At 51.1% G+C, this 71,401-nt stretch overlaps 1 protein-coding gene and 1 pseudogene across 1 annotated transcript; one reads left to right on the plus strand and one right to left on the minus strand.

Moving 5' to 3' along the window:
• Positions 1 to 15,063: 15,063 nt before the first annotated feature.
• Positions 15,064 to 15,999, plus strand: LOC147412416 (olfactory receptor 14J1-like; annotated as a pseudogene).
• A 17,764-nt stretch (positions 16,000 to 33,763) lies between these two features.
• On the minus strand, positions 33,764 to 34,729 carry LOC147412417 (olfactory receptor 14C36-like). The gene has a single exon (XM_086481407.1). The coding sequence runs from the start codon at positions 34,727 to 34,729 to the stop codon at positions 33,764 to 33,766; it is 966 nt and encodes a 321-aa protein (XP_086337533.1).
• Positions 34,730 to 71,401: the final 36,672 nt, after the last annotated feature.

The following is a 71,401-nucleotide window of genomic DNA, read 5'->3' on the forward strand; positions in this document are numbered from 1 at the left end:
TGCGGTGCAGGGGGCATGAACATCTTACAGGGGCAGGAGAAGAGACAGCCGCCATTAATGACGCAGTTTTAGTTTCTTGAAGAAGATGGGTGTGAACATCTGTGAACGTGATTTGAACATGACTCGCAATGTGGCCAATCGGGTTGGACTACGGGCCGTTATTTGCGATGAAGCCAATCAGTATCTATTGGGTGTGGTGGAGGGTTATAAATTGCACTGGAAACACGGAAATAAAGGTTCACTTGTTAGATCACATTGATCGTGTCAGTGTCCTCACGCAGCTCCCGCAAGTGGTGCCCGAGCAGGGACCCTCAGATTCCTCAGAACAAAGTTGCAATACTTGGAGAGGAAGAGGGTGGAAGGCCGACCGAAAGAGATCCGCTGTCCCGGCGGAGTAATTAAAAAAAAAAAAAAAAAAAAAAGATACAAAGAGTATCAGCGATCCGCCCAGTCGCTAAGCGGTGACTCACATAGTTACCAGGAAGGAGGAGAGAAAAGGAAGGTGCGCACCTCATCGTGAAACGGTTATGGAATCTCACCCTCACCAGGTGAGCGGTCGGGGAGACAGATGGGGTTGGACAAGCAACAGGAGGCTGTCCTAAATCTGCTCCAGCACATACTCTTAGTGAGAGGACTCAAGTATGAATCCTCGGCTCTTAAAGGGCTGTTATTATGGGCATGGAATAGAAGTTTAATCTCTTCCATGGGAGTTGCTTTTGAACTCGCTATGTGGGAGGCCATAGGGAAAGAGTTACGGGAAGATATAAGCTCGGGGGGAGCAAGAGCAAAAGAAGCAGCAAGTACGCCACGTTATGGAAATTGCTTATGGAGATGTTGCATAGTATGAAAGCTGAAAGGGCTGCTGCAGCTTCTGCCTTTGCTGCCTTTACCCCCTCCTCAGGCGATTTTTTGCCAACAACTACTACTTCTACCTTTTCTACGTGAATTTCTGTTCCTGTTCCACCTCCCTTGACCCCTGCTAATCAGACACAGACAGCGAGTTTGGGGGCTAGTGGGGCCTCTGCGGGGACCACACCCTCGGAGGAGGAGGTGCGCCATAATGGCGCCGACCCGATCGCAGTGAGAAGGGACTCAGAAGAGAACGTGGAAAAACTACCAGGGGGCGTGGGCAAAGAAAAGGGGGAAGTACGAGAACCAGCAGACCCACCCGAATCCCACCCCTATCCTGACGACACAACGACCCACCCAGAATCCTGCCCTTATGGTGACGTCACAGCGACCCGCCCAGAATCCCACCCTTACCCCCGTGTCACAGTGACCCGCCCAGAATCCCGCCCTTATCCCCGCATCACAGCAACCCACCCGGAATCCCACCCAGAATCCCACCCAGAATCCCGCCCCTCTCGCCAACAGGAAGAGTTTTCTCTTCCGGAAAACGAAAGAGAAAAAAAAAGAGCTGTTTGATGAGCTTTTGCGGTAAGTCGTGAACAAGCTATCGGAATTGAACACTAGAGAAGATGATAATAAAAAACATCCACAAGAGTCTCCGGACACTATTATTCAAAATAATTCTTTTGCTGTACCATCGTCACCACCAGTGCCTTTGTCAGAAATGCCTGTGCCAACTACTTCATTTTCAAATACGTTATTAAATGAACAAGAACCAGGATGAAGATGGAAAGGAGTTATTCGTGATGCTTTAATTGAAGGAAATTTTCTTCCGTCTGCCTTTCCTATTGTTACAGATCAAGCAGGAGGTAGAAAATGGGAACCATTTGATTGGAAAATCTTTGAAAAAGCACGTTTAACAGTATCACAATATGGGCTTCAATCTAGTTATACTCAGCAATTATTACAAACTATTTTTACAGCAGGTGTTTTGTTACCACTTGATTCACAACAGATTGCTAACATTCTTTTGTCCCCTTCTCAGCAGCTTATGTTCTCCAAGGCCTGGCAACAACTCTGTGACCAGGAGGCTGCACGACCAAGGCAGCAAGGGGATCCATTGTATGGGGTACAAGCACAAATGCTAACAGGCCAAGGTCCTTTTGCAAACGCGGCTTTACAACAAGGTTTTTTAGGAGAGGCATTACAATTGTCACAGCGGTTAGCTTACCAAGCAATGTTTTCAATCAGGGAACCAGGAAAAGTATATTCCTTTGCCAATATTAAGCAGAATCCACAAGAAACCTTTTCTGCTTTCATTGACCGTTTACATCAGGTTATTAAAAGTCATCCAGATTTGGATGAGGCAATGAAGGAAAAGGTATTTAAAATTTTTGCTTTTGAAAATGCTAATGATAGAACAAAAAGAGTGTTAAGTACACTACCTAGAGATGCTCAAGTAGCGGATATGCTTGAAGTTGTAGAACGCACTACTGGTACTGCATCTATGCTTGCTGCTGTGGTATACAGTGCAGTTCGACCCTTCTTTAATAGAATGGCAGGAAGTAAGCAAAAGAAATGTTTCAATTGTGGAAAAATGGGTCACCTTGTGAGCCAATGTAAACAGCACGCTCAACACGCTGGTAAAAACTGGTGTGTAAATTGCAAAAAGGATAATCACCACACTCGTGACTGCCATAGGCAGGGAAACTGGAAATCGAGCGCGTTATTCCCTCGTGTGATGACAGTAAATCAGGGATTACCTGCACACTCTCCAATTCTGACTCAAAAATCAAATCCGGAATCAGTTCCCTCCATGCTGCCACCTCAGGAAGTGCCGGAGTGGATCTGGAAACCACAATAGATTCAACACTTTTCAATACTGAAGTAGCCTTAATAGACACAAATTTAAAGGGACCATTAGGAAAGGGACTATCAGCATTATTAATTGGCAGGTCATCCACATCACGTCAAGGTATTTTTGTATTACCAGGAGTTATTGACGCAGACTACACAGGGATAATTAAAATCATGGTATATACATTAACTCCACCTGTTCTTATTCCAAAAGGTGGCAAAATTGCTCAACAAGTGCCTTTCCATGCCTGTGTACCTTCATCCAATGACATCGAACGCAACGATGGAGGGTTCAGCTCTATTGGCCGACCAGACGTATACTTTGCTTTGGATCTAAAACGGACAAAACCTGAAATGATGATAATGATGACAGGACCAGATGGACTTAAAATAACTAGAAAAATGTTAATTGATCCTGGCGCTGATGTTACAATCATAGCTGCACACAATTGGCCCACTACTTGGCCAACTCTTAGCTCTCAATTGGGTGTGTTTGGTATTGGAGGGACACAATCCACTAGAATTAGCAAAGAAGTAATTTTATTCACATTTCCAGATGGGGCGCAGGTATCTACTAGGCCCTATGTCATGAATACATCAATTACACTGGTAGGTAGAGACCTACTAAGCCAAATGAAAGCACAAATTGTGACTCACCCTTTTTAGTTGCGGCTACTGGGGAGCAGCCTATCCTCAAGATACATTGGAAAACAAAGACACCAGTGTGGATTGATCAGTGGCCGCTCACCCGTGAAAAGCTTCTCAAAATTTCGGAATTAGTACAAGAACAATTGTGTGCAGGCCATGTTGTGCAGTCAGTAAGTCCATGGAACACTCCAATTTTTACAATACCAAAGAAAAATGGAAAGTGGAGATTGCTACATGACCTACGAGCTATAAATGCAGTAATGGAGGATATGGGAGCCTTACAACCAGGCTTACCATTGCCATCCATGATTCCAGAAAAATGGAATTTACTGGTAATAGATTTAAAAGATTGTTTTTTCACAATATCTTTACATCCAGATGATGCGGAACGTTTTGCCTTTACAGTACCCTCTGTGAATAGAGCTGAACCAGCAAAAAGATATCATTGGATTTTGCTGCCACAAGGCATGAAAAATTCACCTACAATGTGTCAAATGTTTGTGGCCTGGGCGCTAGAACCAATTCGGAAAAAGTATCCACAGTACTTGATATATCATTATATGGATGATATATTAATTGCTGGGGAACACCTGGACACAAAAATGCTCATATTTGAACTCATCGCCCAATTAGGAGAAAAAGGATTGAAAATTGCTCCAGAAAAAATTCAAGAAAAAGCTCCATGGTACTATTTAGGATGGATTATAACTGAATCCCAAATAAGGCCACAGAAAATTGAATTGAAAACAGACATTAAAACATTGTCAGATGTACAAAGATTGGTTGGTGACACCCAGTGGGTACGAAATATTTGTGGAATTACTAATGATGATTTAAGCCCTCTGATTCAACTGTTGGGAACGAGCAATCATGCAAATGAGTTTAGAGAAATCGGCCCATCTCAAAAAACTGCATTACAAACAATTTCAGCAAAATTAACATCTCATTATGGATCAACATTTGTAAAGAACGAACCAATTATGTTAATGGTTGTTAATTCTAGTCAAAACAGAAAATATCCATTTGCTTTTATTATGCAATGGGACAAATCAAAAACTGACCCTTTATCAATTTTGGAATGGCTTTTCTTACCTAGGCAATTACATAAAACTGTTGTAACAAGAATTGAATTACTTGCTCTTCTGATTATGAAAGGACGATCACGACTACTAGAGATTTCAGGGAAAGATCCAGAAATAATAGTGTTACCAGTAGCATCTGTCTGGCTTGATTGGAATTTACGACATTCTATGGAATCACAAACATCATTATGTGACTTTTCAGGCCAATTAACTGATCAATTTCCTGCTCACAAAATGTTAACATTTTTAACTAATCAAGATTTTGTTTCAACTCCAAAATTATCTGAGGTTCCAGTGGAAGGACTTACAATATTCACCAATGCAGGACGAAAATCAAAAAAGGCTGTCAGTACATGGCAATCACCTACAGGTACCTGGGAGGAACACATCATCCAAGGAGACTCAAACGATTCACTACAGACTCTTGAACTACAAGCGGTGGTACGGACATTTTCAAACTGGACGCAACAACCTATTAATATTGTTTCGGATTCATTGTATGTAGTAGGTATAGTGCGTCGTTTAGAGAGAGCTATGTTAAAAACAGTATCTAATCCAATTTTAGGCAAATTGTTAAGTCAGTTACTGCATTTATTGAACATGCATTCTGATCCTTACTTTATCATGCGTATTCGTAGTCATCTAGCTAATGAAGGTTTGGCAGTAGGAAATAACCGTGCTGATCAGTTAGTAGCGCCTGTATGGGCAGGACCACCTGTAGATGCATTTCAACAAGCTCGCATGTCTCGTGATTTTTTCCATCAGTCAGCTAAAGTGCTTCACAAACAATTCCATATTCCCTTAGCAGATGCACAAGGTATAGTTAAATCCTGTGCTTCATGTCAGAAATTAGGCTTTGGTCTGGGTCAAGGTGTCAAGCCACGAGGATTGCATGCGCTTCAGCTATGGCAAATGGATGTAGCTCATATTGCAGAATTTGGACGTTCGAAATATGTGCATGTTTGTATAGATACTTACTCTATGGCAATTTGGGCTACCGCACAGACTGGAGAAACCACACGACATGTTGAGCGACATCTTTATGCATGCTTCGCTGTTTTAGGTATTCCACTTGAAATTAAGACAGATAATGCACCTGCTTACGCTTCACTTCGCTTGGCACGCTTTTGCAATCTTTGGGGTATTAACCATCATACAGGTATACCTCACTCTCCTACCGGTCAGGCAATTGTTGAACGCTCTCACCAGACACTAAAAGCGATGTTGTTAAAACAAAAAGGAGGAACCCAGGGTTGGTCACCTAATGATCGATTAATGAAAGCATTGTATGTTTTGAATTTTTTACGTTTAGCAGGGAACAGTGAGGAGCCACCTATGTTAATGCACGGCAGAGGAATGGGTTCGTGCTGGAAGGAAGAAACACGAGGCCTAGTGCTCTATAAGGATTTAAAAACAGGAAAATGGGAAGGACCAGCAGAATTAAAAGTAATGGGTAGGGGATATATGTGCTTACTTACAGGTAATGGACCACTGTGGGTTCCAGCAAAGTGGGTGAGGCCATATATACCGGACACAAACAAGGATGTGGAGACAAACAGTGATAGCCTGCAGTCTACTGACGATGACAACTGCTCTGCATAGAATTGACATCCGACAGAATATGTGGGTAACATGGGCCAATGAAACAGGGAACAATGCCTTTTGTCTATCTATGGCCACTCCTTCTGATCCTTTTCGAACATGCTTGGTTGGAGTTCCATATTTCAATCCGCAAGATTGGACCAGGTTTGTCTCAAATAGTTCCATCTTAATCGAAAGTGTTGTCAATCGCACATGCTTTGCAATATTCAAACAAACCCAGGTTCTGCCTAATTGTAAAAAAGGAGGTAAAAATAAGACGGGGTTGACAACGGCATTGATCATTCAACACCTCAACAAAACATTACCGCGGGATCCGCAGGAATTAGATTTGGTAGGTTCTAGCTATGGCAATACTTCTTGCTTTGGCTTTGCAGGTAGAATGGTTATAGGAGGTGATGCGCACAAAAAATTTGACTGGACTGGATGGACGAACGTAACCAGTCCTTCCCCATGGTATGATTACAGGAGCAAAAATGGTGACTGTGACGGAGCAGTTGGATGGGAAACACTAGGGAACGAAGTGAGTATTTGGAACAATGGTAGTGCTAAGGCGTTACCGGAGGGTATCTTTTTAATTTGCGGAGATAGAGCGTGGCAAGGGATTCCGAAAAAAGTAATTGGGTGACCATGTTATCTTGGTAAACTGACACTTTTTGCACCTTCTATACTACAGCTTAGAAGTCGTAATCGCTTAAAGAGAGACTTAGCACAGCTGACGCCTGATTGTAGCGATAACGTGCAGCTTTTGGGAAGGGCTTCTAGAATTGCTTTATCATTATTTTTGCCAGGAGCTGCTGGAGGCAATGCCTTGCGAGAACTATCGCATTTAGCATGCTGGACTGCTAAGCAAATTAATCTGGCCTCAAGCATACTAACAGAATTGCTGGAAGATGTAGATAGTGTTAGACATGCAGTATTACAGAATAGAGCAACCATAGATTTCTTGTTATTGGCATTAGGTCACGGGTGCAAAGAATTTGAGGGATTGTGTTGCATGAATCTTTCTGATCATTCTCAATCAATTCACAAGCACATACAAAATCTGCAAAAGAAAATCGAAAAGATTGGCATTGATCGTTCTCCGTTGGACACGTGGTTGAGTTCTTGGGGTATAAGTGGATGGTTACTACACTGGGTAAAGTATGATATCCTTATTATTATTATGATATTAATTGTACTGCTGATGCTACCTTGTATCCTACGGTACATAAGCTCAATGGTCGAGCAGGCTGTAAAACAAGTCTGGATTGTTCAAAAAAAAGAAAGGGGGATGTGTGGCAGTATATTTACAAAGTAAGGGACATGTGAACAATCCAGTCTTTTCAGAGAGCCTGGGCTGGGACGTACCGGAACTGCGGAAAGCATAAACAACTTCCGGTGCAGAGGGCATCAACATCTTGCAGGTGCAGGAGAAGAGACAGCCGCCATTAATGACGCAGTTTTAATTCCTGAAGAAGATGGGTGTGAACATCTGTGAACGTGACTTGAACAGGACTCGCAATGTGGCCAGTCGGGTTGGACTATGGGCCGTTATTTGCGATGAAGCCAATCAGTATTTATTGGGTGTGGTGGAGGGTTATATATTGCACTGAAAAACACGGAAATAAAGGTTCACTTGTTAGATCACATTGATCGTGCCAGTGTCCTCACGCAGCTCCCGCACTTTACTCTTTGTTCATTCTGACACCTCTCACATATGCAGCTGCTTTGAGATTCAGCGACTAAAAGATTTCAGAAGTCTAGTTTTCTCTTGCCAGCTCTTTCATTACGTTTAAACCTATGTTTGTGTATCTATCGATGTAACACATTTCTCACAGGATTATCCCTTGTCAAAAGGCGACCTCATTAGGGACACCTTGTACTTAGCACACGGTTGAGGAGTGTGTTTTATTGTTGATGAGACTTGGTCATGCTTTAATTTTCTTTGCTTGCCATAGGAGAAGTCCTTCTGTGCCTGTGTGCAGGCAGTTCTCTAAGGAAAGCAGGTGGGAGATGGTGCAATGGAGATGCGACATTTGTCTGCAGACTCGAGTGGAGAAGTCTGAGGTAAGACAGGATGTAAATCCCCGTTGGCCAAAGACAGTAATGGGGAGGTAGAGCAGGTGAGGAGCAAATTGTCCATACAGTGTCAGACCTGAAGGGACTGCTGTTCCTAGCTGTCCAGAGCTCCTGAGGAGACACTGTGCATCAGTGTCAATTGCAGAATGCTACTATCACCTCTTCTTTAAATTGAACAGTAAATAGAATTACACTATAAAATTAATTTTAATTAAGTGCATTTTAAATTTTCATCTGTAATTACATTCTGAAAGGATTCCAATTAGCTGTAGAAATCTCAAATACCTGAAGAAAATGAAAGGAATAAAAATATCTCGTTAGGGCTTTCTGTCTTTTAAAGAGCCCCATGGGGTATTTGGCCTTAAGTAAAGGAATCTTAGCGACCTGGAAGAGATTGAGCAAACTGCTAAATTTGCCAGAGTCAGAAGCAAACCCCAAAGTCCCTAGAATGACTGACTGGCCCCACTGAGGGCCACTGCTGACAAAGCCTCCCCAGGGACTCCTTAGAGCAGAGAACTGGAGGCTGTGCTTGCAGGCAGGCAAAGGCCCTGTGCAGGGGGCTGGAGTGCTGAGAAAACCCTGGCTTTGTTTCACCCAGCAGAAAGTCCAAAGCCTGAGCCTCAGGCCCTGGGCAGGCAGATCCTGCCCCTCGCGGGGGGCTCAGGGCTCTTCCCGGGGGCAGTGGGGTGTGAGGGGGAGCGGTGCCAAAGGCAGGGAAACTGGACAAGCCCTCCCGCCTTCCCCAAGCAACGGGCAAGGAGAAACGGGAATTTTTGCCTGGGAGGCCTTGGTGGCAGAGGCCACTGCCATAGCCAAGGGGCCCAAGGCCTTGCTCCTGTTGGGCCTTTGAGCCTTGCCAGAGCCCTCGGCCATCTCTGCTGCAGGCTGTCCTGCACTCTGCCACGCCTGCCCCTCTTCCCTTGCCGGCTGCACACACCCATCTTGCTTTCCCACACAGCTCTGCCCTCAGCATTTCTAGACCTTTACTGATGTCTCTCCTCCCTCACTCTCTGTTCCATGAAACACAAAGCCATGGGCTGATCCAGACTGCCTCTGGGGACCCCTTGCACCAAAAGGCTACCCTTTGAGGGAGATTTGTTGTTCCTCATATATAGTCTTAATCTTCCAGGCGACACTTTGTGGAGATTTTCTTCTCTTCCCACTACCAAGAAAAGCTCCATCATCACTGGAACCACCCTTCAAGCAGTTATTATAGAGCCCTAGGCTTGCACTTCATCAGCCCAAAGAACGCCATGCCCCTCAGCCTTCCACACAGGCCCCAAACCCCATCCTGGCAGATCCCATCTGGAGCCTCTCCCGTTCTATCCCATTCCTTCAGAACAGAGCGCTCCACTTGCAGACACACTAGTCCAGATGTGGCCACACCAGTGCTCAGTCAAGGGCCATGATAACTCCTGTCTGGGTGGCCACGCTCCCCCTAATACAGCCCTGTGTGCAGCAGGCCTTATTCAAGGTCAGCATGTGCCACTGGCTAATGCGGCTTCCCTCATCATGCCCAGGCTCCTCTCCTCAAGGTCGCAGAATCACAGAATCACAGAAGGGTGGGGTTGGAAGGGCCCTCTGGAGATCATCTAGTCCAACCCCCCTGCTAAAGCAGGTTCACCTAGAGCAGGTTACACTCGTTGGTGTCCAGGTGTGTTTTGAATATATCCGGAGAAGGAGACTCCACAATGTCCCTGGGCAGCCTGTTCCAGTGCTCTCTCACCCTCAATATAAGCAAGTTTTTCCACATGTTGAGGCAGATCTTTATGTGCTACAGTTTGTGCCCATTGCCTCTTGTCCTATTGTTGGGCACCAGTAAAAACAGCCTGGCCTCATCCTCCTGACAGTCACTCTTTAGATACTTATAAGTGTTGATAAGGTCCCCTCTCAGTCTTCCCTTTTCTAGGCTAAACAGACCCAGGGTCCTATCCCTTTCCTCAAAAGAGAGATGCTCCAGTCCCCTCATCATCTTTGTAGCCCTCTACTGGAGTCTCACCAGCAGTTCCCTGTCCCTCTTGACCTGGGGGTCCCAGAACTGAACATAGTACTTTATATTTGGCCTCACCGGGGCAGAGCAGAGGGGGAGGAGAACCTCCATCCACCTGATAGCCACATGCTTCTTGACGCACCGCAGGATACCACTGGCCTTCTTGGCTACAAGGGCACATGGCTGGCTCATGGTTAACTCGCTGTCCACCACAGCTCCCAGGTCCTTCTCAGCAGAGCTGCTCTCCAGCAGGTTGCCCCCCAGCCTGTACTGGTGCAGGGGGTTATTCTTCCCCAGGTGCGGGTTCCTACACTTGCCCTTGTTGAACCTCATGAGATTCCACTCTGTCCACCACTCCAGCCCGTCCAGGTCTTGCTGAATGGCAGCACAGCCTTCTGGCGTGTCAGCCCCTCCTCCCAGTTTAATATCAACAGCATATTTTAGTTGTCTATTTTAGCAAGTACTGCAGCAGATGTCACCTAAATGAGCGTTGCAAATATCTGGACAGATGCAACAATCATGGAATCATAGAATCATGTTTTTTGAACACCTCCAGGGATGGTGACTCCGCCACTACCCTGGGCAGCCTGTTCCAGTGTTTGACCACTTTTTCAGTAAAGAAATATTTCTTCATATCCAATCTAAACCTGCCCTTGTGCAATTTGAGGCCATTTCCCCCTGACCTATCACTTCTTACATGGGAGAAGAGACTGACCCCCACCTCACTACAACCTCCTCTCAGGTAGTTGTAGAGAGCAATAAGGTCTCCCCTCAGCCTCCTCTTCTCCAGACTAAACAACCCCAGTTCCCTCAGCCGCTCCTAACAAGACCTGTTCTCCAGACCCTTCACCAGATTTGTTGCCCTTCTCTGGACACGCTCCAGCACCAAAACGTCTTTCTTGCAGTGAGGGGCCCAAAACTGCACACAGGATTTGAGGTGTGGCCTCACCAGTGCAGAGCACAGGGGCGCCATGATCTCCCTACGCCTGCTGGCCACACCATTGCTGATACAGGCCAGGATGCTGTTGGCCTTCTTGCCCACCTGGGCACACTGCTGCCTCATGTTCAGCCACCTGTCGACCAGCACCCCCAGGGCCTTTTCTGCCGGGCAGCTTTCCAGCCACTCATCCCCAGCCTGTAGCGCTGTGTGGGGTTGTTGTGACCCAGGTGCAGGACTCGGGTACTTGGCCTTGTTGATCCTCATAACATTCGCCTCATCCCATTGATCCAGCCTGTCCAGGTCCCTCTGCAGAGCCTCTCTACCTTCGAGCAGATCAACACTCCCACCCAATATAGTGCCACCTCCAAACTCACTGAGGGAGCACTCAATCCCCTCATCCAGATGACCAACAAAGATGTTAAACAAGACCAGCCCCAATACTGAGCCCTGGGGGACACTGCTTGTGACCAGTCACCATCTGGATTGAACTCCATTCACCACCACTCTGTGCTCAGTCCTCCAGCCAGTTACCCTGACCCAACCTGAGCTCGTTGTCATGACCAGTAACTCCACACAACAAACCTTTCTTGTCCTGAGTATCCACCATACCAAATGGAACCCAAGTCATGGATGACGTCAAAGGAGCGGGCACTTTACGGACAAGTTCATAAACATTTGTGACAGGTGGCCCATGGTTAAAGCAATGACAGCTGTCTGTACACAGCATGATTGCAGGGGGATGGTTGTATATGAGGGTCTTTTGGATAGTGTAGGACCGGACTGTCACAGAAACGGTATGGAATAACGCGAGGAGAGTGGACTGAGTCTCACTCGGCTGCACTTAATTCTCTTCTGCAATACTCCCATGGTGCTGTGTTTCACATTTGTGACCAAAACAATGCTGAGAACACACGAATGTTCTAGCTGTTTCTGAACAGCTAGAGTTTACACAGCGTCAAGGCCTTCTCTGTTTCTGATTGTGCCCCTGCAGTAAATAGAGGGGTGAGGGTTCAAGGGGTAGGGGAAAAAAGAAAACAGGCCAATGAACTCATATGACCATTTTATCTCCCAAGTATTCTTGCATTTACTCTCTTTTTTCCTCTTCCCTTGTCCCACTGAGGTTGGAGGAGGGAGGTGTGCAAGCTGCAGGGTGGTGCCTGATTCCTTGCTGGGGTTAATCCAAAACATTTACAAACAAGGAAAAACTGGTGAGGAATGGAAAAATCCAGGGTGAGAAGGTAGAATGGACAATCCAGAGAAAGGGGAAGAAGGCAAAGAGCAGGGCTACAAAATATCAGACTTTCGCCTGCTGAGAGACCCTCTTAGAAGAACCCATGGGCTACAGCCCTGCAGAAAAGACGGGAGCAGAGAGCTGTTTGATGCTCAAGGATCTCCTCTTCACAATACAGAATAGTCCACCTTGATATGCTGGAAATCTCATAAAGATGGCAGGAGGCTGGCATGGGTGAGAAAGGAGGTCTTGACTAAAACCAAGCATGAAGGGGAAGCCCAGAAAATGCGTCAGCTGACTGCCTTCCAGCCTCCTTGGTTCTGTGATTCTGGGAGGAGAGGGACACTGCAGAGCTCTTGGCAGCACTGCCCTCTTGCCAGGAGCTCCCTTCGTCCCAAGCAGGCAAAGGCAAGGGAAAGGTGGCTCTGATGCTGAGGAAACCTGGGGGTGTTCCATGAAGGCTACAGGTCCTGACCTCCAGCCTCTGGGAAGGGAGAACATGTCCCTCAGGCGTTGCTCAGGCCTCTCCTGGGCACAGTCTGATCTGCACAGTGCAATGGCAAGCGCGGGTGTGGGACACTGTAGGACATCCTGTGGTGGAGACGCTCAAGGGCTCTGGCAAGACAAAAAGCCCCCAAGAGAGCTGAGGTCTTTCTCCCCTTGGCTAGGGCTGTTGTCTCAGCCCCCAAGGCCTACCAGAAGACCCCTTCACCTTATGGCACCAGCACCTCAGTGCCTCCTCAGCCCACTCAGAACAACCCCAGAAGCAGAGGACCTTGGCCCTGCCCTTGGCACTGCACATCCCCACATCACCCTGCCCCAGGAAGAACCCCGAGGAATGGGTGAGGGACAGGGTCTGCCTTGCAGGGGCTGGGGAGTCAGAGCATTCTTTTGGCTTGATGAAGCACACCAAGGGTTACTCAGCATCAGAGCCCCCTTCACCTTGCCTTTGCCTACCTGTCCTCACTGCCTCCAGGTTTCTCCTTTAACAGCCCCCAGGGAGGCTTTGTCAGTAACGTCCCTCAGTGGAACCCATTAGTGCTCCAAGAAAATTTGGAGTTTACATCTAACTTTGACTCCTCCAGAGGTTTCCTCAGCTTCCCCTCAGTGTCTGAGTTTCACAGCCTCGGCACCAAAATAGCCAGAGATATCATTAAAAAGTTGTTGGGCTGTTGCTGTGCTGCTGATCTGGGCTGGGCTCCTGGGACAGAGAGAGCTCCTAGCAAGCAGGCAGAGCTGCAGGGAGACAGCTCTGCCCAGCAGCAGCTGCTCTGCAAATAGCAGCAGGGCTGAGGGGGCTGCCTGTGGGCACCAAGCAGAAAGGAGCGGGGCAGAGAGAGGTAAAAGGCAGGGGAGAGTGGGAGGATGGCTGAGAGCTCACTGGAGGAGAACTCTTCCCAGCCTCTGACACAGTAAGTCTCTGGGTGCAGGGAAATGTGATGGTGGCTCCTTGCAGGATCTCCTGGATGTTTACAACCTCTGGGATCTGTCTGTGATGTAGAAGAGGAAGACGGGCTGCAGAGCAGGGCTTCCCTAGTGCAGTGTGAGAGGGACAGGGCATGACGGTTGCCTTCTGGTGGGGATGGCTGTGGGTTGTGAAACCCGGTGGTGATGGCTTGAGGGTGTGAATGTGTTGTGCAGTATAGGTTGCCCAGGGCTGTCCTTCCAAGCAGTGCCTCTTCACCCAGGGGGGCTCTGACCAGGGGCAGGAACTCTGTCATCAGCCAGAGTCAGAACTCATCCTGCTTCACGAACTCCTCTTGGAGATGTGGGGAGAAGCTCTGGGTGGAAGGACAGAACGCCAGCAAAGATGTTTCTCTCCTGACACATAAATCTTTTCCTTCAGCTGAGAAAAGGGACTGAGAGCAACCGGCCTGAGGTGTCACCAACGTGGAGGTGCTGTGCTCTGCTGTGTAAGGAGAAGGCTTTCCCGAGTGCCAGCTGTCTTCCTCTCCTGTTCATTATTTGCAGAATGACCAGGGTACTGCTCTGCATTTTTTTCTCCTATTCCAGCTGTTCTTTTTCTTGCTTTTCAAAGCCCTGGGGTTTGGGGTGATTGTTGAAGTATCTCAGATTCATTTGAGACACTGTTCCTGGGGGCCTCTGGGCAATGCAGTGTGTGACTTGGAAACAGGTTGAGTCTCCCTTCAGGAGATGCTGGGCACTGTCTTTCAAGCAACTGAGCATCTCCCTAGGGTGAGGAGCTTGAAATCCCCTTCCCCCATGCTGGAGGCACTTTAGCAGGGGAGGATGGGAGGAGGTGACAGCCCCATTCTCCCCCACAGGCATGCTGCTGTTAGCATGTCTGGAGAGAGCCTGGAGATGGAAAATGGCTGTCAGAAAGTTTCTGTGTCCTCCGTGAGTGATTCCGACCCAGATTTGTCGTTCAGGAGAGCAGAGTTGGAAGGGCTGGGTCCCTCCCTGGGCTCTTCCCTCTCAGACACAGCTGGTCTGGGTGCTGACTCCAGCGCACTGCAATAAATAGGGACAATTGTCACACGGTCACTGAGGCAAATACCTCTCACTGGACTGAAGGCAGCCATTGCCAGGAACACCTACCGAATGCACGGGCTGTTTGACACCACTGCAATAGCACAGGTCTGACTTCTCTGGAGCCCATGGGCAGAGCCTCTGCTCATCAATCCTGACCTCACAAAAAGGAAATGAAAGAAGTTCCCCCAAAAGTAATAGAAGTCATTGTGGCGGGTATCAGTGAGAAATGTCATGAGACTGGCTCAGAAAAATCTGTCATCGCTTGTCAATGTCTTCTCCTCTTTCAACAGTCTCTCATTCCTGCAGTGAAATAATGTCCAACAGCAGCTGCATCACCCACTTCCTCCTCACGGCATTTGCAGACACGCGGGAGCTGCAGGTCTTGACCGTCGGGCTCTTCCTGGGCATCTACCTGGCTGCCCTCCTGGGCAACGGACTCATCATCACCACTGTAGTTTGTGACCCCCACCTCCACACCCCCATGTACTTCTTCCTCCTCAACCTCTCCCTCCTTGACCTGGGCTCCCTCTCCATCACTCTCCCCAAAGCCATGGCCAATTCCCTCTGGAACACCAGGGCCATCTCCTACTCGGGATGTGTTGCCCAAGTCTTTCTATTTCTCTTTCTCATTTCAACAGAGCTTTATCTTCTCACCGTCATGGCCTACGACCGCTACGTTGCCATCTGCAAACCCCTGCACTACGGGACCCTCCTGGGCAGCAGAGCTTGTGTCCACATGGCAGCAGCTGCCTGGGGCACTGGGTTTCTCAATGCTGTGCTGCACACGGCCAATACATTTTAACTGCCCCTCTGCCAGGGCAATGCTGTGGACCAGTTCTTCTGTGAAGTTCCACAGATCCTCAAGCTCTCCTGCTCGCACTGCTACAAGAGTGAAGATGGACTTCTTGTGGTTAGTGTCTGTTTAGCCTTTGGGTGTTTTGTGTTCATTGTGCTGTCCTACGTGCAGATCTTCAGGGCCGTGCTGAGAATCCCCTCAGAGCAGGGACGCCACAAAGCCTTTTCCACCTGCCTCCCTCACCTGGCCGTGGTCTCCTTGCTTGTCAGCACCGCCATGTTTGCCTACCTAAAGCCCCCCTCCATCTCCTCCCCATCCCTGGATATTGTGGTGTCATTTCTATACTCAGTGGTTCCTCCAGCAGTCAACCCCCTCATCTACAGCATGAGGAACCAGGAGCTCAAGGGTGCCCTGAGGAAACATTTTCAATCACTTGTCTGTCAGCAGCAATGAGCTGCCCATGGCTTTTCACAAGTGATTTCCCTTTATCTCAGCAACCTCCTGTGCTTTGGGCATTTCACCCAGGAGAACTCTCTTTGCTCAGGAATGTCTGAAGCCACTCCACTTCTCCAAAATCAGGAACCCAGCCTGTCTGACCCAGAGGCCTTTGGACCTGTGATTGGCACAACGGTAGAGCTGGTCTGCTGTGCTGTATCTCTGTAATAAAAGGGCATTTCCTCAGTGCTCATGTCGAGAGGTTGGAGGTCTTCTTCCAAAGCTGCAATTAGGAACAGGCTGAAGAAATACCCACCATGAGGCTGCGCTGCTGTGCTTGGGTTCTTCATGGGCTCAGGGGAGGAGTGTACGGGGTGATGTGTTAGGAAAGTGCCGGTGCTGAAACTTGACCTGTGGGTGCCCAGTGACCCTGGAGATTGTCCATGATTGACAGGGATTGACCTGGGACTGTCTTCCCATGGCTTTCGGACCCCTGAAACCCCTCACCCTGCAGAGCAGCACCACAAATTGAGGCCATGTGGGGAGCATGTGGAGGGCGCAGGATCAGCCATCCAGGCCAGCAGGGACACACTTCTCTGTGGAAAGGCTCTCTGAGGGCAGGGACAACCCTGGACAAGAGAAAAGGAGGAATTCTGTAATTATGAGGGCAATAAATGTTAAAAAGAGACTGATTTCTCCACTCAGCAGGTTGGGGCAGGCTGCTCTGTCACTGGGGCTGCAGGAGCAGTCTGGGGAGCCGCCGGGCTCGGAGTCTTGTGCTGAGGAGAAGGGCTGGCCCACTGGGGCTGCTGTCAGTGGGCTATAAGGATCTGCTGGAGACAAGAGCAGCAGACAAAGGGGGATGATGGCCTCCATCTCCTCATGTCTCACCTGAGCCCTGGAGCTGAAGGGAATCCTGAACCACCCTGTCTGTCCCCAAAGAGTTCCTGTCCCCGTCAGTGGGGCTGGGGCTGTTGGGGGGAGTGCCCAGAGCTCTGCAGCACCCTGTGGTGGACAATTTTATGGGGCCAGTCCAGACTGGGCTGCTGTGCTGGACAGGGCAGGGAAAAGGTGAGGGCAGGTGGGGAGAGGTGAGGAGGGGCTGAGGTGGGCTGGAAAGAGCCCAGGAGAGGAAAATGCAAGTAGAGCTAAGTGGTGTGTGGACAGGGTGGGGGCAGCCAAAGGGTGCTCCCAGGGCAGAGCCAGGCATTGTGCTGAAGGAAGCAGACACCAATGGTGCAGAAGAGAGGGGCCTAATCTCTGCCCTGCCTCTGGACACTGTTGGCCTTTGCCATCAAAGTGCACTGCTGGCTCATGCTCAGCTAAACACCCAGAATCAATTGCTCACTCCCTCCTTACACCCCCAGCAGGATGGGGGAGAATCAGAAGTGACAAATCAGTAAAACTCTTGGGTGAAGACAAAGACAGCTTAAGAGGTGAAGCAAAATCTGTGTGTGCAAGCAAAGCAAGATGAAGAATTCATTCCCTACTTCCCATGGGCAAGCAGCTGTTTAACCATTTCCAGGAAAGCAGGGGCTTCATCACAGGTATTAGTGCCATGGGGAGACAAACACCAGGACCACAAATGTCCTCTTTTCATCCCCCTTTCCCTGAGATTGATTGGTGAGCATGATGTCCTATGGTATGCAATATCCTTCTGGTCATTTTGGGTCAGCTGTCCCAGCTTTTTGCCTACCCGAGCCCACTTACTGTGGGGGAAGAGGGTGAGAACAAGAAAGCTTAATGCTCTGCTGGGACTGCTCAGCAGTAACCAGAACACTGGTGTGTTGTCAGCGCTGTGTCATTAACAGAGCCATAGCACAGCACCATAAGTGTGACTGTGAAGAAAATTAACTCCATCCCAGACAGACCCAGGACAGAGTTAGAGGTCATGGCGTCAGGGTAAGGAATGGAGAAAGGCTCATACAAATGACCTGAGGAAGTCTGTGGATCGCAGAACGTGACTTACTGGGGGACTCAACCTCCTTGGTATTCACGGGACCAGTTCTCAAGGGCACAAAGACTCAGGGGGCTTGTGGAGAAGTTCTTGATGCCAGATGGGCCACCCAGTCTGATGCTGGCCTGGACCTGCTACTCCCAAAAGAGGAAGAGCTGGTCACGGATGGGAAGACCAGTGCCAGCCTTGTTTGGAGTGACTGGAAATGGTGTTCTCTCAGATCTGGAGGGATGTGGGGAAGGAGAGGAGCAGAGCATAGTCCCTGTGTATCAGGGAATGAGAACCTGGGCTGTTGAGGGCACTGGCAGGTAGGATCCCATGGGGCAGGGGCACAGCCCTGAGAGCATCCACAGCCCTTCCTGTCCCTGACCAGCCTCCCCTGGGGCCTCCAACCCACACCTCTCTCCATCAGCCCAGGAGGCCATTGAAGCCAGGCCTGAGTTTCAGCCCCAGCTTCATCTCTGCTGTAGGTGTCGTGCTCTCCAGACACAGCCATAGACACAGCCTTGCCTGTCCATGGACCTTTATGTTCTGTTTACAGCCTCAAGCACCCCATGCTCTGGAGATACCTTATTTCCTTATCTCTGGCCAAGAATGTCAATATTTCAACCTCTGACCTTAGCCTATTACTCTCCTGCACAGCACCAAATTTACAAGTGTGGCTGCATCTTCCTGAAACTCTCCCCACAGGGACTGGCAGGCCACTATGAGGTTTCCAAGGCCTTCCCTTCTGCAGCTGGATGTAACAGTTCTGCATGGCAAGGTTTTGGTAGCGGGGGGGTTACAGGGGTGGCTTCTGTATGAAGTTGTTAGAAGTTTCCCTATGTCAGATATAGCAAATGCCACCTGGCTTTAAGACGGACCCGCCGCTGGCCAAGGCCGAGCCCATCAGCAACAGCATTTTTCACCTCTGTGATAACTCATTTAAGAGAGTGAAATAGTTGTTGCGCAGCAGGAATTGCAGCGAGTGAGAGGAGTGAGAATATGGGAGAGAATCATCCTGCAGACACCAAGGTCAGTGAAGAAGGAGGGGGAGGAGATGCTGCAGGTGCCGGAGCAGCGATTCCCCTGCGGCCTGTGGTGAAGACCACGGTGAGGCAGGCTGTCCCCCTGCAGCCCGTGGGCGGTGGAGCAGATGACTGCCTACACCCCGTGGAGGGCCCCCACGCCGGAGTAGGTGGATGCCTGAAGGAAGCTGTGAATCCGTGGGAAGCCTGCACCGGAGGAGGCTCCTGGCAGGACCTGTGGCCCGCGGAGAGAGAGAAGCCCACGCTGGAGCAGGTTTGCTGCTAGTGACCCTGTAGGGGGGGGGCTCACGCTGGAGCAGTTGGTTCCTGAAGTTCTGCACCCCATGAAGGAGACACACGCTGGAGCAGTTCATGAAGAACTGAACCCATGTGAAAGACTCACATTGGATAAGTCATGGAGGACTTTGTCCTGTGAGGGGCACCCCACATTGGAGCAGGGGAAACGTGTGAGGAGTCCTCCCCCTGAGGAGGAAGGAGCGGCAGAAAACAACAAAAGTGATGAACTGACCCCAACCCCCATTCCCTGTTTCCCCCCTTGTGCCGCTGCGGGGGAGAAGGGAGAAAAATCGGGATCAAATTTAAGCCCAGGAAAGAGGGAGCAGTGGGGGGAAGGTGTTTTAAGATTTGGTTTTGTTTCTCATTACTCCTCTCTGAGTTAATTGATAATAAATTATTTTTTTCCTTTAGTCGAGTCTGTTTTGCCCGTGATGGTAAAAGTTGAGTGATCTCCCTGTCCTTATCTCAACCCCACAAGCCTGTTGTTATTTTTTTTCCTCTCCTCTCCCCTGTCCAATTAAGGAGGGGGGAGTGATAGAGTGGCTTTGGTGGGCACCTGGCATTTTGGCCAGGGTCAACCCACCACACCCCTCCATTTGGCATCCTACCATCACGGCCTGGCCCTGCACAACCTCAGTTGTATCCCATGTATGTGTTGGCAGAGAGCTGTGCTGTGGGGTCTGGAAGGTGTGGGCCAGAAGAGATACTGCACAGGGCTGGCCATGCCCTAATACAGGCACGGAGACCACCAGGAGGAAGGAGATGGCCGTGCAGCACAGGTCCCTCCCCAGGGCTGCCTTTATGGCCAGAGATTGAAATGGCTGATGCACGGGGCTGCTTTGTTCCCATTGCATTGGCCCCACAGCAGTGCCCACCACAGGGTGCTGCAGAGTTTTGGGCACTTGCCCCACAGCCACAGCCTCTCTGAAGGGGCTCAAGATCCCCAGCAGCACCAGGGCTGAAGATGGCGCCATTGGCATGAGGAAGCAGGCGCCGGTCTCTGGCTCTCCTGCACTCATCCTGCAGGTGATCTCCCGCCCCGACTGCCTTTGCCCCATTTTGCCTCCTTGCCAGCCCCGCTCCCGAGGGCAGCACCAAAACCTGAGCCCTGAGCTCCTCAGCAGCTCATGCATCTCTCCAGTCTTCTGTCCCTGAGCCTGCTGCATCTCCACTGGCTTCCACAACACTGCAGAGTCCTTGTTTCTGGATACCTGCATTTAGTGGTTTACTCTGGTGGGACTTAGAGGGTGTTTCACTGTCTGAGTCTTCACTCACTGCTCCCCCGAGGGCATGTGGCAAGCCCCCATTCTCCCCTGATCCCTCCGGATTCCTTTCCAGAGGGACTGACATCTGCCATTGGCCCTTTCATAGCTGTGGTACCCTCAAGAAGGTGACTAGGAGCTCATCTACCATCTCCACTGCTCCTGGACTCCATGAAGAGATCTTTTCAGTCAAGTTATTGTGTTTAAAAGATCCCTGTGTTACTGGGAGGTTCTGCCCCTGAACACAGGGAGAAGAAAAGGAGAAAATATGGTTTTACCATCCCATTCCTTTGGATTGTTCTTGGTGGCAGCTGCAGAAGGAGAGCCCAGGCTTCAGGCACTGAACTGGGGAGATACCCCTTTATTGCAGAGATGTTATTACAAGGGTCAGAGGTGACACAGTGTCTTGCCTTCAGCAAGGATCAGACACCTTGGGAGAAGTGGCATGAAACCAAGCAATTACCTGGGAGTCTGATTCTCCCAGGGAAAAAAACTCCAGAGCCTGGCCCAAACTCTGAGCTAAACCCTGGTCACTCTGCAGAGAAGGAGGCAGATTATTGTTGATGAAATAAGGGCCATTGGATCAGTTTCCTGATGGCATCTTTGAGCTCCTGGTTCCTCATGCTGTAGATGAGGGGGTTCACTGCTGGAGGCACCACCGAGTACAGAACTGCCATCACCAGGTCCAGAGATGGGGAAGAGGTGGAGGGGGGCTTCAGGTAGGCAAAAAAAATTGTGCTGAGAAACAGGGAAACCACGGCCAGGTGAGGGAGGCAGGTGGAAAAGGCTTTGTGGCGTCCCTGCTCTGAGGGGATCCTCAGCACGGCCCTGAAGATCTGCATGTAGGACACCACAATGAACACAAAACAAACAAAAAGCAAAAAAACACTTGCAACAATGACATCAACTTCCCTGAGGTAGGCATCTGAGCAGGAGAGCTTGAGGATCTGGGGGATTTCACAGAAGAATTGGTTTAGAAAATTGCCTTGGCAGAGGGGCAGTGAAAATGTACTGGCCGTGTGCAGCACAGCCTTGAGAAACCCACTGCCCCAGGCAGCTGCTGCCATGTGGACACAAGCTCTGCTGCCCAGGAGTGTCCCGTAGTGCAGGGGTTTGCAGATGGCAACGTAGCGGTCGTAGGCCATGACGGTGAGAAGATAAAGCTCTGTTGAAATGAGAAAGAGAAATAGGAAGACTTGGGCAACGCATCCCGAGTAGGAGATGGCCCTGGTGTTCCAGAGGGAATTGGCCATGGCTTTGGGGAGAGTGGTGGAGAGGGAGCCCAGGTCAAGAAGGGAGAGGTTGAGGAGGAAGAAGTACATGGGGGTGTGGAGGTGGGGGTCACAGGCTACAGCAGTGATGATGAGTCCATTGCCCAGGAGGGCAGCCAGGTAGATGCCCAGGAAGAGCCCAAAGGTCAAGAGCTGCAGCTCCCGTGTCTTTGTGAACGCCATGAGGAGGAACAGGTTGATGGAGCTGGCATTGGACATTTTGTCCCTCTGTGCACAGGAACCTGTTCAAAAATGTAAAGACAGTGAGAAGTTCGGGCAGACGTCTCTGGGTGTGATCTATTCAATTTCTCATAGAACATCCCCCAAACTGCCCTTCCCTCTTCAGGAAGAACTTTGTGAGCTCTGGTTGGTGCTTGCTGAGGGTGTCCCAGAGAGCAGGAGATTCTGCTGTGAGCTCTGCTGGAGTCAGAGTCTTACCACCAGTGAGAGGTCAAGAGGAACACAGAGTGGTCTGAGATTAAATCCACTTCTGGTATCAAAGATCTTTGTAGCTTTGTGGCTCCCGACATGATTCATCCAACAGCAGAGCCGAGTTGAGGGAATTTTGGTTTGTGTATTCTATTCTGGTTGTGCCATCACAGCTGAGGAGTGCTTTTAAGGCAGAAATCCTTGGCATTTCTGCTGCACTTCTTCTGACACTCTCTTGGTCCTGAGAGGCAAGTGACAGCTGCTCGCACACCCTCCCCTGCCTCAGGGAACAGGAGAGAATTGAGGGGTAAAGGTAAGGAGACTCATAGGTTGAGATTAAAACAATGGAATAATAGAAATAAAACAAAATTTAAATCATAATGGTAATAATAGTGCATATATATGAGTAACGTACAATGCAGTTGCCCACCACCCACTGACCGAGGCCCAGCCCATTCCTGGTTAGTGATCCCAGAGGAGAAAATTCTGAAACCGCAATCACGGAAAGGGAGAGAACCAGACCCCCAGCTAACCCTCATCCATGTCCTGAGCATGACACTGTACGATGTGGAATATTCCACTGGCCAAGATGGGTCCATTGCTCTGGTTGTGTTCCCTCCCAGCTTTTGGGGCACCTGCACACTAGTAAGACATGGGAAGTTGAAAAGTCCTCGATTTCTTAGCAACAGCTGATAACATCACTGTACTGTCAGCATTCTGCTCATACCAAATCCTGTACTGAATCCAAAACACAGCACTGTTCTTGGTACTATGAAGAAGAAATAGCTCTATCCCAGCCGAAACCAGGACAACGACAGTACATGCAGCCTTGGTGTCTCAGCTGCACTTCAGTCCTTATCCCCTCACACCGGTGAGTGTAACAGGAAGAACAAGGGCAGCAGGGAGAAGATGCCAAAGTCCCCCTGCCAGCGGAGCCAGGAGAGGGAGACACAGTCGGACACTCGAGCGTGTCTCCTCTGTGGTGCTCAGGTTGCTGGGAAGGCAACTCCTGACCAAATCCCCGTGACATTAAGGGCAGAGGCTCTGCTGGGTGAGTGAGGAGACCAGGGGGTTGCTCCAGGGAAGGCGTCTGCACTGCAGGGCATGGCAGGGAGATGCCTGAATCCCCCTCCCACAGCGTGTCTGGGAGCAGTTCTCTCCCCCTCCCTGCCCATGTCTCTGCTTCCTGGAGCTTGTCTGGGCCAGGACCTGTTTTTCTCTCCCCACATCTCCTCCCTCCTCACACTCACAGACCCCATCCCACCTGCCACGTCCACAGCTCTGCCCTGCAGACACCTCCTGGCAGCAGGGCCCTGCCCAGGGGCATCTCTGTGTGGGCAGGGGCTAATGAGCAGCTCAGACAAGTCCCAACAACAAATGGGGTCTCAAGGCCTGGTGCACAATGCAGAAATAAATTCCCATTTCTCCCTGCCCACCCAGCACACCAAGAGGACAAAACTCAAAGCTCAGGTTTCTTCCCTTCAGGTGAACAGTTCCTTGACGTGCTGTTTCCAGAAGGAGCCTCTGCAAATGTTGTGGGGGTGATCTGGAGCTGGGAGCAGCCCTGACCCACGCAGTTCCCTCCCACCAGCAGAAAGAGCCTCCCTGGTTGGGGGTCACTCCTTCCACCCACAGCGTCGCCCCACAGTGCCGTGGGGAGCTCCCTGGGCAGGCTGAGAGCTGACCCTGGCAGGCAGCAGAGTCCCTGCCGCGGCACACAGCCCCTGGGGGGCAGGGACCCTGCTCTGAAGGGCAGCCCTGGGCACCCCTGCCTGCACACCTACCTTCACACCCCGCAGGTGTCCCTGAGAGAAGGCAGCCATCGTGCCCGGTGCATCTGGTGGGGCAGCAGGGAGTCCCTCACCTGGAGCACGTCCTCCTCCTCTACACTAGAGAAACTGTTGGAATCCTCGTGAAAGATTCTCTGTGCTGTGGGGTGTTCCAGGTTTTGGATAGCCCTCCAGAAGCACCAGCTGCATTGCCCTGATCCCAGAGACTTACCGTGTAGATGACTGTAAAGATTTCTTTTCCAGGAAACTCTCAGCTTCCTCCCCTCCAGACTGGCATTAAGCTCTCTCAGCCTCACGTCTCTCCTCTTGGTGCCCACAGGCAGTGCCCTCAGCCCTGCTGCGCTTTGCACAGGAGCTGCTCCTGGGCAGAGCTGTCTCTCTGCAGCGCTGCCCGCTTGCCAGCAGCTCCCCCCACCCCAGGAGCCCAGCCCAGCTCAGCAGCAGGGGAGCAGCCCAAGGCAGCCCTTTCTCTGCCCCCTCTGGGCTCCCATGTGGTTTCCCTGGGGAACCTGCTGTCAAACAGGCTGAAGGACTCACTGATGTTCCCTCCCTCAGCTGGGCACCGACACTGACTGCCAGCTGTGTCATTTCTGCTGTCAGAAAAAGAAATGACCATGACAATAACCTTTTCCCATCCTATCACTAGACAGGACACATGGAAGGTGGCAGGGAACAATTGTGCCCCTGTACTCAGTACCGTGAGGTCACACCTTGAGTACTGTGTCCAGTTTCGGGCCCCACAGTGTAGGAAAGTCGTTGAGGCCCTGGAGCGGGTCCAGAGAAGGGCAAGGGAGCTGGGGAGGGGTCTGGAAAACGTGTCCTATGAGGAGTGCCTGAGGGAATGGGATTGTTTAGCCTAGTGAAGAGGAGGCTGAGAGGAGACCTTATTGCTCTCTACAACTACCTAAAAGGAAGTTGCAGTGAGGCTGGTGTTGGTCTCTTCTCCCAAGTAACTAATGACAGGACAAGAGGTCATGGCCTCAAGCTGCGCCAGGGGAGATTTAGATTGGATATACGGAAAAATTTCTTTCCTGAAAGAGTGGTTGGACACTGGAACAGGCTGCCCAGGGAGGTGTTGGAGTCACCATCCCTGGAGGTGTCCAAAAGACATATAGATGTGGTGCTTAGGTACATGGTTTAGAGTTGAGCTTGGTAGTGTTAGGATAATGGCTGGATCTGATGATATTAGAGGTCTTTTCCAACCAAAATGATTCTATGATTCTATGATTCTATGATTCTACAATCAGCATGCTATCGAGTAGCCCTTTGCTACTTCAGTTTGGCTGGCCTGGCTGTGCCCCCTCCCAGCTTCATGTGAAAATTCACCCTATCCTAGCCAAACCCAGGACACACCTTCTCTTGCTAAATTCCACAGTGGCCCCACAGCGTCTTTTTTTCTTCTTTAACTGCAACGTCCACAGCATCAGCTCATCTTGGGGCTGTGTGCATGACAATGTGTGCGGTGAAGAAATTTCTCCTAATGTCTCATCTAAATCTCCCCTGGCACAACTTGAGGCTGCTTCCTCTTCTCCTATGACTTGTCACTTGGCAGAAGAGACTGAACCCCGTCTCACTTGAACCTCCTCTCAGGTAGTTGTAGAGCGGGATAAGGTCTCCCCTCAGCTTCTTTTTCTCCAGGCTAAACAACGCCACTTCCCTCAGCTGCTCCTCACAGGACTTGTGCTCTAGGCTCTTCACCAGCTTCGTTGCCCTTCTTTGGACACGCTCCAGCACCTCAGTGTCTTGCAGTGAGGGGCCCAAAACTGCACACAGTATTCAAGATGCAGCCTCAATGGTGCCGAGTAGAGGGGCACGATCACTCCCCTACTCCGGCTGGCTACACCACTTCTGATACCAATCAGGATGCTGTTGGCCTTCACCTGGGCACACTGCTGGCCCACATTCAGCCGACTGTGAACAGACATCTTTCAGGTCATTTTCCCCAGGCAGCTTTCCAGCCACTCATCCTCCAGCCTGTAGCGCTGCATGAGGCTCTTGTGACCCAAGTGCAGGACTCGGGCACTTGGCCTTGTTGAACCTCATACAATTGGCCTCACCCCATTGATCCAGCCTGTCCAGATCCCTCTGCAGAGCCTTCCTACCCTCCAGCAGATCAACTTGATGTCCTCTGCAAATTTACTGAAGGAACACTTGATCCCCTCCTCCAGATCATCGATAAAGATGTTAAACAAGACTGGTCCCAATACTGAGCCCTGGGGAACACCACTTGTGACTGGCTGCAAACTGGATTGAACTCCATTCACCATCACTCTTGAGGTTGGGCCAGCCAGCCAGTTGGCTCCACAGTAAAGAATATCGTCGTCCAAGCCATGAGCAGCCAGTTTCTCCAGGAGGCTGTTCTGGGAAAATTTTGGTAGCTGTTGCCACTGCTGTAACATTTGGCACAGCAGAAGCGTTTGCCTCAACCACCATCTGTGCAGGGAGGTGTCACAGGCTTCTAGATTAAAAGGGTAGGTGGTTCTTTTTGGAGGATACTAGAATAACAAAATAGAGGAATTTGAGTTGGGGAGAAGATGTGGTCAGGGATGTTTGGGGGCACCTGTGAAGCAGCCCAGCACCTCATATGAACTACTCCTGTGGTCAGGGAGAACCTGAGAGCTTTCCCGAATCTGAAAACATAAAGGGGAAGGAAGGACAGCCTCATTCAGGCTGGAAGGGACCTCAGCAGGTGTCTTGACCTACCTCCTGCCCAAAGCAGGGCCAGCCCAGATCAGTCAGGGCTTTATCTAAGCAAGTCTTGCTCCCTTTCTGGCACAGAGCTGGTGCAGACTCCCTGGGAAACAGCTTCCAGCACTGCACTGTCCTCGTGGTGGAAAAGTTTCTCTCTGTGTCTAGTCTGACCCTTTGTGGTTTCAGCCCGTTGCCTCTTGTCCTTGTGCCTTGGATCACAGACATGAGCTCCAATCAGCCACGCCGCTGCGTGTCCACCCGAGATCTTCCTTTCTCAAGGCTGAACAACCCAAGCTCTCAGGCTCTTCTCACAGCACTTGTGCTCCAGCCATGACCGCCTCAGTGGCCCTCCACTGAACTTCCTCCAGTTTACCAATCTCTCTCTGTCATCGTCGGGGGTAACAAAGTAGAGAAGGAATCTGGATGGGGTTTCAAAAGTGCTGATCAAAGGGAGATAGTCCCTTCCACTGGCTGTGCTCCTGCTCACAGCCCAGGATGCAGTTGGCCACCTTTGCTGATGGCTCATGTTTTGCCTGTTGAAACCCAAGGACCACCAGAGCCTTCCGCAGAGCCGCTGCCCACGCAGGCAGTCCCTGGCCTCTGTCATTGCAGGGCCTTAGTCCACTTCAAGGATAGGTCTTTAGCTTCTGTTCCTACTGGCCCATCCTGCTGGCCTGTCTAAGGAAACTTTGGGATTGCAGCCCCAACTTCAGTGTAGTGTCTGTGTTCGTCAATGTTCTATCACCCACAAATGTTATAAAAAAGCACTCTCTCTTCTCCCCTGGGACATTATAGCATGTTAAACAGGGCGGGTTATGGTACAGACACCTGCAGGTCCCTACTAGCTAGATGCCTCCAGGTAGAGTACTACGCACGGCCCATGTCTCTCCGAGCCCGAAAGTCCAGTTGGTTTTTTACCCACCTACTTATCCACCCGCGCAGACTATAATATCCCAATTTAGACACAAGATGGGGATGATGCTGAACGCTTTCCTGACTTCCAGGTAAAAGATACCACGCTCTCCCTCTACCCAGCAATCCTGTCCTTCCGTTATGGAAAGCAAAGAAGATGGCCAGGTGCAATCTCCCCTGGGTACATCCAGGCACCTGCTCTTTCAGATACCCAGAAATAGGATCTGAGTGGACATGCCCTGGGGCGCAGCCTTTAGTTCCCCCTGCTCCTCCTGTGGGAATCTTTGAAAGGTGCCTGCAGCTTTTGGGTGCTGCCAGTCATCAGAGAATCCCTCCCATCTCCATGACCTTTCAAAGACAACAGAGAGTGACCTCACTGTGACATTGGTTTGCCCTCTCAGCTCCCTTGGCTCTTGTCCCTCCTGTCCCATAGCCTGCTAAGGATTGTGTTTGCTCAGGGACCCCTGACTTGATCCCCACCCAGTCGTGGCTGTTCTCCTCCAGAGTCCTGCCTCATGTCAGAGGCCAGGCAGAGGTTGCTGGGGAAGACTGAGGCAAAGAGGACATGGAGTATCTCAGATCTGTCTTCCCTTGCTCTTAGTAAATTCAGCAGTGCCCACACAGTAACTTTGATTCTCCTTTAAATGTTCCTGAAGTAGCAAACACTCACTGTGGTGCCCCTGATTTGCCTTTCAAGTTTATATTGAATTGATATCTGGACTATTGCTGAGCTTGGAGGATGCTGTCCTTGAGGACCAGCTGGCTGCCACCGTGTCACAGCTCTGTCTCCCACAGGAACGGCTCCAGTTCATCCTGCCTGTGGCCCTGGCTGAGACATTGCTGCACATTTAGGCTGAAGCACCCCAGCTGTGGAAGCAGGCAAGTTTTGACTTGCCATAAGGAATCCTCGTACTGAGTGTTCAAGACCCTGTGTGTGCTGTTGATGGGAGAAGAAGAGGTGCTGTCAAGGCCAATTCTTTTTCCGATAGCTGAAATGACACAGCTGGCAGTCAGTCTCTGTGCCCAGCTGAGGGAGGGAACATCAGTGCTGACTTCAGCCTGTTTGAGAGCAGGTTCCCCTGGAGCCCCAGGGACAGCTGGAGGGAGCCCAGAGGGGGCAGAGAAAGGGCTGCCTTGGGCTGCTCCCCTGCTGCTGAGCTGGGCTGGGCTCCTGGGGTGGAGGGAGCTGCTGGCAAGTGGGCAGCGCTGCAGAGAGACAGCTCTGCCCAGGAGCAGCTCCTGTGCGAAGCACAGCAGGGCTGAGGGCACTGCCTGCGGGCAGGGAGGGAGAGCGGAGTGTTCACTGGGGGAGGCATCCTCACAGCCCTGGACACAGTAAGTTTCTGGCTGTAGGACAACGCAGCTGCTGTTCCTGGAGAGATCTAAAGCTGGCACCTTCGATGGTCGGTGCAGAGAAGGACGTGCTCCAGAACCGGGCTTGCCTGCTGCACCTTCAGAGGGACAGGGCATGATGACTTCTTTCTCCTGGGGGCGTCTGCAGGATGTGAATCCGTGTGTGCAGGCAGGGGTGCCCAGGGCAGAGCAGGGTCCCTGCCCCCCAGGGGCTGTGTGCCAGGTCAGGGACTCTGCTGCCTGCCAGGGTCAGCACTCAGCCTGCCCTGGGACGTTCCCATGGCGCTGTGGGGAGATGCTGTGGGTAGTAGGAGTGACCACCAACAAGGCAGGGTCCTTCTGCTGTAGAGAAGGGCGGCTCACAAATTCCAAGAAACAAAGTCCTTCTGTCCATGGCAGGGCTGTTCTTCTGGTACTTGTGACGAGCTGGTGGCCTTCAGTTTGCTTCCTCAGGCACGGTAAATCAGTATACAACGGGAGCGACATACAGCTATCTTAAGAAAGGTACTTGTCAAGGTCTGAGGCTGGGCCGGCCACTAACAAATAACAGACGCTTTCTATTAACCCCTCTCCCCTCCCAAAAGTGAAAAGGAGAGAGAACAAGAGAGAGTGACTTTATGGCTTGGAAAAGAAAACTAAAACAGCTTTAATCAAATAATAACAATAAAAGAAAATATATTAATAAGAATAAGGAAATAATTAAATATATACAATATGTACAAAACCAATACCAAATCCAACTCCTCCCACCCTGATGACGATACATCACCACCACACTGCAGGGCTGGCACTGGGGCAGTCCCAGGCTGGACTGGGCAGCAGACAGGGACAGGATGCAGGAGCTGGACTCAGGCCCTGGATTCAGGGATCAGGGATCGACGACAGAAGAACAGACGGAGTCCTCCTCAGACATTGGCCATCGAAGAAGAGAGATTGACTCTCGTGATCTCTCAGCTTTATACTGAATATGTCGTATACGGGGTGGGACACTTTGTTGGTCAGGTTTGGGTCACCTGTCCAGTTTGCTCCTCCCAGCAGGTGCGAACTTTTCCGTGCTTGTGACCCTTTTCACACCCGACACCCCAACACGCAGTACAAGATCTAGCAGTGACCTTGGTCGCTACAAGAACAAGTATAAGCAAGGGCCTCTCTGCATCCCATTCCTCGGTACTGACTCCCCTCAGCCTTATCACTGCTGGGAGTAGTCACTGTCTGGAAAAACATGCTCCTGTTTCAGAAAATGCCGCTAGTTAGAGGAGACTTAACTGAAAAGTTAAAGCACTAACACAAAATTAGTTCTGGTTTAGCCCAAACCAGGACAGTAATAAAACTTCATACTGTAAAGACTTGTTAGTATAAGAGTTAGGGATGGCAATTTTGTCAACCTAGGACTGGTGGATGCCTGTGGGCAGGTGCATTCCTCAGTGAGCTGTTTTGATGCTCAAGGATCACCTCTTCATGACCCAGAATGGTCCAACCCAACATATAGGAATTCCCACCAAGGTGGAAAGAGGCAGCAATGGATGAGAAAGGAGCTCTCAAACTAAAATCAGGCGTGAGAATTAAGCACAGAGAAGGTGGAAGCTAGCTGCCTTCCAGCCTCAGTGGTTCTGTGATTCTGTTCTGGAAAGACCAGTTCCTGGATGGATCCATGCTCTCTGTTTGTCTATCTGAGTCTCTATCTTAAAGTAACACAGCCCAGCATGCCTACAGCCCACGCTTGTTTCTTCTTTCTCCAGCTGTGTACGGTTTAGCTTGGCCTAGAGACCTGCCGAGGTCCCTTCCAGGATGAATGAATGACCCACCACGTGTGTTCCCTTGACAACAATAGAGACAGCTCTCAGGTGCCCCATGACCACAGAAGAAAGCAAACATAACTTTGGTGCACTCAGCTGTGGCTTTTGTGTCCCCCTGTGGTGGGTTGACCCTGGCCAAAATGCCAGGTGCCCACCAAGGCCACTCTATCACTCCCCTCCTTAACTGGACAGGGGAGAGAAAAAAAATAACAACAGGCTTGTAAGGTTGAGATAAGGACAGGGAGATCATTCAGCATTTACCGTCACGGGCAAAAGAGACTCGACTGAAGGGAAATGTAATTTATTACCAATTAACTCAGAGAGGAGTAATGAGAAATAAAACCAAATCTTAAAACACCTTCCCTGCACCTGCGGGAGCTGCGTGAGGACACTGACACGATCAATGTGATCTAACAAGTGAACCTTTATTTCCGTGTTTCCAGTGCAATTTATAACCCTCCACCACACCCAATAGATACTGATTGGCTTCATCGCAAATAACGGCCCGTAGTCCAACCCGACTGGCCACATTGCGAGTCATGTTCAAGTCATGTTCACAGATGTTCACACCCATCTTCTTCAGGAATTAAAACTGCGTCATTAATGGCGGCTGTCTCTTCTCCTGCCCCTGTAAGATGTTCATGCCCCCTGCACCGCAAGTTGTTTACGCTTTCAGCAGTTCCGGTACGTCCCAGCTCGGATTCTCTGGAAAGGCTGGATTGTTCACATGTCCCTTATTTCATGAATGTCCTCCCACACACACCAATCTTTGTCATTAAGATAAAGACTGGGAAATGACACTTGTTACATGATCTGAGGCAGATCAACGCTGTGATAGAAAGTATGGGAGCCTTACAACCCGGAGTCCCCTCTCCCACAATATTTCCATCAAATTGGCCGATAATAGTAATGGATCTAATTGTTTCTTTACAATTCCCCTCGCAAAGCAGGATTGTTTTCGCTTTGCTTTCTCCGTTCCAGCTATTAACAATAGTGCACCCATACAACGCTGTCACTGGACTGTCTTGCCTCAGGGAATGAAGAACAGCCCTACTATCTGTCAAATGTATGTTACAGGGGCACACTCTCTGGGGTTCGTGAACAGCCCCCGCAGATACTGGTGTATCATTCTATGGACGATATCTTGATTGCGGGGGCTGAGTTGACAATTTAGAAGGAAGTGGTCAATGAAGCGTTGAAGGCCCTACAGTTTTAGGGACTCCAGGTAGCACCTGAAAAAGTACAAGAGGAACCCCCTTGGCGCTACCTGGGGTGGAAAATAATGGAACGTAACATAGAATTCCAGAGGGTGGCTTTGAAATGGGAAATCACAACGCTAAATGATCTGCCAAAAATCTTAGGTGCTGTCAATTGGGTTAATCATTACTGGGAACCAATAATGATACTTTACAGCCTTTGTTCATGTTGTTGAAGGGTGACCCTGCCTTGGATTCACGACGTAGTCTAACACTGGAAGCGCAACAAGCTCTAGCCCTTGTTGAACTTGCAATTCAGTCAAGGCAAGCGGGCCGACTAAGGGAGGGTCGTGGCCTCCAACTTTTTATTATAAATACATTGTCACAACCCTTGGCATTATTAGGACAATGGGTGGAGACTGAAGCAGACCCCCTCATCCTCATAGAGCGGATCTTCATGCTACATCAGCCAACAAAGACCATTATAACCAGGGCAGAGAGGTTTGCAATGTTAATTTGTAAAGGGCGGAAACGGGCAGTACAATTACAAGGACAAGAAGTATTAATTCTCTATGTACCATTTACAAAAGACTGTCTGGGATGGAGAATGGCAAATAGTCTACCCCTTCAAACTGCGCTGCTGAATTTTACTGGAAATATCAGTATTCATTTACTGTCACACAAATTATTCGTGTCTTTTAAAGACAAGCACATCATCGCCCGACCCCGACGCAGCCCAGTTCCCGTACCTGGGCGCACAGTATTTACCCATGGCTCAGGAAAATCAGGATGAGCAGTGATAGCTTGGAAAGAAGGATTAAAATGGGAGAGGGAGATTCGTACAGTCTCAGGAACGTCCCAAATTGTAGAACTGGTTGCAGTTATTAAGGTGTTCCAAAGGTGGAGTGAACCTTTGAACATAGTCACTGACTCAGAGTATGTTTGCAGGCTTGTTCAAAGAATAGAAAAAGCTTCACTAAAACATGTCAATAATGAGCAGTTATTTTCCCTGTTTAAACAATTATGGAGTTTGGTCAACAACCGGGTAAGTGATTTTTACGTCCTACATATACGAGGCCGTACTACTTGACCTGGAGCTATAGCAGAAGGGAATTGGGAAGCAGACAGATTGACTGCCCTGACCTGGGCGGCGCCTACACCACAAATCTTCAAACAAGCCCAATTATCACATGAATTTTTCTACCAATCTGCTCGAGCTCTTCAAAAACTATTTTGTTTTTCCTGCAATGATGCTCATGCAATTGTGCGTATGTGTCCTGATTGTCAACAATTTGCGGCCGCAGGCCCAACTGGAGTTAACCCTCGAGGTCTCCAAGCACTTAAATTATGGCCATCAGATGTGACACGTCTCAGAATTGGGAAGCCAGAAGTGGGTATGTGTTTCAGTTGATACCTATTCAGGGGTGATATGGGCAACAGCTGAATCCAGGGAAAAAAGCAAGGGACGTTATTAGACACGGGACTGCTGCCTTTGCAGTATTAGGAATACCAGTGGCTACTGCCCCCTCCACCTCTGCACACAGATGCTGTCCCTGCAGCTCCAGAAAAGAACTTGGAGAAAGGAACTCAGACAAACAAGTCGGTGCAGGGTCCTTTATTTGGTTTAAACACGCAGACAGCACAGCTCCTGATTTACACAAAGTCTCTGAGGCACACAAGGCAGGCAGAGACTGACATAGAAATAGGATGAAGAATGGCAACATTTTTGAGGACAGAATACTCCCTGAGCAAGCTAAACCCCAAAGAAACCAAATCAAACAACCCACCAAAGAGAGGCTGGGCCTGTAATGAGTTCCATTACTAGTGATATGCAGGGGAAGATGGGCAGTTCATTGGTGCTTCTGCAAAGCAACCAGTCATCAGTTTCCTCAGGGCATCCTTGAGCTCCTGGTTCCTCATGCTGTAGATGAGGGGGTTCACTGCTGGAGGAACCACCGAGTACAGAACTGCCAGCAGAAGGTTCAGGGATGGGGAGGAGATGGAGGGGAGCTTCAGGTAGGCAAACATGCCAGTGCTGACAAACAGGGAGACCACGGCCAGGTGAGGGAGGCAGGTGGAAAAGGCTTTGTGGCGTCCCTGCTCCGAGGGGATCCTCAGCACGGCCCTGAAGATCTGCACGTAGGACACCACAATGAACACAAAACACCCAAAAGCTAAACAGACACCGACCACAAGTACCCCAACCTCCCTGAGGTAGGTGTCTGAGCAGGAGAGCTTGAGGATCTGGGGGATTTCACAGAAGAACTGGTCCACAGCATTGCCCTGGCAGAGGGGCAGTGAAAATGTATTGGCTGTGTGCAGCACAGCATAGGGAAAAGCAGTGCCCCAGGCAGCTGCTGCCATGTGGACACAAGCTCTGCTGCCCAGGAGGGTCCCGTAGTGCAGGGGTTTGCAGATGGCAACGTAGCAGTCGTAGGCCATGACGGTGAGAAGATAAAACTCTGCTGTGATCAAGAAGACAAAGAGAAAAAACTGTGCAACACATCCCGAGTAGGAGATGGCCCTGGTGTTCCAGAGGGAATTGGCCATGGCTTTGGGGAGAGTGGTGGAGAGGGAGCCCAGGTCGATGAGGGAGAGGTTGAGGAGGAAGAAGTACATGGGCGAGTGGAGGTGGGGGTCACAGGCTACAGCAGTGATGATGAGTCCATTGCCCAGGAGCGCAGCCAGGTAGATGCCCAGGAAGAGGCAGAAGTGCAAGAGCTGCAGCTCCCATGTGTCTCCAAATCTCAAGAGGAGGAACTCTGTGATGGAGCTGCCATTGGACATTATTTCACTGCAGGAATGGGAGACTGTTGAAAGAGGAGAAGATATTGACAAGTGAGGAGAGTTTTCTCTGAGCCTGTTTTATGCTATTTCTCAGAGAAAACACACAAAATGACTTCTTTTTTTGGAGGAACATCGGTCGGTTCCTTTTTGTAGGTGCAGGATTGACGAGCAGTGGCTCTGCCCATGGGCTCCAGACAAGTCAGACCTGTGCTATTGCAGTGGTGTCAAACAGCCCGTGCATTCGGTAGGTGTTCCTGGCAATGGGTGCCTTCAGTCCAGTGAGAGGTATTTGTCTCACTGACCGTGTGACAATTGTCCCTATTTATTGCAGTGTGATGGAGTCAGCACCCAGACCAGCTGTGTCTGAGAGGGAAGAGCCCAGGGAGGGACCCAGCCCTTCCAACTCTGCTCTCCTGAACAGCAAAGTCTGGGTCGGAATCACTCACGGCCGACACAGAACCTTTCTGACAGCCATTTTCCATCTCTAGGCTCTCTCCACACATGATAACAGCAGCGTGCCTGTGGGGGAGAATGGGGCTGTCACTAGGTTCCCACCCTCCCCTGCTGAAGTTACCAGTAGGGGAGAAGGGCACTTCAAACTCTTCACCCCAGGGAGATGCTCACATTCCCAAAAGACAGTGCCCAGCATCTCCTGAAGGGAAAGTCACTTGTTTCCAAGCCCCACACAATGAATTGCCCAGAGGCCCCAAGGATCAGTATTTCCAATGCATCTGGGATACGTTACACTCCCAGAAAACTCTGCACAACCCAGAGCTTCCACAATGAAGAAAAGGAGCAGCAGGAATTGGAGAAAAAAAATGCAGAGCAATACCCTGATCCTTCTGCAAATGGGCAACAGGAGAGGAAGACAGCTGGCACTCGGGAAAGCCTTCTCACACACAGCAGAGCACAGCACCTCCACGTTGGTGACATCCCATGCTGGTTGCTCTCAGTCCCTTTTCTCTGCAGAAGGAAGAGTTTTCTGTGTCAGTAGAGATGCATCTTTGCTGGGGATCTGTCCTTCCACCCACAGCTTCTCCCCACAGCTCTATGAGGAGATCCCTGTGCAGGCTGACTGCTGAACCTGGCTGATGACAGAGTCCCTGCCCCCGGTCGCAGCCCCCTGGGTGAAGAGACACTGCTTGGAAGGACAGCCCTGGGCAACCCTGGCTTCACACCCACCTTCACACGTTCAAGCCATCCCCACCGGGTTTCACACCCCACAGATATCCCCACCAGAAGGCAGCCGTCATGCCCTGTCCCTCTCACACTGCACTAGGGAAGCCCTGCTCTGCAGCCCGTCTTCCTCTTCTACATCACAGACAGATCCCAGAGGTTGGACACATTCAGGAGATCCTGCAAGGAGCCACCATCACATTGCCCTGCACCCAGAGACTTACTGTGTCAGAGGCTGGGAAGAGTTCTCCTCCAGTGAGCTCTCAGCCATCCTCCCACTCTCCCCTGCCTTGAACCTCTCTCTGCCCCGCTCCTTTCTCCTTGGTGCCCACAGGCAGCCCCCTCAGCCCTGCTGCGCTTGGCAGAGCAGCTGCTGCTGGGCAGAGCTGTCTCCCTGCAGCTCTGCCTGCTTGCTAGGAGCTCTCTCTGTCCCAGGAGCCCAGCCCAGATCAGCCGCACATCAACAGCCCAAGAACTTTTTTTATGATCTCTCTGGTGGTTTTGATGCCACGTCTGTGAAACCCAGACACTGAGGGGAAGTTGAGGAAACCTCTTGAGGATTCAAAGTCAGAAGCAAACTCTGAAGTTTCTTGAAGCACTAATGGGTTCCACTGAGGGACGTTATCTACAAAGCCTCCCTGGGGGCTGGTTAAGGGACAAAACAGGATTCAGTGAGGACAGGCATGCAAAGGCAAGGTGAAGGTGGCTCTGATGCTGAGTAACCCTTGGTGTGCTTTGTCCAGATAAAAGACCAAGCCCTGACTCCCCAGCCCCTGCAAGGCAGACCCTGTCCCTCAGCCATTCCTCAGGGTTCTTCCTGGGGCAGGGTGATGTGGGGATGTGCAGTGCCAAGGGCAGGGCCAAGGTCCTCTGCTTCTGGGGTTGTCCTGGGTGGGCTGAGGAGGCTCTGAGGTGCTGGTGCCATAAGGCTGAGGTGTCTTCTGGTAGGCCTTGGGGATTGAGACAACAGCCCTAGCCAAGGGCAGAAAGACCTCAGCTCTCTTGGGGGCTTTTCATTTTGCCAGAGCCCTTGAGCGTCTCCACCACAGGATGTCCTACAGTGTCCCACACCTGTGCTTGCCATTGCACCGTGCAGATCAGACTGTCCCCAGGAGAGGCCTGAGCAACACCAGAGGGACATGTTGTCCCTTCCCAGAGGCTGGAGGTCAGGACCTGTAGCCTTCATGGAACACCCCCAGGTTTCCTCAACATCAGAGCCACCTTGACCTTGCCTTTCCCCACCTGGGACAAAGGGAGCTCCTGGCAAGAGGGCAGTGCTGCCAAGAGCTCTGCAGTGTCCCACTCCTCCCACAATCACAGAACCAAGGAGGCTGGAAGGCAGCCAGACGCCACCTTTTCTGGGCTTCCCCTTCATGCTTGGTTTTAGCCAGCAGCTCCTTTCTCAGCCATGCCAGTCTCCTGCCACCTTTATGTGACCTCCAGCATGTCATAGGCGAACCATTGTGGATCATGGTAAGAACATCCTCGAGCATCAAACAAGGCTCTGTACCCGTCTTCTCTGCAGGGCTGTAGCCAATGAGATTCTTCCAAGGAGATCCTTCAGCAGGCCAGAGTCTTTTCTCTTTTTGCCTTCTTCCCTTTTCTCAGGATCCTCAACTCTATCTTCTCACGGTGGACTTTTCCATTCCTCATCACCTCTTCCTTGTTTATAGATGTTGTGAGTTAACCCCAGGAAGAAATTAGGCACCACCCTGCAGCTTGATCACCTCCCTCGTCCAACCTGAGTGGGACGGGGGTAAAGGAAGAGTAAAAAGCAAGAAGACTTGGGGTTTGAGATGGTCATTTGGGGTCATTGGCCTGGTTGTGTCTCCCCCCAAACTCTTGCATCCTCACTACTCCAGTCTATTCACTGGTGGGGCAAAGTCAGAAACAGAGCAGTCCTTGACACTGTGCAAAAAATCTTCAGCAACAGCTTCTGCCCAGGCTGCATCCCACCCCTTATATTTCCCAGCCCCCTTTGCTCTCACTCTTGTCCTTAACAGTCCCTTCTCTTGGTCAATCATTCTGGAGGCTGGTGCGTGACAGGGGATGTGACACACCCAATCATTGCCACGTTCCCTGGCCCAGGGGCTTCTGAGGGTGTTTCCGAACGAATCCTGCTGTCAGCCTCAGGTCTTTCTGGGGTGCCTCAGCACTTGCTCTTCAAGGCCCAGGATGGTGTTTTGGGGGGTGGTTTGGGTCACGGGGCATGTTGCCAACCATCTGGTTGTCACTTCCACCACAGTAAGCACATGGCGCTTGCCTGGGCAGGTTCGTGGCAGTGTGGTATAACCCATCTGTGAGGCCTCTCTGGATTGATATCGCAGCCACCATCCTCCACACCACAGAGGCTTTGCTCGCTTGGCTCACTTGACTATGGTGCATGTGTCACACTCCTGAATAACACCTGCAATGGCTTCAGTGGTCAGGTCCACTCCTCGATCTCAAGCCCATCTGGACATCTGCTGGGGTGATTCCTCTAGTGAGTTGGGGCTTGGGTCCCTATCTCATCCCTGGTGCCCTCAAGTGTGGTTTGGGTTCCCACCCCAACCATGGTGTCCTCCATTGTTATGTCTGTGTCACAATCATGGAATCCTCAGAGGTGCCTTGGGTCCATATCTCAACCATGCTCTTCTGACAGCACCAAACAGTGGCTCATGGGTTTCACTGGAGTAGGCAAGGCACACTTCTGTTAGGCAGTGTGTCCATGGAGCGGGATTACCTGCCTTTTCAGGCTGCAAAGACCAGGCACTGGGAGGTGATAACCACCCTAGGCACCTGCCCACACACCCTGACACCCAGGGACTGGCTGCCTCAGGGCATCTCTCAGGATCTCCTCACCAACAACTTCTCTCCTCTGATGTCACAATTCCACACCAGATTGCACAGGCATTAGGACACAGGAACACAGATACCATATAATTTCTGCACCATTATCTGGAGACCCAAGACTTATCACCTCCCCTTACTGAGAAGAACAAGTGTGCAACAAAGAAAAGGACACCTCTGTTCTCCCAAAAGTAACAGATGGATCCACATTGAAGAGAAACACGAGTTGCTGATGCCCAGTGACTTTGCACAAGTCAATGATGGAAACATAGAAACCCAGAATCACGTAATTATTTGGATTCAAAGTGACCTCAAATATCATCGAGTTCCAACCATCCTGCTATGGCCGGGATTACTTCCACTGGACCAAGTTGCTCAAGGCTCGTTCCAACCTCATCTTGAACACTTCCAGGGATGGAGGTGAAGCGACAGATCTGTACTTACTCGAGTCCTCCTTCTTGCCCTGTTGAAGACTGGAGTGACATTTGCTTTCCTCCAGACCTGAGGCACCTCACCTGTTCCCCACGACTTACCAAAGATGATGGAGAGTGATCTAGCAATGACTTCCGCCAGCTCCCTCAGCACTCGCGGGTGCATCCCCTCAGGGCCCATGGATTTATGTATGTCCAGCTTGCTTAACTGATCCCTAATCCAGTCCTCATCAACCAAGGCAAATTCTCCTGACTTCCTCTGGGGCCTCAGGGGTCTGGGACTCCTGAGGACAGTCTCCAGCAGTATAGACAGAGGCAAAGAAGCATTCAGTAGCTCCGCCTTCCTTATAACCTCTGTCACCAGGACACCCTCCTCATTCAAAGGTGGGTCTGCATTGCCTCTGGTGTTAGTTTCATCTGCAGTGTATTTGAAGAAGCCCTTTCTGCTGTCCTTGACCTTCTTTGCAAGGCTAAACTCCAAGGGGGCCTTAGCTTTCCAAGAGCCTTACAGTCCTCCCAAGTGGCCATTCCCCTTTTCAAGATCTATAGACTCTCTTCTTCCACTTGAGTTGGACCATTAGTTCCCTGTTTAACCACGCGGGTCTCCTGTTCCTTTTCTTGATTTCCTACCCACTGGGATGCTCACCTCTTGAGCTTAGAAGAACTGGTCCTTGAACATAAACCGACTATTTTGGGCCTGTTTACCTTCTAGTACCGTGTTCTATGGGATTTCAACAAGCAATTCCTTGAAAAGGCCAAAGCTGCCCCTGCTGAAGTCCAAGGTTGTGATCTTGCTTGCTATTCTGTTCCTATCACACCAGATCCTGAACTCCATCATCTCATGGTCGCTGCAGCCAAGGCTGCCCTTGACCTTCACTGCTTCAACTAGACCTGGCTTGTTAGTGAGGAGGAGATCCAGCAGTGCTCCCCTCCTTGTTGGCTCATCCACCAATTGTATCAAGAAGTTATCATCGATGCACTGGAGGAACCTCCTGGACTGTGAATGGCTGGCTGTGTCGGCCTTCCAGTAGATATCTGGGGAGTTAAAAACCCCCATGAGAACCAGGGCCTGTGATTGTGAGGCTGCTGCCAGCTGCCTGTGCAAGGCCTCATGCACTTCCTCATCCTGGTCAGGTGGCCTGTAACAGACCCCCACAACAGTATCTCCCATGCTAGCCTGTCCCTTCGTTCTCACCCACAAACTCAGCTCGCTCCTCATCCACCCCTGGCCAGAACTCAACACATTCTAGTTGCTCTCTCACGTAAAGAGCAACTCCCCCACCTCGCCTTGTTGGCCTGTCTTTCCTGAAAAGGACACAGCCATCCATGACCACATTCCAGTCATGTGAGCTGTCCCACCATGTCTCTGTAACTGCCAACAGATCATACCCTCTGTACCACACAAGGGCACATGGCTGGCTCATGGTCATCCTGCTGCCCACCAGGACCCCTGCCTGTCTTTCCTCAAGAGCCTACACCCATCTGTTCCTACACTCCAGTCATAGGAGCTGTCCCACCACGTCTCAGTGATGCCTGTAACATCACAGCCTTGTGGATGTGCACACACCTCTCACTCCTCTTGTTTGTTCCCAACGCTCCATGAGGTGCACAGAGGCATTTATGTGTGGCCTCTCCCCCCATTGAAGCCAACTTCCCGGCTGGAGTGCTTGCTGGCTGGAATTCCTTCTCTTACACTTGATGTGCTCTCTCACTGGTGTGCGATCTGTCTCCAGGGCCAGGGCATCTATTTCTGGCACTGGCATCGAAGCGGAATGGATTGAGGATCCCCTCCCCCAGCCAATCTAACATAAATCCTCCTTCCTAGATGGGCTAGCCTTTGTCCAAAGATGTTCTCGCCTTCTCTGAGACATATACCCCATCAGCCGCCAGGAGACCAGGCTTCTCACAGGGACTCCCGTGGTCCAAGTAGCCAAAGCCCTGGTTATGGCAGCATTCCTTCAGCCGTTCATGGATTTTCCTGAAGCTGGCGGCTCTTTCAAGTTCCTTTCCTTTGACTGGGAGGACTGAGGAAAAGAAGACCTGGGCCTCTGAGTCCTTCACTGCCTCTCCTAGGGCTCTGGAATCCCTCTTGATGCTCTTGTGATTGCTTCTGGTTGTGTCACTGGTACCCACAGGAAACAGCAGCAACGGAGAGTGCTCTGTGGGAGGTACCAGGTTGGTAGTCTCTCTGTGACATCCCTAATCCCAGCCCCCAGTAAACACCAAACCTCTCTAGACAGCGGGTCGGCAAACAAGCACCTCAGTACCCCTCAAAAAAGAGTCCCCCACTACTATTACCCAACACATTTTCTTGGTTGCCCTGGTTATAATTCAGGGAACCAATCTATCCGCCTTCCCCAACTCTAAGGCATTGTCTCTGTCCCTCCTCATTCTGCAGAGCCATGAAGTGGTTCTGCAGGAGCACCTCAGGCTTTGAGGAAGGCTTCTTCCTCCTTCTGGATCTTCCCTGCACCAGTTCGCAATCTGCACTAGGGTTGGCTTCCCCCTTTGTTTTGGGTGTGCCAGTGGCAGAGTTTTGGCTCTTTGGCCGGAGGGAGCGGTTTTGGGTGTGCTGGTGGAAGAACCTCAGGCTCTTTGGCCAGAGGCTGTGGTTCCGCTGCTGCGTTCCCCTGCATCCAGCTAGCTCTCTCCTTGTCTGCCTCCCTGGTGCTCCGCAGCCTTGTGACCTTCTCCTGCAGCTCAGCCGCCTGCCGCAGGAGGTCCTCCACCTGAGCATAGCTTTTGCAGCTGCGTTTGTTCCCCACCCCTTCCCCAGGAGGAAGGTCAAGGCACTTCCCCCAGGCTGAGGGCTGAACCGCAGCCTCTCCGTTCAGCAGCTCTGTCTGCCTGGAGGCACTGGTCCCCGCCGGGGCCGGTGGTGCAGAGTGTCCAGCCAGAGCTGCAGCCTTGGCTCTGCCACGAGTGCCCACCCTTCTGCCTCGAGGGTCAGGGAGGATGAGCGCCCTCGGCCTCTCCAACTGGCGGAGCTTCAGCGCCCTCCCCGCACAATGCCGCGGGAGCTGCTCGCTCCGCTCCTTTGCTCCCCACAGGCCCCTGTTGTGGGCAGGCAGTGACAGCCGGGGACAGCCGTTGCTCTGGCCATGCCGACGGCCCCTCTGCCTCTCCCCGCAAGAGCTGCCGGCTCCAGGTGGGTCTTGTCGCTCCCCTGGTGTTTCCCTACAGCAGGAAAACCTCAGGAAAGATCCTGAACACCGAGATATGCTGCTGGATGGGCCCGTTCTGAAGCAGGTGATCTCAGCGACTGATGTTTAATGTTTGAGTTTCATCTTGAGAAAATGTCATGTCATCTTCTGTGGCAGCAGAGTGTCATTTTCTGTATCTGCCTTCCTGTTTATAGGAATGGATTTATTGCTGACAATATCTATTTCCTGAAATCCTTGAGTGTGAGGGTTTTTATGGTTGTGGGTTGGTTTTTTTTTTAAGACTGCTGTAATGATTCTATTAAAATTAGGTGGCAAACTGTTTACAGTTTCTTCATACGTTTGTTGGGAAGAAATGGACCTTAGGAATCAGAAAATGTGTACGAAAGCTCTGCCTTGTTCAGTGTAAGCTTGCTTCTCAAATCCCAATTGCATGAAGGATTTGTCAGCTTTCTTTTGTAATGCTTTTTATTACATTGAAACTCCGTGAGTCTTCCGATTGGCAGTAGAGCACATTTTTAGCCTTAGTTCTTCCATCCAGAAGGTGTCAAATTCAGGAGCAACACAGGAGGTTCCAGGCAGGGCCTTAATCACTTCTCACTCTGGAATTTTTCGTCCTAGGCAGGTGTCCACTTCTTGTGGAGTGTCTGCGTTTGTGGGGCGTGTAACAGGGGTCAGCTCGTAACCTTTGGAGTGAATCACTGACATGTGACGCCCAGCAATGAAGTAAAACATCCCTTGAGCTGCCTGAAGAACTTCTCTGGGGGAAAACTCATCCCCATGACTGCTCGGAAGAAGCTGCGGTTGGCTGGGGCAGACGTGGTAACCGGCTCCGTAAGGAAGTGTCAGTGTCAAAAGTGCAAGTGGAGCATTCCCCACCTCTGGTTTTTTGAGTGAGGTGCGTGTGAGTGAACTACACTCACAGCTCAGACATGAAGGCTTTTATTGCCCAGAACAGGCTGCCGGAGGGCTAAAGTACTGCATGGGTCGCTGAGAGCCGCCAGACTCTCTGGAGTGCTCTGAGGTTCCTTTGTGGAAGGAAAATTCAGAATATTTGGGTCAGTGCTACCCACGCTGTTCTTGCTTCACATTAAAACGGGACACTAAGCTAAATGGGTCGTGCTGGGTGGCGTCATAGGTGGCTGCACAGGGGACAGGTCAAGAGCAGCCCCTGCCTTGTGCAGCTCCTCCTGCTGTCCCTGATGGCTCAGGAGCTGCTAGGGCAGGAGTGTGCAGCAGGCTTGTGCCGCTGCTGGGGATGTCACTGGAGGCTTTGTGTCAGTCCCAGCAGGAGCAGGCAGCTGGCTTGTGCTGGTGCTGGTGGTGGCCATGGTGGGTGAGGAGGCGTGAGGCCAGGGGCCAGCTGGGTCTTTGCCAAAGCAATGCTGATCTTCCCCTGGAACTGCATTACCACTACTCTGCCTGTCACACGCTGTATTTGATTTCTCTGCCTTTTCTTGTATTTTCACCTGTCCTGATAAAACGACCATTTGTAAAGTCATCTTTTCAGAAGCCAACTGCCCAGGCAAAGGCCTTTTTCATCATTCTTCAGGCTTTTCTTTCCTTTACTCTTTGTACTTTCAAACACCTCTCACCAACGGAGCTGCTTTGAGCTTCTGGGACTAACAGAATTTCAGTAGTCTAGTTTTCTCTCACCAACTCTTTCATTATGTTTATATCTACCTTTGTGTATCTATTGATCTAACACATTTCTCATAGGAATATCCCTTGTCAAAGGCACCTCATTAGAAACACCTTGTACTTATCACACGGTTGAGGAGTGTGTTTTATTGTTGATGAGACTTGGTCCTGCTTTCCTTTTCTTTGCTTGCCCATGGGAGAAGTCCTTCTGTGCCTGTGTGCAGGCAGTTCTCTAAGGAAAGCAGGGGGGAGCTGGTGCAATGGAGATGTGACATTTGTCTGCAGACTTGAGTGGAGAAGTCTGAGGTAAGAGAGGATGTAAATCCCCGTTGAACAAAAACAGCAATGAGGAGGTAGAGGAGGTGAGGAGCAAATTGTCCATACAGTGTCAGACCTCAAGGGACTGCTGTTCCTAGCTGTCCAGAGTTGCTAAGGAGACACTGTGCATCAATATCAATTGCAGAAAACTTCTATAACTCTTCTCTAAAATAAAAAGTAAATAAAAATACCCTTTAATATAGAATTAATTTTAATTAGGTGCCTTTTCAAATAATTTTCTTTAACTGCACTCTGAAAGGATTCCAATTAGCTGTAGAAATCACGAAGACTTGAAGAAAATGAAAGTAAGAGAAATAGCTCCTTGGGGCTTTCTGTCTTTTAATGAGCCCCATGGGGTATTTGGCCTTAAGTAAAGGAATCTTATCTGCCGAGAAGAGACTGAGCAAACTGCTCAATTCACCCAAGTGAGAAGCAAACCCCAAAGTCCCTTGAAGGACTGACTGGCCCCACTGAGGGCCACTGCTGACACAGCCTCCCCAGGGACTCCTTAGAGCAGAGAACTGGAGGCTGTGCTTGCAGGCAGGCAAAGGCCCTGTGCAGGGGGCTGGAGTGCTGAGAAAACCCTGGCTTTGTTTCACCCAGCAGAAAGTCCAAAGCCTGAGCCTCAGGCCCTGGGCAGGCAGATCCTGCCCCTCGCGGGGGGCTCAGGGCTCTTCCCGGGGGCAGTGGGGTGTGAGGGGGAGCAGTGCCAAAGGCAGGGAAACTGGACAAGCCCTCCCGCCTTCCCCAAGCAACGGGCAAGGAGAAACGGAAAGTTCTGCCTGGGAGGCCTTGGTGGCAGAGGCCACTGCCATAGCCAAGGGGCCCAAGGCCTTGCTCCTGTTGGGCCTTTGAGCCTTGCCAGAGCCCTCGGCCATCTCTGCTGCAGGCTGTCCTGCACTCTGCCACGCCTGCCCCTCTTCCCTTGCCGGCTGCACACACCCATCTTGCTTTCCCACACAGCTCTGCCCTCAGCATTTCTAGACCTTTACTGATGTCTCTCCTCCCTCACTGCCTGTTCCTTGAAACACAAAGCCATGGGCTGATCCAGACTCCCTCGGGGGGCCTCTTGCACCACAAGGCTACCCTTGGAGGGAGATTTCTTTTTCCTCACATGCAGTCTGAACCTTCTGAACGGCACTTTGTGGAGGTTTTCTTCTCTTCCCACTACCGAGAAAAGTTCCATCAAAGCTGGAACCACCCTTCAAGCAGTTATTATAGAGCCCTGAGCATGCACTTCATCAGCCTAAAGAAGCCCCGGTCTCTCAGCCCTCCACACAGGCCCCAAACTCTGTCCTTACAGATCCCATCTGGAGCCTCTCCAGTTCCATTCTTTAGTTCAGTACAGAGCACCCAACATGCAGACACACTAGTCCAGTTGTGGCCACATCAGTGCTCAGTCAAGGGCCATGATAACTCCTGTCTGGCTGGCCACACTCCCCCTAATACAGCCCTGTGTGCAGCAGGCCTTATTCATGGTCAGCATGTGCCACTGGCTAATGCGGCTTCCCTCATCATGCCCAGGCTCCTCTCCTCAAGGTCACAGAATCACAGAATCACAGAAGGGTGGGGGTCGGAAGGGTCCTCTGGAGATCATCTAGTCCAACCCCCCTGCTAAAGCAGGTTCACCTAGAGCAGGTTACGTTGGACTGTGTCCAGGTGTGTTTTGAATATCTCCAGAGAAGGAGACTCCTCAATGTCCCCGGGCAGCCTGTTCCAGTGCTCTCTCACCCTCAATATAAGCAAGTTTTTCCACATGTTGAGGCGGATCTTTGTGTGCTACAGTTTGTGCCCGTTGCCTCTTGTCCTGTTGCTGGGCACCAGCAAAAACAGCCTGGCCCCACCCTCCTGACAGTCACTCTTTAGATACTTATAAGTGTTGATAAGGTCCCCTCTCAGTCTTCCCTTTTCTAGGCTAAACAGACCCAGGGTCCTATCCCTTTCCTCAAAAGAGAGATGCTCCAGTCCCCTCATCATCTTTGTAGCCCTCTGCTGGAGTCTCACCAGCAGTTCCCTGTCCCTCTTGACCTGGGGGTCCCAGAACTGAACATAGTACTTTATATTTGGCCTCACCGGGGCAGAGCAGAGGGGGAGGAGAACCTCCATCCACCTGATAGCCACACGCTTCTTCACGCACCCCAGGATACCACTGGCCTTCTTGGCTACAAGGGCACATGGCTGGCTCATGGTTAACTCACTGTCCACCACAGCTCCCAGGTCCTTCTCAGCAGAGCTGCTCTCCAGCAGGTTGCCCCCCAGCCTGTACTGGTGCAGGGGGTTATTCTTCCCCAGGTGCGGGTTCCTACACTTGCCCTTGTTGAACCTCATGAGATTCCACTCTGTCCACCACTCCAGCCCGTCCAGGTCTCGCTGAATGGCAGCACAGCCTTCTGGAGTGTCAGCCCCTCCTCCCAGTTTAATATCAACAGCATATTTTAGTTGTCTATTTTAGCAAGTACTGCAGCAGATGTCACCTAAATGAGCGTTGCAAATATCTGGACAGATGCAACAATCATGGAATCATAGAATCATGTTTTTTGAACACCTCCAGGGATGGTGACTCCACCACTACCCTGGGCAGCCTGTTCCATTGTTTGACCACTTTTTCAGTAAAGAAATGTTTCTTCATATCCAATCTAAACCTGCCCTTGTGCAATTTGAGGCCATTTCCCCCTGACCTATCACTTCTTACATGGGAGAAGAGACTGACCCCCACCTCACTACAACCTCCTCTCAGGCAGTTGTAGAGAGCAATAAGGTCTCCCCTCAGCCTCCTCTTCTCCAGACTAAACAACCCCAGTTCCCTCAGCCGCTCCTAACAAGACCTGTTCTCCAGACCCTTCACCAGATTTGTTGCCCTTCTCTGGACACGCTCCAGCACCAAAACGTCTTTCTTGCAGTGAGGGGCCCAAAACTGCACACAGGATTTGAGGTGTGGCCTCACCAGTGCCGAGCACAGGGGCGCCATGATCTCCCTACACCTGCTGGCCACACCATTGCTGATACAGGCCAGGATGCTGTTGGCCTTCTTGCCCACCTGAGCACACTGCCAGCTCATGTTCAGCCGCCTGTCGACCAGCATCCCCAGGGCCTTTTCTGCCGGGCAGCTTTCCAGCCACTCAACCCAAAGCCGTAGCACTGCGTGGGGTTGTTGTGACCCAGGTGCAGGACTCGGGTACTTGGCCTTGTTGATCCTCATAACATTGGCCTCATCCCATTGATCCAGCCTGTCCAGATCCCTCTGCAGAACCTCTCTACCTTTGAGCAGATCAACACTCCCACCCAATATAGTGCCACCTCCAAACTCACTGAGGGAGCACTCAATCCCCTCATCCAGATGACCAACAAAGATGTTAAACAAGACCAGCCCCAATACTGAGCCCTGGGGGACACTGCTTGTGACCAGTCACCATCTGGATTGAACTCCGTTCACCACCACTCTGTGCTCAGTCCTCCAGCCAGTTACCCTGACCCAACCTGAGCTCGTTGTCATGACCAGTAACTCCACAAAATAAACCTTTCTTGTCCTGAGTATCCACCATACCAAATGGAACCCAAGTCATGGATGACATCAAAGGAGCGGGCACTTTATGGACAAGTTCATAAACATTTGTGACAGGTGACCCATGGTTAAAGCCATGATAGCGACCTTGACCTTGCCTTTGCCTGCCTGGGACGAAGGGAGCTCCTGGCAAGAGGGCAGTGCTGCCAAGAGCTCTGGAGTGTCCCTCTCCTCCCAGAATCCCAGAACAAATGAGGCTGCAAGGCAGCCAACCTCCACCTTTTCTGGGCTTCCCCTTCATGCTTGGTTTTAGCCAGGAGCTCCTTTCTCAGCCGTGCCAACCTCCTGCCACCTTAATGTGACCTCCAGCATGTCAAGGAGGACCATTGTAGATCCTGACAAGGAGATCCTTGACATCAAACACCTCTCTGCACCCGACTTCTCTGCAGGGCTGCGGCCCACGGGATTCTTCCAAGAAGGTCCCTCAACAGGCCAAAATCTGCCTTCCAGAGGCTTTAATCTTTTGTTTCTATCCTTTTCTCAGGATTTTAAACCCAAACTTCTCTCCCTGGACTTTTCCATTCCTCACTAGCTCTTCCTTTGTAATGTTTGTAAATGTTGCGCGTTAACTCCAGCAAGATATTTAGCACCACCCTGCAGCTTGATCACCTCCCTCTTCCAACCTCATTCAAACAGCTGAAGAGCATGCTCAGTTGGTACATTGACCTGGTTATGTCCACTCCCAGGCTTTTGTACCCCCACCCCCCCAGTCTGTTCACTGAAGGGGCAGAATCAGAAACAGAGCAGGCCTTGATGCTGTGCAAAGAGCTGGAACATCAGTTTGTTCTCAGCATTGGTTTTGCCACAAAATATCAATGAAATATCTCTCAAATATCCAATAAATTGTCCATAAAGTGTCCACTGAGTTCATGTTGTCCATGACTTGGGTTCCATTTGGTATGGTGGTTTCTCAGGACAAGAGTGGTGTGTTGTGTGGAGTTTCTGAACAGGAAACCTAGCTCAGGTTGGGTCAGCTTTTTACAAGGTACATTTAGGAGGTATCTGCTGTAGAACTTCCTAAAATATGTAACTCAAATCATAGATTATTTCTGACCCAGGTTAAATCTACTGGAGGTACACGTCATATTCCCCCATCATCCACACAGTGCACCCTTGAGCAAAAGCAATCCCACAACCAGGTTGTCCATTTCCAACCCATACTGTCTTTCTCAGCCTGGTCCCTACGTGCACTATGAGGACCTTATCTCCTTCTACAATAGGGAGGTTTCTGTTTGGGCAGGGTCAGGTCAGTCAGTTGATCCTCTGGTATTAACTAGGCAGGTGGCTTCTGCCCAGGCTGCATTCCACTGCTTGTATTTCCCAGCACCCTTTGCTCTCACTTTTGTCCTTAACTGTCCCTTCTCTCGGACACTCATTCCGGAGGCTGGTGCGTGACAGGGGATGTGGCACACCCAATCATTGCCACGTTCCCTGGCCCAGGGGCTTCTGAGGGTGTTTCAGAATGAATCCTGCTGTCTGCCTCAGGTCTTTCTGGGGTGCCACAGCACTTGCTCTTCAAGGCCCAGGATGGTGTTTTGGGGGGTGGTTTGGGTCACGGGACATGTTGCCAACCATCTGGTTGTCACTTCCACCACAGTAAGGACATGGCGCTTGCCTTGGCAGGTTCGTGGCAGTGTGATATAACCCATCTGTGAGGCCTCTCTGGATTGATATCGCACCCACCATCCTTCACACCAGAGAGGCTTTGCTCGCTTGGCTCACTTGACTATGGTGCATGTGTCACACTCCTGAATAACACCTGCAATGGCTTCAGTGGTCAAGTGCACCCCTCCATCTCAAGCCCATCTGGACATTGAAGCTCTCCCTAGATGTCCTGACCCTACAGGATTCCACCAAGTTATGACTAGTTCTGTTGTGTTCCCAGTCTAGGTCCACCTCAGCCACTTCCATTGTTGTACCTGGTCTACTTGCTTGTTGTGTTGATGTTCCTCAGGGATTTCTCTGTCACTTCCCTTGCCCCTGGTGAGCGACTCCAGCTGTTGAACTACCTCACCCTCTAACTCCTGACTGGTGGCCCCACCATTCCAGTAGTGGAGGAGCCAGGCACCGCTCTGCTTGCCTCTCTGGCACCTGTTATATTGCTGCATTTCTCCAAGGTCTCTCAAGTTCAGTGACCTCGTAGTTTTGGTCTCTTTTGGTGATTTTTATCAATTCTTCCTTCTATATCCATGCCAAAGAACAGCTTCATACTTCAACTTGTTCTCCTGCCTTACTAATAGATGGTACAGACCTGTCCACCTCTGTGTCTAGTGCTGCTTCTTTACTGCTGGGGTGATTCCTCTAGTGAGTTTGGGCTTGGGTTCCTATCTCATCCCAGGTGCCCTCAGGTGTGGTTTGGGTTCCCATCCCGTCCATGGTGTCCTCCAGTGTTATGTCCATGTCATAGTCATGGCATCCTCAGTGGTGGCTTGGGTCCATATCTCAGCCAGGCTCTTCTGATAGCACTGAACCGATAGACACAGGCCAAGCCCCAGTACAGCCACAGGAGCTGCTGGGTTTCACTGGGGTAGGTAAGGCACCCTTCTGCTAGATAGTGTGTCCGTGTAGCCAGATTACCTGCTATTACAGGCTTCAAAGCACAGGCACTGCGAGGTGATAACCACCCGAGGCACCTGCCCAAACACCCTGACACCCAGGGACTGGCTGCCTCAGGGCATCTCTCAGAATCTCCTCACCATCAACTTCTCTCCTCTGCTGCCACAATTCCACACCAGATTGCACAGGCGTTAGGAGACAGGAACACTCTTAGCATGTAATTGCTGCATCATTATATCGAGACCCAAGACTTATCACCTCCCCTTCCTGAGAAGAACAAGTCTTCAATCAAGATAAGGACACCTCTGTTCTCCCAAAAGTAACAGATGGATCTACATTGAAGAGAAACACAAGTTGCTCAAGCCCAATGACTTTGCACTAGTCAATGATGGAAACATAGATCATAGAATCATGCAATAGTTTGGGTTCCAAGGGACCTCAAATTTCACCTAGTTTCAACCATCCTGCCATGACAGAGACACCCCCCACTAGACTAGGTTGCTCAAGGTTCCGTCCAACCTGGTCTTGAACACTGCCAGAGATGGAGCATCATCACCTTCATCAGGGATCCTGTTCCAGTGCCTCACCACCCTCAGGGTGAACAGCTTCTTCCTTGTACCTAGTGTAAATCTGCCCTTTCCCAACTTCTAACCATTACCCCTCGTCCTACCACTGCAGACCCTTGTAAAAAGTTCCTTCCCAGCCTTCTTGCAGGCCCCGTTTTGGTACTGGAAGGTATCAAATGTCTCCCCAGAGCCTTCTCTTTCCCAGGCTGAACAAGTCCAACTCTCTCAGCCTGTCCGCATAGGAACGCTGTTCCAACCCTCTGACCATCTTGGTAGCCCTCCTCTGGACTCGCTCCAGCTCATCCGTGTCTTTCTTCTGTTGGGGGCTCCAGAACTGGATGCAGTATTCCAGGTGGGGTTTCACGAGGTGTGGTAGTTTGATGTCTGGCAGGGTTTTGGTGTGATTTTAGTAGCGGGGAAGAGGGCTACAGAGATGGCTCCTTTAAGAGGCTTGGAGAAGCTCCCCCAGCTCCAATTTTGGACACTCCTCTAGCAAAGGCCAGACCAATGGCGCCTCTGCAAGTAACTATTTAAGAGTGAAAGAAGCGTTTGATTGCTCTCTTTGTTTTGTCTGTTTGTTTTGGTGAGCAGGTTAGAGACAACCATGTGGACACTCAGGTCAGTGAGGAAGGAGAGGGGGAGGTGTGCCTGGGCAAAGATTCCCCTGCAGCCTGTGGTGGGGTGGCGGGCTGAGCCCCTGCTGAGCATGGAGACCAGCGTTGGCCCAGAGGTTGGCCTGCAGCCTGTGGAGGAGCCCAGGCCGGAGTGGGGACTGGGCCTGAAGCAGACCATGACTCCAGCCGCACTGGAGCAGCCCGTCACTGGGAGGGCGGCAGCTCCGGGAGGGACCCACGCTGGGGTGATTCATGGCGAGCTGCGGCCCCACGGGAAAGGACTGACGTTGCAGCAGTTGGTGGAGGAATGTCTGCCATGAAAGGGACCCCACGGTGGGGTAGGGGTGGGCCACGAGGAGCTCTCTCTCTGAGGATGAAGGAGCAGTGGAAACATCTTGTGCCAGACTGACTGCAACCCCCATTCCCTGCCACCCCCCTGCACTGCTGGGGGGGGGGGGGAAGAGAGCTGAGCCCGTCAAGACCAGAGGGGTGGTGGTGGGGAAGGTGTGTTATATTTAAGAACTGGTTGTAGCTCTCATTATCCTTGATCACAGAATCACAGAATCACAGAATGTTAGGGGTTGGGAGGGACCCTGAAAGATCACCTAGTACAACCCCCCTGCCAAAGCAGGACCAATTACAGTTGGTCACACAGGAACATACCCAGTTGGGTTTTGGATGTCTCCAGGAAGGAGACTCCACAACCTCCCTGGGCAGCCTGTTCCAGTGCTCTGTCTCCCTCACAGTGAAAAAGTTTTTCGTTATGTTAATGTGAAACTTCCTAATATCCAGCTTGCACCCATTGCCCCTTGTCCTATGATTGACCATCACTGTAATTCAGGAGGAATATATTAAAGACCTGCTTTGCCACCTGCACATCCACAAGTCTAGAGACTAGAAGGGATCCACCCAAGAGTGCTGAGTGAGATGGTCAAACGACTCTCCATGGGTAAGCATGAGGGAGAAGCCAGAGGAGGCAGATATCCTGCTGGGGTAGGTCACCCAACCAGGATGAAGAGGCAGATGAAGCATTCTACAAGTGACTGGGAGAAGTCTCACAATCGCTAGGCCATGTTCTTGTGGGAGAGTTCAACTTAGCAGATGTCTGCTGGAAATAAAACACAGCAGGGCAGAAACAGCCTGGAAGGCTCCTGGAGTGTGTGGGAGGTAACTTCCTGACACAGCCGGTAAGGGAGCCTAACGGGGAGGTGCCTTGCTTGACCTACTGTTTACGAACAGAGAAGGACTGGTGGGAGATGTGGTAGTCAGAGGCTGTCTTAGGCTTAGCAACCATGAAATGATAGAGTTCTCGATTCTTGGTGAAATAAGGGGGGGGGGGGGCAGCAAAATCACTGCCATGGACTTCCAGAGGGCTGACTTTGGGCTGTTCAGGTCACTGGTCGAGAGAGTCCCTTGGGAGACAGTCCTGAAGGGCAACGGGGTCCAGGAAGGCTGGACATTCTTCAAGGAGCAACTGTTAAAAACACAGGAGCAGGCTGTCCCCATGTGCTGGAAGATGAACCGGTGGGAAAGATGACCGGGCTGGCTGAACAGGGAGATTTTGCTGGAACTCAGGGAGAAAAGGAGAGTTTACCACTTTTGGTAGAAAGGGAAGACAACTCGAGAAGAGGACAGGGATATTGTTCAGTCATGCAGAGGGAAAATTAGAGGGGTAAAACCCCAAATAGGCCTCAACTAGAACTCAAGCTGGCCACAGTCATGAGAGACAACAACAAATGTTTTTGCAAATACAATAACAACAGAAAGAGAGCCTAGGAGAATCTCCATCCTCTATTGGATGTGGGGGGGAACTTTGCCTCCAAGGATGAGGAAAAGGCTGAAGTACTTAATGCCTTCTTTGCCTCAGTCTTTAATAGTCAGACAAGCAATCTGCAAGGTAATCAACCCCTTGAGCTGGAAGATAGGGACCAAGAGCAGAATACATGCCCTGTAATTCAGAAGAAAGTAGTTAATGCCCTGCTTTGCCACCTGGACATTCACAAGTCTATGGGGCCAGATGGGATCTGCCCAAGAGGACTGAGGGAGCTGGCGGAGGAGCTGTCCGAAGCACTACCCATCATTATCACCAGTCCTGGACAATAGCGGAGGTCCCGGATGACTGGAGGCTTGCCAATGTGACACCCATCTCCAAGAAGGGCCGGAAGGAGGTTCTGGGGAACTACAGGCCTGTCGACCTGACCTCGGTACCGGGGAAGATTATGGAACTCACATGGCATGTGCAGGACAACCAGAGGATAAGGCCCAGTCTACAGGGGTTCTTGAAGGGCAGGTTCTGCTTGACCAACATGATCTCCTTCTATGACCAGGGAGCCCAAGTAGTTGATAAGGGAAAGGCTGTGGATGTTGTCTATCTGGACTTGAGTAAAGCCTTTGACACCGTCTCCCACAGCATTCTCCTAGGAAAGCTGGTGGCTCATGGCCTAGACTGGTCCACTCTACACTGGGTTAAAAACTGTCTGAACAGCAGAATACGGACAGGTGTGGTGAATGAAATTCAATCCAGATGGTGACTGGTCACAAGCAGTGTCCCCCAGGGCTCAGTGTTGGGGCCGATCTTAACATCTTTATCAATGATCTGGATGAAGGGATTGAGTGTTGCCTCAGTGAGTTTGCAGATGGCGCTAAATTGAGTGGGAGTTTGATCTCCTTGAGAGCAGGAAGGCTCTGCAGATGGATATGGCAAGGTTGGATCGATAGGCTGAGGCCAATTGTATGAGGTTCAACAAGGCCAAGTGCTGGGTCCTACACCTGAGGCACAACAACCCCACGCAACGCTACAGGCTTGGAGATGAGTGGCTGGGAAGCTGCCTGGCAGAAAATGTCCTGGGGGTGCTGGTCGACAGGCGGCTGACCATGAGCCGGTAGTGTGCCCAGGTGGTCAAGAAGGCCGACAGTATCTTGGTCTGTATCAGCAATGGTGTGGCCACCAGGGGTAGGGAGGTGATCGTGTCCCAGTATTCAGCACTGGTGGGACCTCTACTGCTGTGTACAGTTTTGGGCCCTTACTCCAAGAAAGACACTGAGGTGCTGGAGTGTCTCCAGGGATCGGCAACAAAGGTGGTGAACGTCCTGGAGAACAGCTCTTACGAGGAGTGGCTGAGGGAACTGGAGTTGTTTAGTCTGGAGAAGAGGAGGCTGAGGGCAGACCTCATCGCTCTCTACAACTGAGATGAGGTTGTGGTGAGGTGGGGATCAGTCTCTTCTCCCAAGTAACGAGCAATAGGACAAGAGGAAATGGCCTCAAGTTGCACCAGGGGAAGTTCTAGATTGGACATGAGGAAAAATTTCTTTACTGAAAGAGTGATCAAACGTTGGAACAGGCTGCCCAGGGAGGTGGTGGAGGTGTTCAAAACACGAGTTGATGTAGAACACAGATCCACGCCTGATGTCTGAGCCTGCTCAGGGGGGGAAGACAGGGTGGAAAAAAGGGAAAGGATAGAAAGGAGGAGAGGGGAGGGGAGCTGCCATGGCTTTGCCCCAGATCAGCAAGGCTTTCTCAAAATCTGAATCTGTCTGTGCTCCATCCACAGCCCTGGGCAGGAAGAGCCTCCTGACGGGAGCTATTCACATCAGCCAGGCCGGAACCTGGCAGGAGACAGGGCTCAGCCACCTAGGACGTTACAGGCACCTGCATAAACCATGAGCTTGCTCCTACCCTAATAGCTACAGTGCCACCACGGTCATTACAAGGAGATGCACATGCCAGGGGACACCTCTGGGCCTGTACCCTGCTTGGGATCATGTGATATCACAAGCAGCTTGTTGACAACTGAAGGAATCTTAAGAGCTCCTCAGCCACAAGTGACATCACAAGCTCCTGCACAACCCAGCTGCCTCCTCCCGCCCACTCACATCTCCATGGAAATAGGACAACACAAGCACCTTTACAAGCCACATGGCCTTTCATCCACTATCCCATACTCAGACAGAAGTTGTCTCAAAAGCACCTTTGCAGGCCAGGGCGCTACTTCTGATCTTGGTTCAAGGAAGCCCATCCCAGGGCTGCATTCAGGTGTTTCCCAGGGGAAGTTACTCTCAATGAGAAGTGACCTCAAGACACTGTCTGTCTCACAGGCCTTCATGGCACCCCTAAGAATAGCTGATGGCCCTTATGCTTGCTCAGGATGACCTCCCTACACATACACGATGGGCATGCTTATGTCTGCTCTGTACAATGCGAACATGGACTCCTGACCCAGTCCTTTGGTGTCCCTCTGTGGAGGAACAAGCAACCTCTGTGAGCCGGGGTGAGAGGCCAGTGCTGGACATGGTGATTGTTACTGGCCGCTCTGTGAGGATGGCCCTGGGGCAGCTCCTCTGGGGTGTGCAGGGAGCACAGGCACAGCCAGACTCTGCTCTGTGGGTCTCTCACAGGAGCTTGGTTGTGCAGGTCACTGCTGTGTGCCCCCTACCCTGCACAGTCACACACTTGAGCTACTCTGAATATTGGCACCTTCCTGCCCTGTCCCCACAAGCAAAGCAGCCCTGCTGGGATTGGTCCCACAGCAGGGAACGGAGGCCACTGAGAACGTTCATCCAGCCGGCATGCTGAGGAGATCCCCACACCGGGCACCTTGCAGCCCCATATGCCAAACTTGCTCCCCAGGACAGCAAGAAACAACTGGCCTTGGGGATCCTCAGGAAGGTCCTTTTGCCCCAGAGAAAGGGCAGCCTGACCCGAGCTGCCACCCACACCAAAGAGTTTCTTCTTCCATGTCCCCCCTGCACACACAAATGGTGCCCTGCACTTCTCCTTGGACATCCCATCTCCCCACAGAGACTTTTCCCTACAGAGCTCATCTATGTTGACCCAGATGGCCATTCCTGCACCCCCTCCCCAGGCTCCCACAGCCCCTGAACTGGTGGTGCTGCTCTGCAGAGCAAGTGGGCTGTGGTAGCCAGGGCCATACTGGTGAGGTTGAGAGGCAGACCCAGCTCAGGGTAACTAGTGCCCCCTCCCCTTCAGTACACAGACACTGCCCCCGCAGCTCCACAGAAGATCTTGGAGAAATTAACTCAGACAAGCAAGTCGGTGCAGGGTCCTTTATTTGGATTAAACACGTGGAGAGCACAGCTCCTTATTTACACAAAGTCTCTGGGTCACACAAGGCAGGCAGACACTGACATAGAAATATGATGAAAAATAAAAATATAGGGAGGGTTTATGGACAGCCTTAATACAACCAAGAAAAGATAAAACCAAAGAAACCAAACAACCTACGAAAGAGGCTGGCCCTGTAATGGGTTCTTTTATTAATGATATGCAGGGGAAGATGGGCAGTTCATTGATGCTTCTGCAAAGCAACCAGTCATCAGTTTCCTCAGGGCATCCTTGAGCTCCTGGTTCCTCATGCTGTAGATGAGGGGGTTCACTACTGGAGGTACCACTGAATACAGAACTGCCATCACCAGGTACAGCGATGTGGAGGAGATGGAGGGGGGCTTCAGGTAGGCAAACATGGCAGTGCTGACAAAAAGGGAGACCACGGCCAGGTGAGGGAGGCAGGTGGAAAAGGCTTTGTGGCGTCCCTGCTCCGAGGGGATCCTAAGCACGGCCATGAAGATCCCCACGTAGGACAGCACGATGAACACGAAACAAAGAAAAGAAAAAATTACAGTAACCACAAGCAACCCAACCTCTCTTAGATAGTCATCTGAGCAGGAGAGCTTGAGGATCTGGGGGATTTCACAGAAGAACTGGTCCACAGCATTGCCTCGGCAGAGGGGCAGTGAAAATGTATTGGCCGTGTGTAGCACAGCATAGAGAAACCCACTGCCCCAGGCAGCTGCTGCCGTGTGGACACAAGCTCTGCTGCCCAGGAGGGTCCCATAGTGCAGGGGTTTGCAGATGGCAACGTAGCGGTCATAGGCCATGACTGTGAGAAGATAAAACTCTGCTGAAATCAAGAGGACAAATAGAAAACACTGGGTAACACATCCTGAGTAGGAGATGGCCCTGGTATTCCAGAGGCAAGTGACCATGGCTTTGGGGAGAGTGGTGGAGAGGGAGCCCAGGTCGACGATGGAGAGGTTGAGGAGGAAGAAGTACATGGGGGTGTGGAGGTGGGGGTCACAGGCTATGGTGGTGATTATAAGTCCGTTGCCCAAGAGGGCAGCCAGGTAGATGCCAAGGAAGAGCCCAAAGGTCAACAGCTGCAGCTCCCGTGTGTCTACGAATGCCAGGAGGAGGAACTGGGTGATGGAGCTGGCATTCGACATTTTCACTGCAGGAATGGTGAACTGTTGAAAGATGAGAAGACATTGACAAGTGAGGACAGATTTCTCTGAGCCAGTCTTATGCCGTTTCTCACTGATAATCCCCGCAATGGCTACTTTTTTTTAGAAGACCTTCAGTCAGTACCTTTTTGTGAGTTCAGGATTGACGAGCAGGGGCTCTGCCCATTGGCTCCAGAGAAGTCAGACCTGTGCTATTGCAGTGCTGTCAAACAGCCTGTGCATTTGGTAGGTGTTCCTCGCAATGGGTGCCTTCAGTTGAGTGAGAGGTATTTGCCTCAGTGACTGTGTGAAAATTGTCCCTGTTTATTGCAGTGTGATGGAGTCAGCACCCAGACCAGCTGTGTCTGAGAGGGAAGCACCCAGGGAGGGACCCAGCCCTTCCAACTCTGCTCTCCTGAACAGCAAAGTCTGGGTCGGAATCACTCACGGCCAACACAGAACCTTTCTCCCCCCCATTTTCCATCTCCAGGCTCTCTCCAGACATAACAGCAGCGTGCCTGTGGGGGAGAATGGGGCTGTCACTAGGTTCCCACCCTCCCCTGCTGAATTGCCCCCAGCACAGGCGAAAGTCACTTCAAACTCATCATCCCAGGGAGATGGTCAGGTGCACAAAAGACAGTGCCCAGCATCTCCTAAATGGAGCCTTAACTTGATTCCAAGTCCCACACACTGAATTGCCCAGAGGCAGCCAGGAACAGTGTCTCAAATGTATCTGTGATACGTTACACTCTCCCGACAACCCAGAACTTCCACAAGCAAGAAAAAGAGCAGGAAGAATTGCAGGGAAATACCTTGATCCTTCTCTGAATGTGAAACAGCAGAGGAAGACAGCTGGCACTCAGGAAAGCCTTCTCCTTACACAGCAGAACACAGCACCTCCACATTGGTGACATCGCAGGCCAGTTACTCTCAGTCCTTTTTCTCTGCAGAAGGAAAAGGTTTATGTGTCAGGAGAGATGCATCTTTACTGGGGATCTGTCCTTCCACCCGCAGCTTCTCCCCATAGCTGCATGAGGAGATACCTGGGCAGGCTGAGTGCTGATCCTGGCTGATGACAGATTCCCTGCCCAAGGTAACAGCCACATGAGGTGAAGAGACACTGCTTGGAAGGAGAGCCCTGGGCACCCCTGGCTGCACACCCACCTTCACACCTTCAAGCCACCCCCACTGGGCTTCACACCCCACAGCCATCCCCACCAGAAGGCAGCCGTCATGCCCTGTCCCTCTCACACTGCACTAGGGAAGCCCTGCTCTGCAGCCCGTCTTCCTCTTCTCCATCACAGACAGATCCCAGAGGTTGGACACATTCAGGAGATCCTGCAAGGAACCACCGACACATCGCCCTGCACCCAGAGACTTACTGTGTCAGAGGCTGGGAAGAGTTCTCCTCCAGTGAGCTCTCAGCCATCCTCCCACTCTCCCCTGCCTTCAACCTCTCTCTGCCCCGCTCCTTTCTCCTTGGTGCCCACAGGCAGCCCCCTCAGCCCTGCTGCGCTTGGCAGAGCAGCTGCTGCTGGGCAGAGCTGTCTCCCTGCAGCTCTGCCTGCTTGCTAGGAGCTCTCTCTGTCCCAGGAGCCCAGCCCAGATCAGCACCAGAGAAGCAGCTCAAGATCTTTACATGATATCTCTGGTGGTTTTAGTGCTTAGTCCGTGAAACTCAGACACTGAGGGAAGGCTGAGGAAAACTCTTAAGGAGTCAAAGTCAGATGCAAACTCCAAACTTTCCTGGAGACCTAATGGGTTCCACTGAGGGACATTACTGACAAAGTCTCCCTGATGGCTGGTTGAAGGAGAAAACTGGAGGCAGTGAGGACAGGTAGGCAAAGGCAAGGTGAAGGTGGCTCTGATCCTGAGTAAACCTTGGTGTTCTTTAGGAAACCAAAAGAAAGCCCTGAATCCTCAGGCCCTGCAAGGCAGACCCTGTCCCTCACCCATTCCTCAGGGTTCTTCCTGGGGCAGGGTGATGTGGGGATGTGCAGTGCCAAGGGCAGGGCCAAGGTGCTCTGCTTCTGCATTTGTCCTGGGTGGGCTGAGGAGGCACTGAGGTGCTGGTGCCGTAAGGTAAAGGGGTCTTCTGGTAGGCCTTGGGGGCTGAGACAACAGCCCTAGCCAAGGGGATAAAGACCTCAGCTCTCTTGGGGGCTTTTTCTCTTGCCAGAGCCCTTGAGCATCTCCACCACAGGATGTCCTACAGTGTCCCACACCTGCGCTTGCCATTGCACCGTGCAGATCAGACTGCCCCCAGGAGAGGCCTGAGCAACGCCTGAGGGATCTGTTCTCCCTTCCCAGAGGCTGGAGGTCAGGACCTGTAGCCTTCATGGAACACCCCCAGGTTTACTCAACATCAGAGTGACCTTGCCTTTGCCTGCCTGGGATGAAGGGAGCTCCTGGCAAGAGGGCAGTGCTGCCAAGAGCTCTGCAGTGTCACTCTTCTCCCAGAATCACTGAACCAAGGAGGCCGGAAGGCAGCCAGCTGCCACCTTTTCTGGGCTTCCCCTTCATGCTTGGTTTTAGCCAGCAGCTCCTTTCTCAGCCGTGCCAGCCTCCTGCCACCTTAATGTGACCTTCAGCATGTCAAGGTGGACCATTCTGGATTGTGAAGAGGAGATCCTTGATCATAAACACCTCTCTGCACTTGTCTTCTCTGATAGCTGTAGCCCATGGGATTTTTCCAAGGTGGTCCCTCAGCAGGCCAAAATCTGCTCTCTTGAAACCCTGATCTTTGCCTTCTTCCCTTTTCTCCTCATCCTCCAATCTACCTTCTCACCCTGGACTTTTCCATTCCTAACCAGCCTTTCTTGATTTGTAAACATTGTGGTTTAACCCCCACTAGATGTTAGGCACCACCCTGCAGCTTGCTTATATCCCTCCCCCAAACTCGGTGCGACAGGGGAAGAGGAAATGTAGAGTAAAAGCAAGAATATTTAAGATGGTGATTTGGGGTCATTGGCCTGCTTGTGTCTGTCTTCAACCTCTTGCACCCTCACCCCTCTATTCCCTAGTGGGGCACAGTCAAAACAGAGATGGCCTTGAGGCTTTTCAAACACTTTTCAGTATCAGCTAGAACATTCGTGTGTTCTCAGCATTGTTTTAGTCACAAATCTGAGACATAGCACCACAGGAGCTTTCACAAAAGAAGGAAGTCCAGGCCAGCCAGGCCCAGTCCAATCTCCCCACATTATTCCATCCCATTTCTGTCATAGTCAGGTCCCACACTAACCAAAATACCTTCATATACAACCACCCCCATTCAATCCTGCTGTTTACAGACAGGTATCATTGCTTTACCTATGGACCACCCCTCTCAAATGTCTAAGAAATTGTCTGTGAAGTGTCCACTAAGTTCATGTCATCCATAACTTCAGTTCCGATTTTTATGGTGGTTACGCAGGACAGGAAAGGTGTGTTGTGTGGAGTTACTGATCATGACAACTGGCTCAAGTTGGGTCAAGGTAACTGGCTCGATGGCCGAGCACAGGGTTGGTGGTGAATGGAGTTCAATCCAGATGGTGACTGGTCACAAGCAGTGTCCCCCAGGGCTCAGTGTTGGGGCCGATCTTAACATCTTTATCAATGATCTGGATGAAGGGATTGAGTGTTGCCTCAGTGAGTTTGCAGATGGCACTAAATTGAGTGGGAGTTTGATCTCCTTGAGAGCAGGAGGGCTCTGCAGATGGATATGGCAAGGTTGGATCGATAGGCTGAGGCCAATTGTATGAGGTTCAACAAGGCCAAGAGCCCAAGTCCTGCACCTGGGGCACAACAACCCCAAGCAGCACTATAGGCTTGGAGATGAGTGGCTTGAAAGCTGCCTGGCAGAAAAGGCCCTGGGGGTGCTGCTTGACAGGCAGCTGAACATGAGCTGGCAGTGTGCCCAGGTGGCCAAGAAGGCCAACAGCATCCTGGTCTGTATCAGCAATGGTGTGGCCAGCAGGAGTAGGGAGGTGTTTGTGCCCCTGTGCTCAGCACTTGTGAGGCCGCACCTCGAATGCTGTGTGCAGTTTTGGGCCCCTCACTGCAAGAAAGACACTGAGGTGCTGGAGCGTGTTCAGAGAAGGGCAACGAAGCTGGTGAAGGGTCTGTAGAAGAGATCTTATGAGGAGCAGCTGAGGGAACGGGGGTTCTTTAGTCTGGAGAAAAGGAGGCTGAGGGCAGACCTCATCGCTCTCTACAACTACCTGAGAGGAGGTTGTAGTGAGGTTGGGGTCACTCTCTTCTCCCTAGGAAATAGTGGTAGGACAAGAGCAAATGACCTCAAGTTGCGCCAGGGGAAGTTTAGGTTGGACATGAAGTAACGCTTCTTTACTGAAAGAGTTGTGAAACATTGGAACAGGCTGGACAGGAAGTGGTGGAGCCACCATCCCTGGAGGTGCTCAAGAAACACGATTCCATGATTCTGATTGTTGCGCTTGCCTAGATTTTTGAAACGTTCAGTTAGGTGATACCTGCTGCAGTACTTGCTAAAATATACAACTAAAACTTGCTGTTGATACTAAACTGGGAGGAATGGCTGACAAACCAGAAGGCTGTGCTGTCGTTCAGTGAGACCTGGACAGGCTGGAGAGGTGGGCGGGGAGGAACATAATGACATTCAATAAGGGTAAATATAGGGTCCTGGACCTGGGGAAGAATAATCCCATGCACCAGTACAGGCGGGGTTCGATGTCTTGGAAAGCAGCTCTGCAGAAAAGGACCTGGGAGCTGTGGTGGACAGCAAGTTAACCATAAGCCAGTCATGTGCCCTTGTGGCCAAAAAGGCCAGTGTTATCCTGGGGTGCGTGAAGAAGTGTGTGGCCAGCAGGTGGAGGGAGGTTCTCTTCCCCCTCTACTCTGCCATGGTGAGGCCACAACTGGAGTGCTGTATCCAATTCTGGGCCCTCCAGTTCAAGAGGGACATGGAACTAGTGGAGAGTGTCCAATGGAGGGCTACTAAGATGATGAGGAGACTGGAGCATCTCTCTTGTGAGGAAAGGCTGAGAGACCTGGGGCTCTTTAGCCTGGAGAAGACTGAGAGGGGAGCTTATCAACATTTATAAATATGTAAAGGGTGGGTGTCAAGAGGATGGAGCCAGGCTTTCCTCAGTGGTGTCTAGCGACAGGACAAGAGGCAACGGGCACAAACTTTAGCACAGGAAGTTCCGCCTCAACATGAAGAAAAACTCGTTTACATTGAGGATGGCAGAGCATTGGAACAGGCTGCCCAGGGCAGTGGTGGAGTCTCCTTCTCTGGAGATATTCAAAACCCACCTGTATGCAGTCCGGTGTAACCTGCTCTGGGTGAACCTGCTTTAGCAGGGGGGTTGGACTAGATGATCTCCAGAGTTCTCTTCCAACCCCCACCCTTCTGTGATTCTGTGACCTTGAGGAGAGGAGCCTGGGCATGATGAGGGATGCTGTATTAGCCAGTGGCACATGCTGACCATGAATAAGTCCTGCTGCACACAGGGCTGTATTAGGGGGAGCGTGGCCACCCAGACAGGAGTTATCATGGCCCTTGACTGAGCACTGGTGTGGCCACATCTGCACTAGTGTATCTGCAAGTGGAGCGCTCTGTTCTGAAGGAATGAGAAGGAATGGGAGAGGCTCCAGATGGGATCTGCCAGGATGGGGTTTGGGGCCTATGTGGAGGGCTGAGGGACCTGACGTTCTTTAGGCTGATGAAGTGCAAGCCTAGGGCTCTATAGTAACTGCTTGAAGGGTGGTCCCAGAGATGATGGAGCTTTTGTCACTAGTGGGAAGAGAAGGAAACCTCCACAAAGTGCCGCTTGGAAGGTACAGACTGCATATGAGGAAAAAGAAATCTCCCTCCAAGGGTAGCCTTGTGGTGCAAGAGGTGCCCCAGAGGGAGTCTGGATCAGCCCATGGCTTTGTGTTTCAAGGAACAGGTGGTGAGGGTGGAGAGACGTAAGTAAATGTATAGAAATGCTGAGGGCAGAGCTGTGTGGGAAAGCAAGATGGGTGTGTGCAGCCGGCAAGGGAAGAGGGGCAGGCGTGGCAGAGTGCAGGACAGCCTGCAGCAGAGATGGCCGAGGGCTCTGGCAAGGCTCAAAGGCCCAACAGGAGCAAGGCCTTGGGCCCCTTGGCTATGGCAGTGGCCTCTGCCACCAAGGCCTCCCAGGCAGAACTTTCCGTTTCTCCTTGCCCGTTGCTTGGGGAAGGCGGGAGGGCTTGTCCAGTTTCCCTGCCTTTGGCACTGCTGCCCCTCACACCCCACTGCCCCCGGGAAAAGACCTGAGCCCCACGCGAGGGGCAGGATCTGCCTGCCCAGGGCCTGAGGCTCAGGCTTTGGACTTTCTGCTGGGTGAAACAAAGCCAGGGTTTTCTCAGCACTCCAGCCCCCTGCACAGGGCCTTTGCCTGCCTGCAAGCACAGCGTCCAGTTCTCTGCTCTAAGGAGTCCCTGGGGAGGCTTTGTCAGCAGTGGCCCTCAGTGGGGCCAATCAGTCCTTCAAGGGACTTCGGGATTTGCTTCTGACTTTGACGACTTCAGAAGTTTGCTCTGTCTCTTCTAAGTAGCTGAGACTCCTTTACTTAAGGCCAAATACCCCACGGGGCTCATTAAAAGACAGAAAGCCCTAAGGAGCGATTTCTATTCCTTTCATTTTTTTTCAAGTCTTAGAGATTTCTACAGCTAATTGGAATCCTTTCAGAATGTAGGTACAGATGAAAATCGAAATGTGCACCTAATTAAAATTAAATATAAAATGTATCTTTATTTACTTTTCACTTTAGAGAAGAGGTGACAGAAGCATTCTGCAATTGATATTGATGCACAGTGTCTCCTCAGGAGCTCTGGACAGCTGGGAATAGAAGTCCCTTGAGGTCTGACACTGTACGGACAGCTTTGCTCCTCACCTGCTCTACCTCCTCATTGCTGTCTTTGGCCAACGGGGATTTACATCCTGTCTTACCTCAGACTTCTCCACTCAAGTCTGCAGACAAATGTCACATCTCCATTGCACCAGCTCCCCCCTGCTTTCCTTAGAGAACCGCCTGCACACAGGCACAGAAGGTCTTCTCCCATGTGCAAGCAAAGAAAACAAAAGAATGACCAAGTCTCATCAACAATAAAACACACTCCTCAACTGTGTGCTAAGCACAAGGTGTCTCTAATAAGGTGTCTTTGACAAAGGATAATCCTGTGAGAAATGTGTTAGATCAATAGATACACAAAGGTAGGTATAAACCTAATGAATGAGCTGGCGAGAGAAAACTAAACTACTGAAATTCTTTTAGCCCCTGAAGCTCAAAGCAGCTGCATAGGTGAGAGGTGTCTGAATGAACAAAGTGTAAAGGAAGGTGGAACATGGAGAATGATAGAAAAGGCCTTTGCCTGGGCAGCTGGCTTCTGAAAAGATGACTTTAGAAATGGTAATTTTATCAGGACAGGTGAAATTCCATGAAAAGGTAGAGAAATCAAATACAGCGTGTGACAGGCAGAGTAGTGGTAATGCAGTTACAGAGGAAGATCAGCATTGCTTTGGCAAAGACCCAGCTGGCCCCTGTCCTCACACCTCCTCAGCCACCATGGCCATCACCAGCCCCTGCACAGCCCAGCTGCAAGCTCTTGCTCTCCCAACTCCCCAGGCACCTGGGACCTCAGCAGCAGCTGCAAACCCAGGGGCTGCCTCCTGGCCTCCCATTTCCTCAACCCCCTGTGAGATCACAGGCACCTCTACCTGCCAGGATCTTGCTTCTGCCCTATCTCCTACTCAGGCACAGGTGACATCACCAGCAGCTGCACATGCCGTGGTCCTGCTCCGCACCTCCTGGCTCCTCAGCCAAGAGGAGCTAGCCAGAAACGGGAAGAGATCCAGGACATGCTTCTGTCCTGTCCCCTCCTCAGCCATCACTGACACCCCCCGCAGCGGCACAAGCCTGCTGCACACTCCTGCCCTAGCAGCTCCTGAGCCATCAGGGACAGCAGGAGGAGCTGCACAAGGCTGGGGCTGCTCTTGACCTGTCCCCTGTGCGGCCACCTATGACGCCACCCAGCACGACCCATTTAGCTTAGTGTCCTGTTTTAATGTGAAGCAAGAACAGCGTGGGTAGCACTGACCCAAATATTCTGAATTTTCCTTCCACAAAGGAACCTCAGAGCACTCCAGAGAGTCTGGCGGCTCTCAGCGACCCATGCAGTACTTTAGCCCTCCGGCAGCCTGTTCTGGGCAATAAAAGCCTTCATGTCTGAGCTGCGAGTGTAGTTCACTCACACGCACCTCACTCAAAAAACCAGAGGTGGGGAATGCTCCACTTGCACTTTTGACACTGACACTTCCTTACGGAGCCGGTTACCACGTCTGCCCCAGCCAACCGCAGCTTCTTCCGAGCAGTCATGGGGATGAGTTTTCCCCCAGAGAAGTTCTTCAGGCAGCTCAAGGGATGTTTTACTTCATTGCTGGGCGTCACATGTCAGTGATTCACTCCAAAGGTTACGAGCTGACCCCTGTTACACGCCCCACAAACGCAGACACTCCACAAGAAGCGGACACCTGACTAGGATGAAAGATCCCACAGTGAGGAATGATTAAGGCCCTGCCTGTAACCTCCTCTATTACTCCTGAATTCGATGCCTTCTGGATGAAAGAACTAAAGTTAAAAACGCGCTCTACTGCCAATCGGAACACTCACAGATTTTCAACATAATATAAAGCATTACAAAAGAAAGCTGACAAATGCTTCATGCAATTGGGATTTGAGAAGGAATTTGACACTGACCAAGGCAGAGCTTTCCTTGATTATTTCTGATTCCTAAGATCCATTTCTTCCCAACAAATGCATGAAGAAAGTGTAAAGAAGTAGCCACCTCAGTTTAATAGAAAGATTAGAGTAGTCAAAAAAAAAAAAAAAAAAACAAAACCCAACAAAAAAATGTCACACTCAAAGATTTCAGGAAATAGATACTGTCAGCAACAAATCCATCCCTACAAACAGGAAGGCAGAAACAGAAAATGACAGTCTGGTTACACAGAAAATGACATGACATTTTCTCAAGAAGAAACTTAAACATATTAAACATCAGTCACTGAGATCAGCTGCTTGGGGTTGGGAGCGGCCAGCAGCAGATCTCGGTGTTCAGGAGCTTTCGTGACGTTTTCCCGCTATAGGGAAACACCAGGGGAGCAGAGATACTTGCCCGGAGCGGGGAGCGGAGAGACTTGCCTGGAGTCAGCAGCTCTTGCGGGGAGAGGCAGAGGGGCCGTCGGCATGGCCAGAGCAACGGCTGTCCCCGGCTGTCACTGCCTGCCCACAACAGGAGCCTGTGGGGAGCAAAGGAGCGGAGCGAGCAGCTCCCGCGGCATTGTGCGGGGAGGGCGCTGAAGCTCCGCCAGTTGGAGAGGCCGAGGGCGCTCATCCTCCCTGACCCTCGAGGCAGAAGGGTGGGCACTCGTGGCAGAGCCAAGGCTGCAGCTCTGGCTGGACACTCTGCACCACCGGCCCCGGCGGGGACCAGTGCCTCCAGCCAGACGGAGCTGCTGAAGGGAGAGGCTGCGGTTCAGCCCTCAGCCTGGGGGAAGGGCCTAGACCTTCCTCCTGGGGAAGGGGTGGGGAACAAACGCAGCTGCAAAAGCTGTGCTCAGGTGGAGGACCTCCTGCGGCAGGTGGCTGAGCTGCAGGAGACAGTCACAAGGCTGCGGAGCACCAGGGAGGCAGACAAGGAGAGAGCTAGCTGGATGCAGGGGAATGTAGCATGGAACTACAGCCTCTGGCCAAAGAGCCTGAGGTTCTTCCACCAGCACACTCAAAACCGCTCCCTCCGGCCAAAGAGCCAAAACTCTTCCACTGGCACACCCAAAACAAAGGGGGAGGCCAATAGTGTGGATTGGGAACTGGTGCAGGGAAGATGCAGAAGGAGGAAGAAGCCTTCCTCAAAGCCTGAGGTGCTCCTGCAGAACCACTTCATGGCTCTGCAGAATGAGGGGGGACATAGACAATGCCTTAGAGTTGGGGAAGGCGGATAGATTGGTTCCCCGAATTATAACAAGGGCAACCAAGAAAAGGTGTCGGGTAATAGTAGTGGGGGACTCTTTTTTGAGGGATACTGACGTGCTTGTTTGCCGACCGGCTGTCTAGACAGGTTTGGTGTTTACCAGGGGCTGGGATTAGGAATGTCAGGGAGAGACTATCAAACCTGGTACTTCCCACAGAGCACTCTCCATTGCTGCTGTTTCCTCTGGGTACCAGTGACACAGGCAGAAGCAATCTCAAGAGCATCGAGAGGGATTCCAGAGCCCTAGGAGAGGCAGTGAAGGACTCTGGGGCCTAGGTCTTCTTTTCACCAGTCCTCCCAGTCAAAGGAAAGGCACTTGAAAGAGCCGACAGATTCAGGAAAATCCATGAACGGCTGAAGGAGTGGTGCCACAGCCAGGGCTTTGGCTACTTGGACCATGGGACTCCCTGTGAGAAGCCTGGTCTCCTGGGGGCTGATGGGGTACATCTCTCAGAGAAGGAAAGAACATCTTTGGAGAAAGACCAACCAACCTAGGGAGGAGGGCTTTAAACTGGATTTGCTGGGGGAGGGGATCCTCAATCCATCCCACTTTGAGGCCAGTGCCAGAAAGAGATGCCTTGGCCCTGAAGATGAATCACAGGCCAGTGAGAGAGCACATCAAGTGTAAGAGAATGAATTCCAGCCAGAAAGCACTCCAGCTAGGAAGTCGGCTTCAATGGGGCGAGGGGCCCATATAAATGCCTCTATGCAACTCACAGAGCGTGGGGAACAAACAAGAGGAGTGAGAGGTGTCTGCACATCTACAAGGCTGTGATGTTACAGGCATCACTGAGACGTGGTGGGACAGCTCCTATGGCTGGAGTGTAGGAATAGATGGGTATAGGCTCTTGAGGAAAGACAGGCAGGGGTCCTGGAGGACAGCAGGATGACCATGAGCCAGCCATGTGCCCTTGTGTGGGCCAGAGGGTATGATCTGGTGGCAGTTACAGAGACATGGTGGGACAGCTCATGTGACTGGAATGTGGTCATGGATGGCTGTGTCCTTTTTAGGAAAGACAGGCCAATAAGGTGAGGTGGTGGAGTTGCTCTTTACATGAAAGAGCAACTAGAATATATTGAGTTTCAGCCAGGGGTGGATGAGGAGCGAGTTGAGGTTGTGGGTGAGAAGAAGGGGCAGGCTAGCATGGGAGATACTGTTGTGGGGGTCTGTTACAGGCCACCTGACCAGGATGAGGAAGTGCATGAGGCCTTGCACAGGCAGCTGGCAGCAGCTTCGCAATCACAGGCCCTGGTTCTCATGGGGGTTTTTAACTACCAGATATCTACTGTAAGGCCTACACAGCCAGCCATTCACAGTCCAGGAGTTTCCTCCAGTGCATCGATGATAACTTCTTGATGCAATTGGTGGATGAGCCAACTAGGAGTAGAGCACTGCTGGATCTCCTACTCACTAACAAGCAGGGTCTGGTTGAAGCAGTGAAGGTCGAGGGCAGCCTTGGCTGCAGCGACCATGAGATGGTGAAGTTCAGGATCTTGTGTTGTAGGAACAGAATAGCAAGCAAGATCACAACCTTGGACTTCAACAGGGCCAACTTTGGCCTTTTCAAGCAATTGCTAGGGGAAATCCCATGGGACAGAGTACTAGAAGGTAAAGGGGCCCAAGATAGTTGGTTTCTATTCAAGGACCAGTTCTTCTAAGCTCAAGATCTGAGAATCCCAGTGGGTAGGAAATCAAGAAAGGGAGCCAGGAGACCTACATGGTAAAACATGGAACAGATGGGAAAACTCAAGTGGAAGAAGAGAGTCTACAGATCTTGGAAGGAGGGGATGGCCACTTGGGAGGACTGTTAAATAAGACTGGACCCAACACTGAGCCCTGGGGGACACTGCTTCTGACCAGTCACCATCTGGATTGAACTCCATTCACAGAATCACAGAATCACAGAATCACAGAATCACAGAATCACAGAATCACAGAATCACAGAATCACAGAATCACAGAATCACGGAATCACAGAGTCACAGAATGTGCGGGGTTGGAAGGGACCTTGAAAGATCTTCTAGTCCAACCGCCCTGCCAGAGCAGGACCACCTAGAGTACCTCACACAGGAAGGTGTCCAGGCGGGTTTTGAATGTCTCCGGAGAAGGAGACTCCACAACCTCCCTGGGCAGCCTGTTCCAGTGCACTGTCACCCTCACAGTGAGAAAGTTTTTCCTTATCTTTATTGGGTTATTCTTTAATGGTTTTACACCTTATGCTACAAGGGTATGATGTGAATCACCAAGCTACCTACTAATGAGTGTTTCTAATTATCGAAACCATAAACGGTGTTCAGCATATTTTTGTTGGTCTTGCAGCATCACCACCTAGCACTATTCTTGTGCTTTATCTCTTAATCCATCTGTTCCATCACTGATGTCTGCAGAGTCATCAAGAGTCAGCAACTCGTGTTTCTCTTTGATGTAGATACTACTGTTAATTTTGGGAGAAGAGAGGTTTCCTTGTCTTTGTTGGACACTAGATCTTCTCGCTTAGGGTAGGTGATAAGTCTTGGGTCTGGAGATAATGATGCAGGAATTATATGCTAATACTGTTCTTGGCTCCCCAAAGGCCTGTGCAGTCTCACTAATCTATATCATAGTTTGAAGAATCTCTCGGCCCTATCCACCCTACAGATCCTTTCCAGGTGGAATGGGGGTACGCCATGTCAGGGTTGTCAATACACATATGGCAATGGGGCCCTGAGGGCCCAGCTCGGCCCATGGGATTGTACTCCCGTGGATTTAAGGATGCTGAGAGGAGATATAGTGCTTGGGAGAGAGGTTTGTTTGTGGTTAGCCTGGCTCTCATAGAAGTAGGGAAAATCGCACAACAACAACCAATCGTATTAAGAGCCCCGTTTAAAGTTATAAAACCAGTTATTACCGGGACCTCCCCCTGTGACCGGGTGGCCCAGAGAGCCTCGGTACGAAAGAGGTGTGCCCAGATTGAACACTATTGTGACATTTTCTCAGTGACCGAAGGCACCTTCACCTCGAGCTTCTACCAGGATAAGCCCGTTTCCAGCGACTGCCACACCGGATTTTCTACCACCTCTGACATCACAGGCACCTTCACCGTAAGTTTCCGCCACCATAAGCCTGATTCCAGTGCCTTCCACAATGGATTTCCAAAAACCTGTGCAATCACAATCGCTGTCATGGCAAGATGCCGTGAGCACAGGCCTGTGTCCAGAGCCTGCCACACCACATTATTAAACCGCCTGTGACATCACAGGCACAATCACCACAAGCTTCCACCAGCATAACCCTGCTTCCAGAGACTGCCACACGAGTTTCAATCACTGTGACATCACAGGCACCTTCACAGCAAACTTCCACCAGGAGAAGCCTGATTCCAACATCTCACACCTTTCTTCAACCACCTCTTGCACAACAAGAACATTCACAAAAAACTTCCACCAGTATAAACCTCCTTCCAGCACCTGCAACACCACATTTTCAACCTCCTCTGACAACACAGGCACCTTCACGGTAGGCTTCCACAGCCTTAAGCCTGCTTCCAGTGACTGCCACATCGTATTTTTTGCCTCTGTGACATCACAACC

This window comes from Leptosomus discolor, unplaced genomic scaffold, assembly GCF_034619465.1.
Source record: "Leptosomus discolor isolate bLepDis1 unplaced genomic scaffold, bLepDis1.hap2 HAP2_SCAFFOLD_41, whole genome shotgun sequence".
In the NCBI taxonomy this organism is placed as follows: domain Eukaryota; kingdom Metazoa; phylum Chordata; class Aves; order Leptosomiformes; family Leptosomidae; genus Leptosomus; species Leptosomus discolor.

Coding starts and splice junctions, on each gene's coding strand:
- LOC147412417 (XM_086481407.1), bottom strand. CDS start 34,729: ATGTCCAATGGCAGCTCCATCACAGAGTTCCTCCTCTTGAGATTTGGA.